The following is a 64,041-nucleotide window of genomic DNA, read 5'->3' on the forward strand; positions in this document are numbered from 1 at the left end:
CAGAGCATCATTTTGAAGGTTTGATTTGGAAGGTCCAAAGTTTCATTTGTAGAGTCCAAAGCCTTCTTTAGAGAGTCCAAAGTGTAATTTTCAAGCCTAAATTGTCTTTTTAGCTTCCAAAGCCCCCTTCTCAGGGAACAAAGCCTCCTTTTTAGGATTTAGTCTGCAAGTTGGCCAGTTCATAGCCTTCTTTTAATCCTCCAACTATTATCTTCCTCCACGTTGTAACAGTTCATTTGGATACATGTCTGGAATAAAGACAAGTGCCAGAAATATTCAAACACACAAAATATCTTTTATTACAGTGATAATAATAATAATAAACTTAGCAAAGAGAATCAAAAAACTAAAAAAGGATACAAAATATCTTATTGTGTGGCCTTAAAAACAAATACTACAAACAGCATTTAATACAGTATTAACTAGTGAAAGAGGGGGTTAAAGGGATACCAAAAAAGGGATCTTAACACAATATTATGGATAACTATTAACACAATATTGGTTAGTAAAAAGGGAAATTAGAGGGAAATATTATGAACAATTTATTTATGTAATAATATTCAATTATAAAAAGGGGAATTAAATGAACACTAAAAGGATATTAAAAAGCTTGTTCTCTCAGTTGCTTCCTATCAAAAAACTGTGCTTACCCAAACAGACAGGCCAGGGCTGTCAGGATCTGCAGCAGCTGGGCGGTGCCCGTGCTTAGTGGGCGTCCCCGTGGAGCACCACAGTCTCGGTGGTAGGATGAGTATCGCTCAACTCAGCAGTCCAGACACCCCATTTTTATCAGTTCCACATTACACTACGTAGGGCCAGTACGCAGTATAAGGTGATGCCTGAATGGCAGCCAAACACCGCCTAATCATTACCTAATGGCAACAGCCTGCGCATGCCCTACTTGTGGGGCAAGGGGCCAGCAACCCCTGCCCACATAATCTTCCTCCCATCATCATCTTTCTCACCCCTATGTATGACCTCTACCATTGTGTTTCAAGGGTAGATGTATCTATCTTGCAGTATGTAGCAAAACCAAGGAAGAACTCAGTTCTGATAATAGGGGATATCAAGCTGACTTGCTAAAAAGCACAATGGACCTCACAATTAACTTGTGCCATGAAGTTACATTGTACCATACTCTAGCTGGTTTCACATCCTAATATGATTTCTTTCTCACGGCTCTATGCTCCATTGATCATCTAATTCAAAATTACCCCCCTTACACACGTGACCCTAATAATGGACCCCAAGAGTGCTTGATACGGTCTCAGTGCAGGCTGACATGAAACCCTTCCCTAACAGCAATTTCTTTGTTCGTTACCACGGAACTCAACAGAAGGAATGGCTTCTTATCAGAGAATCATGGAATCATAAGACCGTTAAGGTTAGAAAAGTGCTCTAAGATCATGACCAACTCTTAACCCAACATCACCATGTTCACTAGCAAACCTCAAATGCCATATCTGCACTCTTTTTGAACACATCTAGGGATGGTGACTCCACCACTTCCCTGAGCAGCCTGTTCCAATGCCTGAACACCCTTTCAGTGAAGAAATTTTTCTGAATAGTCAATCTAAACCTTCCCAGATGCAACATGAGGTTGTTTTCTCTTGTCCTGTTGCTTGTTACTTGGGAGAAGAGGCTGACTGCATCTTGCTACGAGCTCCTTTCAGACAATTTTTGAGAGTTATAAGGTACCTCTGAGCCCCAAAGACTCTCTTACAGCCCAAATCCTAATGTTTAGAGCTTAAAGCTTTCCCTCTAGCCTTGAAACCTGCCTGCTTATGGACAAAGCCTCATTTCAGGGTACAAACTTCTCACTGAGGGCTCCAAGCCTCATGTTCTTCAGGTCTAAAGCCTCATTTGGAGCATCCAAAGACCCACTTCTATGATGTAAAGTCACATTTTTGGGGCCAAAAACCTCATTTGTAGGGTCCGAGCCTGTGTTTTAGTACTCATAGTCTTTTGTTAGGACAAATAGTTTTCTTTTAAGTTGCAAAACCTCTTGGTTTGAATCCAACCCCCCTTGTTCAGACACAAACACACATTTTTAAGTTCTAAGGGCTGTTCTTAATGTGCCAAGACTAATCTGAAGGGCTCAGAGAGTCATTTTGAAAGCCCCAAGTCTGATTGCAAAGTTCCAAAGCCTCATTTGTAAAATTCAAAGGTTTTTAGGCCTAAACTTTCATTTTAGCTTCCAAAACCCCCAGCAAGGGACCAAAGCCTCCACTTTAGGATTCAGTCTGCAATTTGGTGGGGTCAAAGCCTTCTTTTAATCCCCAAAGATCCATTTTTAGGGAGGCAAAGCCTTAGTTTGTTTTAATGAAGCATCCTTTGAGGCCACAAAACATAACTTCAGTGTTCAAACTCTCCTCTTCATGTCCAAAGAACCAGTTTAAAGATCCAAGTCCTCTTTTGGAGGGTCCAAAACCTCTTTTACAGCTCAAAGCTTCCACTGGAGTGCCTGAAGCCTTCTAGTCAGCACCAAAGTTTCATTTCTTGGAGTCAGAGTGAAACAAGTAGATTCACCTCCTTAGCAGGGTCCACAAGGTCAATGCTTCTTTTTGTTTTTGTCCCTAAACCTCCATTTTGGGACCCAAATCCTCATTTCTAGGCTCCCAACGTGTCTTGTATTACCTACAGATATTTTTAGGGTACATATTTTGATTTGGAGGGTCCAAATCCTCATTTTTCAGAGACAAAGCTGTCATTAAGTGTCCAAATGTACATTGAGAGGGTCCTAAGCCTCATGTTTCCTTCACAAAGGCTTAGTGTTGGCTTGCAAATCAGCTCTTTTTAGTCTACAAAACCTCATATTTAGTGTCCAAAGGATTCATTTCAGTTTGCAAATGCTCTTTCTGAGAGTCCAAAGCTGTGTTGTTTCTCTTTGGAGCCTCCTTTCACTTCCCAAACTGGCATTTTTACAATCCAGCCAGGCATTTTTAGGGTCTAAGCCACACCTTGAGTGTCCAAACCCTCATCTGGAGTATTCAAAGCAATCTTTGCTTCTAGGCTTGCTGGTTCAAGAAAATGAAGATGTTCTGAGGGCTGGAGTACCTCCTATGAAGACAGAGAGTTTTGGTTTTTCAGCCTGGAGAAGGTTGAAGGGAGATCTTCAAGAATATTCCAACCCTGAAAGGACTCCAAGAGAGCTGGAGAGGGACTTTGGACAAGGGCCTGGAGAGACAGGACAAGAGGGAGTGGTTTCACACTGACAGAAGGGAGGGTTAGATGAGATTTTGGGAAGGATTTTTTTCCTGTGAGGTGGTGAGGCCCCGGCACAGGTTTTCCAGAGAAGTTGTTGCTGCCCCATCCCTGAAAGTGTTCAAGCCCAGGTTGGACAGGGCTTGGAGCAACCTGGCCTAGTGGAAGGTGTCCCTGCCCATGGCAGGGAGGTTGATCTTTAAGGCTCCTCCGACCAAATTCCAGGATTCTGTGAAGTCTCCATTTTTGGGGACCAAACATTCACTTTTAGGTCCCATAGCTGCCTTTTTAAGGGTCCAATGACCCTCATGGCTGCTCTGCAGGGGGCACTCCTGCCAGAAGCCTGTTCCAGACTGGGCTCTCCACAGTCTCCAGTTTTCTGGTGGAACTGTTAATGGCTATCTTAGGGGAACAGTGTTGTGTTGGAGGTGGACAATGAGGAAAGCATCGCCTCTCAATAAAGAATACGCTTTGGAAGCAAATATGGACTTTTATGGATTGTTTTAGAATGTGTTTTGGGTTTAACATTGTGTTTTCTTTATTTATTGTAATAGTCCCCTCATTATTGTACCCCAGTTTTCCAGTACTTTCCCTCATCCCTCATGGTCCTAAACCCTACCTTCCTTTTGGTTTGTTTTAGCTGCAGTGCAGTCCTTTTCCCTATATGGTTTTGCCATCCCATTAATTTACATACTCCACCCTTGCTCCTCCCTAACTCCACCCTCCTTCCAGAGGGTTCGCTCTCTGCCCTATATAAGGTGGGAGCCATTTTGTGTTGGGAGTTCAATAAAACCTTTTCACCTGAACGCCAGAAGTTTGCTGTCTCATTTCATCTGAGCGAACCGTGGCGATGTTGATGGCTGGATTGTGTACTAGACATCTATTCCACAGAATCACTGGCACCTTAAGGCTGACCAGGTGGTCACTTGGAGGGTGAAATCACTGAGGTGGTCCCACCCCCTCTTCTTGAGCAAGGCCACCTGGAGGCACTTGTCCATGACTACGCCCAGAGGGCTATGGAGCATCTCTAAGGATGGAAACGTCACATGCTCCATAGATAGCACGTGCCAATGTTTCGCATCTGCACAGTACCCATTGCCCCTGTCTCCAGTCTGTTCTGGGGTGTGGGTCCAGTTGCTTTGGCAGTCCATTCTGATGCTGGCATTGGCTTGACTCATCTAGAATGGATCCAAGAATATACTCCTTGCACCTTCACAGCAATATTCACTGTTAGCAGCACTCGATACACTCCTTTCCACCCTTCTCAGAGAGGCTCTTCAGGGCAGATTTCACGGTACACACAGTCTCTAGGTTGGTATTGATGAGTGGCGATGCCCAGTGTTGTGGGTGCTGCCAGCACAATGTATCTGTGGGGAGAAGACAACACGTTCCCTAGGTATATAATGTATTTTGTTAGACTCTGATCCCCATTAATTTGGATATTACCTTTGCTTTCTTTCTGTAACCTTATATGGTCACCAGTACAGTATTTTGTATGGGCTCACCTTTTCCTTGGACATAGGTCTAATTTGTACCCTCAATAAGGGCAAAGGAATGATGCCAATTTTATGCCCCCAACAAGGCACGGACGGAGTAACTGCTCAGAGACAAAGTTTGTAGCCTTTAAGCAGGAGGTATGGCTTTATTCTCAGCACGCCAGGAAGCGGCCAGGTTGCCCTGGGAAAACTGTTTTGATCCAGCAACTTACAGCTGATCTTTTTATATAATTTTCGGCAAGTGATTGCATAATACAATATGAATATTCATGATATTGCAACATACATTTTTAATATTCATAACAGGTGGAGTTTAGGCGGAATTAGAGGTGTGGTCTTCAATTTGGGGAGAATCCAGGAGGGTCGTTCCTGTTCTTCAGCCTCAGAGGCCCCCTGCCACCCTATCATCCTCTTCATGAACTTTGTGAACTTTCCTACTTTGGCTACCTTTCTAGCGTATTTGACAGAAGTTCCTGATATCTTGGCAAGGTGTACCTATGTTTTGACTCACTTTCCTTCTCTATCAGTCCTTGTTTTCCTTCTTTATACTTAATTTAGCCTCCTAGTTCTTTCTGTTTTCCTGAGTACATATGCTTCTCTTCTCCTGTGTCACTGTGTTCTGCATATCTTAATGAATTATTGCCTCTGCTGTTTCTAAGACCAAGTTTTCTGTGCTTTTACTTAAAATCTATATTCTGAATCTAACTCTCCACTTTTTGTATTGCTATATTACATTTGCTTTCTAGGCCTTGCCTGGCTTCAGAAAGGGTTTGTGGCCATATTAAATATGATTCCTGGAAAATCCTGCTAATTTGTCTGTTTATACTGATTCATTTTTTTCTCCTTTCCTGCTCGAATGAGGTCTCTTTGGAATGTGCAAGTCCCTCTTCACCCCTATTTTAGCCAGGCTTTGCACTATTTCAGCAATGAAGTTTGAGCCTCTGTCTGATGTCATTCCTGCTGGTACTCCAAACCTCAGGATATTTTCCTTCAACAAAACCTTTACCACCTCCCTAGCTTTGTTGGTGTGACAAGGAAAAACTGGTCATCCTAAAAAATATCTACCAGTAACACTAAATAGCTATCTATACCTGCTTTGCCATGGAAGCTCTGCAAACTCTATTTGCCAGTAATCTCCTGGACAATTTCCTTTCTTAACAGTCCTGGGTGTAGACCATCTAATTTGGTGTGTATTAGTTCTTTAAATAGGTTTGGCACTTTTAACACTGTTTTCTATGATACCAGTCATGCCTACGCTCAGGAGTTAAGGCTTCAGTGTTTCTACCGCTGACTCTATTCCTCAGTGAGTTACCTTATGTTATTCCTCTGCAATTTCCCTCATAAAATGTTGAGGTATTATTAACTCTTTGCTGGGTGTATCCACCCTCCTTCAGGACTCTTTTCAGCATCTAACAATTTTGCCAATTGCTCATCCTCAGCCTGCTAATTGGTGGCCTCGTTGTCCAAATGCTTCTATTTTTTGGGTAACAGTAACAGATTGCATCCACCAGCAGCCTCCTTGGCTGCTTCATCAGCCAGGTGATTTCCTATATTCACTGGGGTCTCTGAACTGATAAGCTTCACAGTGCATTATTGCCACCTTTCGAGGTAGCTGCACCCCCACTAAATCTCTGTATTATTTGTCCATGTTTCACAGGGTATCCCTGAGAGGTTAATAACCCCCTGTCTTTCCAAATGACTCCATGGGCATGGACCTCTCCAAAAGCAAATTTTGAGTCAATCCAGTCTTATTCTGTGAGAGCTCCATCACTCTCATCAGTGACATCAGTTCTGCTTTCTGAACCAATATGTTGGGGGTTGGAGGTTTGGCTTCTATCACTTCATGATGAGTCACCACTGCACACGTTGCTTTTTGGATTCCATTTTTCACAAAGCTGATCCCTTCCACAAAGAGTTCCCAATCCATTTCTTCCAAGGGAGTGTCCTGTAGGTCATCTCAACTGGAATACACCTGTTCAATGGTCTGCAAACAATCATGGGCCAGTTCTCCTTGTGCTGGGTCAGCTGTTAAGAACACTGCTGGATTCAGAAGGTGAGTTACTTTTAACTCCACATCACCTTGTTCTAAAAATCATGGCCAGTCTTTGTGAACGAAGATTTAGGAAAGGTCTCTACCCACATTTGTTACAAGTGCGCTGGTGATACAGGGCTTTGCAAATGCGGGTAAGGCCTTTGAGCCTGCGCAATGGATTTTTTAGGTGAGACACAGTGTGCGATGAACTGAGCCTACCCTTTAATCCTAAGGTTCATCTGCTGGGGCCGAGCAGGCTTGGACAGTGGCAGCGAGTTCCTCAGGACATAGGTGTGTTTAGAGTGACCTTCTCTTAGATGGATGGCCTTACAGGGCTGAACGAGCTCCATTTTCCCAGGTTTAGAGTGGTCCTTGTCTTCTGTGTGTTCCGGGGCTCCCCTCTCATCTCCCACGATGGCACTGTCCACACAGGTGAAGCTCCCACTCTCTCACTCCTTTCTGCATGCTGGGGCCGGGTCCCAGCACCCGGGGCCGGGCCATACCGTCGCGCACGCGCCCGAAGCCGGCCAGGCCGCACAACCGCGAAGCACGTGCTCCAGGGCCGGCCCGGGCCCGCTCCGCTGTTCTAAACATACTACCTAGTATTTTAACATCCTGCTTGGTGATAACCAGTGTCCTCCTTTTTGTTCCAACACCATTGTAACCATATGGGGCACAAAAACAGTCAATTTCTGCCCCTGGGTTAATTTTCTTGCTTGCTGGATTAGTAGAACTGTTGCTACTACTGCCCTAAGGCAGGATGGCCATCCTTTGCTGACATCATCAAGGCATTTAGAAAAGTATTCAACAGGTCTCTTCCAAGATCCCAGTCATGGTGTCAACACCCCCAGTGCTAAATGGAACCTTTCACACACGAACAGTTAAAAAGATTTTTGTAAGTCCAGTAGTCCCAATGCAGGAGCAGTCATTAGAATATGTTTCAATTCCTGAAAAGTTTTCCTGCATTCATGAGTCCATATGAGGACTTTATTCTTTCCATTAGTTGTCTCATATAGAGGTTGATAATCCACAAGCGACATCACCCAACCATTCACAGAAATGGTCTCAGTTCTCTTTCAGAAAGGGGCTCAGGAGCTTGACAGAGAGCTTCTTTTCTTCATTAACCCAGACTCCTTTGTCCTTGTGAAATAGCAAATCCCAAATACAGCACTTCTTGTTCTGCAATTTGAGCCTTTTTCCTAGAAACTTTGTATCCAGATTGTCCTAAGGAATTTAACAGACTAAGGGGCAGTTCCATGCATTCACTTGGAGTTGAGAAAGCTATTAAGATGTCATCCACATCCTGCAGCAATGTTACACCCTCATGTTCTTTGTGCCATCCTTCTAAGCTGGTTACCAAAAATAATTGGGCTATTTTTGAATCCTTGCGGTAACACAGTTCACATCAATTGAGTCTTTCTTCTGGTCTTTGGACTTACTCATTCAAAAGCAAACAGCTCTTGGCTTTCACTTTCCAGTGGGATGAAAAAGAAGGCTTCCATTAAGTCCAACACTGGTCTGAATTCTTCAAGGTTGTCAATAAAGTATAAGGATTAGCTACCAACAGATGCACATCCTGGATTGGTAGCCCTAAGATCTTTTACCAACCGATTTTCGAGTGTGGTTTCTTTATGGGCAAAACCGGAGTGTTAAAATGAGACTGGCATTCCACAAGCAGTTTGTGTTCGAGAAAAGTGTCTATTAATGATTCAAGTCTCTTCAATTTCAAAGGGTGCTGTTTACACCTTACCAGTCTGACATGTGGTTTCAAATGGATCTTTACTGGTTCTACACCCCATGATCATCCTGGAATTCTGATGGCCCATATCAGCAGGGTGACTGATTGTCGACTTCCTCTGGTATTTCTGGTTCAGGTTCAGGAATCTGTAACAAAAAGTCTTGGGTCTCCAAGACCTTTTCTTCAGGAATGTGAACTTGGATTTTTCCTTTTTCAAATGTAATTTGTGCATTTAATTTACTCAATACATCTGTTCCTAGTAGTGGCATGGGACATTCAGGCATATAAAGAAATTGAAGGGCTAACATCCATTTACCAATTACGAATTTTAATGGTTGGAAGAAAGGCTCTGGCCCTTTTTCTTTTGTCCTGTGGCACCAACAACTGAGATTATTTGTTTGCTTAATTTTCCTTTACAGGTATTTAAAATAGAGTATAGCTCTGATAAGTACAAAACATTCTATTTCCTCCTTCCCCAACTTTATTGTAACCAGGTGATCTGTTGGGGAATCTTTTGAGTCCTTCCCCAGTCCCCTTCAGTCCTTACTCACATTCATCATTTCCATAGCTTCCCTTGGTATTTCACAGCTTTCCTGACTCCTGTTTCTATTCCTTGGGCACTCTTTTTTCCAGTGCCTTATTTGTTTACAAATTGAACATTGGTTCTTATCTAACCACGTTCGAGGATTTTGCCCTGGTCTTGATCCTGGTCCCCCAGTCCAATTTCCCCCTTTTCCCATTCCTTGAGTTATTGCCAATGCCAAAAATTTACCATCTTTACTTTTCCTTTTCTTCTTCCCTTTCTACTTCCTCACTATTGCTGTACACAGTCCAAGTAACTGCTAACAGTTTGCTTAGGGTTCTGGACTCTTCTTTCTCTGGTTTTTGAAATGTCCATTTAATATCAGGATTTGATTGTCCAATCAATGTATGTGCTAATTATGCGGCATCTTCCTTTGTCTTGGGGTCTAAATTAGTATATTTTTGTGCAGTTTCCGTGATTGTATTAAAAAATTCTGTTGGGTTTTCCTCTTTTCTCTGTGCAACCTGATAAGTTTTAGATCAGTTTTTAGTTTTTGGAATAGCATGTTTCATTCCAAGTAAAATCAAACACTGGTATCTGATTAACAATTCTCACTGGACTTGATTATGTGGATCCCACTTGAGATCCACAAAGGGGAAATTAACTTTTACTGACCCTTGGTGCACATCCTTAGCATGAATCCTTTCTGCTTCTTCTCTAGTTTTACCCATCACCATACTTTTTTCATCTTAAGTTATTAAAGTGTCCTGTATCACTTGCAAATCATTCCAGTCGGGATCTTGTGTCCTAATGATTGTTTCTATAACCTTAGAAACCTTTTCCAGATCCTTCCTGGAAGTCCCTGCCACTTCCTTCTGAGGTCATTAATATGACACAGAAAATGTCACTTTAACTGTTATAGGTCCCTTGGTTCCCACTGTCTGCCCCAGCAGGGCTTGGATGACCCGCATAGGCCCCCCTTGTCCACCCCGCTATGGATCTAAAACTTTCACTACCACGATCACTTTCTTCTTCTGCTGATTACACAACTGCTCCCTGCTTTTTTTCCCCTTGTGCCCCTCCTTCCCGATTCAGTTTCCTCTTACCTTAATAAATCCACATCCTCCTCTTCGCCTGTCTGTCTGTATTTAACACAATGTTTACTTATATTACAGGCAGAATAACATCTGAGTGGTTTCTTATACTCCTTTTCTAATGCTCACACCATCAGATCTTTCAGTGTATGCATAAATTCTTTCTGCAAATCAGGATTGTTCCATAAATAAAAAAAAAATAAATATTTGGCACTTCATTCCACTTTCCTTCCCGTCTGCAAAACAGCATCAGTTGCAAAATGCTATTATAATTTACAGTCCCATTAAGAGGCCACTTTTCCCAATCATCAAGCTTATACATTGTCCGCCAATGATTACAATATTCAACAAATTGTTTTCACATCAAGGGGTTACCCCCAAGCCTTTTCCAGCTCCTTAGGCCACAAGTCAGAGGAAGCTTTTCAGAATTTCTTCTCCTAAGAATTGTGAAGATTGCCCCACTCCCACATTTAACACCTTAAAATATTTTAAAACCTTTTAAAACCTGCTCCCAAAACTGAAATTGCACTCCGGGGCATCCCATAGTAGCACACAACCTTACCCAAGCCATCAACCAGTTACATAAATCTCTCAGCCTCACACTGTGTCCTTTCTATCAGTATGACTTACGTGCAGGTAGAATACTATAAAACAAAATACCTTAAGAAATGTCATATTCTTCTTCCAAGAAAGGAAGGTGCTGTGTACTCCTCAGACTAGGGAATCAGATGATCTCCCTGAATATATTTTGTTCTGGGCTGGACTGCCAACTGGTCCACCAAGTTGCAGATGCTTAGTCCCATCTGAAGTGCCAAAAACCAGGAAATAAACTCTCTAACCAGTTTGTTAGGTTAGAAGCTGACATTACTTTATTGCAGTTCTGAATGTATGGGGGATCTCTCCACCCAAGGTGTGCACTCAGCAGTCTAACAAACCAGGTTATGTTCATGAAACTAATACATATTCATTACATACTCATTACATTTCTGTAATACATACCTTTATGCTAAATACTTCCATGGATTTATTTGGATATAAGTAGGTGTCCTAGTTAGAACAGCTGGGACCGATTCATCACTGGATGGCTGTAGCCCAAAACTGTGTATTCTATAGCCCTCCACGCCATTTCCCAGAAACTGTTGTCAGTAGAGGCCTGCAAGTTGGCCCCCCCCCCCCATGCTCCTGTCCTCATGCCCTTTTGTGGAATTCCCTGACTGAGCACCCTCACACCCTTTTATGGAATTCCCCACTCTGAGGGAAGGACTGAACGTCCTTTTATGGAATTCCTCTCTCTGAGGGAGGGACTGAACTTTCCTGCCTGAGCTGGAGAATATATAAACCTGGAGTTTCAGAACCTTATGACCTCTCGTGGGATCCAGAGGAGGACTGCAGCTCACCGCTCTCAGCCAGACTGCAGCTCACCGCTCTCAGCCAGACTGAGACCACCACCCTCAACTGAACTGCAATCACCACTTTGGTTGGACTGCAGCAGCTCTCCCACCAGCAGGTTTTTCCCCTCTCCCTTTGCTTTGGACTCGGGGGGGGCCCAGGGAGCACCGTTTTGTTTGTGCCCTGGTGTGCTGGGTTGTACATTTGGGCTTTGTGGGTTAGGGCCGGTTGCTTGTCCGTGTGGTTGTACTTATTGTATTATTTTATTAAATTGTTATTCTGATTTGTAATCTCTCTTTTGAGTTGGGTTGGTTTCCCCTGCTGGTTAACTTTTAAATCAGCACATTTTTGGCGCCCAACGTGGGGCAGAGAGAGAGAGAGAGAGAGAGAGAAGTCAGAATCACAATTTCATTTTAAGCATTTGTCTATTTGGATATAGAAACTCCCTGATCACCATGTTGTTTGATGCATTCACGTGGATGTTGTATCTGAGCATGTTCATATTTCCACAGATGGGGAACTATTTGCCTGTTTTGATGCTCTCTTTAAAACCAGGGAGAGGGATCCAAATTGCTTTATTAGTATACTGTATTTATGTCATCATAACATCAGAAGCAATGAGTTTCATTGTAAATGTGTATTCAGTCCTGTTTGCATGTCCTGGTTTGGGTTGCTACCTCTGGGGTCTCATTAAAAATCGCACCCAGCCCTTTGGGGAAACAGGGGGGAATGGTTGTTTCCAACCTCTCACCTCCTTCGTCCCCTTCAGACCTGCTACAACAGTTTTTGAAAATATTGAGTTTCCTTTTGATGTTAAGGATAGCATAACGTTATTGTTAGTGTTGCTTTGTCTTCTCTGTACTGTCTACACCATGTTTAGGGTCAGAACAGGGCCTTCTAGGGAAGTTGTTGGGACGCCTGCCCTGGGAGTGGATAATGCTGAGTGGCACGGGAAGTGGGAGGACATCGGCCAGTATTTGGAGAAGTTTTCTCCTCCAATGATCTGGAAATTCACCCCTGAACAACTGCAGGATCCTGTTAGCATGATAATACTGGTGAAGGGAAAATGCTCTGGCAGTTCCAGAGATGGCCAGCTCACAGCAACCTGCTGGGCCCTGGTCACTGACTACCGGACACTACTTGGCATGGTACAGCACTGTCAGGGGGAGGAGAGAAGGAGCAAATCCACAGGCACCACGTCCACCCAAACCACAGCTGAGTCAGAGGGAGAAAGAAATGAATCAACCGGCACCGTGTCCACACAAACCATCGAGGAGCCAGAAGAACAACCGAAACCAATAGCAGTCACCCGTGTCCAGAAAAGGAAATCAAAGACTAAATCAGTCCGTATTCAGCAAATGATGACGAAGAGGCAGGACCTTCACATCCATCGGAGGAGACAGAGCCAGAAATAATCACTCGGTCCCTATCCCTGGGTGAACTACGTGAGCTCCAGAGAGAGTTCACACGACAGGCGAATGAGTCCATTCTGACCTGGCTGCTCCGAATCTGGGATGCCGCAGTTAACGATACAATTCTAGACGGGAGTGAAGCCAGACAACTAGGATCCCTGTCTTGAGATGTAGTCATTGATCAGGGGATTGGAAGGAGGCAGGAAACTCTCAGCCTCTGGCGGCGACTGTTGTCCAGTGTGAGGGAGCGATACTTTTGTAAGGAGGACCTCCACGTACAGCAAGGACAGTGGAACATGATGGAACAAGGTATCCAATGCTTAAGAGAATTAGCTGTACTGGAGATAATCTTTTCAGAGGATGAAAGATTCCCTAAAAGTCCAGATGGCGTACAGTGCACATCCCAGATGTGGTTAAAGTTTGCATGACTCGGGCCAGAAATGTATTCCCACTACTTAGCAACGTTGCAATGGAGGGAGGGAGAGGACAAGGTGGGTGCGTTGGTTAGTAAACTCAGGATTTATGAAGACACTGTCACCGCCCCATTACGAGCCCACGTCTCATCTGTGGAAACCAAACTGGCTGAACATGTCCGAAGCCTGGAAGAGAAGATTGAAGAGGGACACCAGAAGCTAAGAGAAGAAATTAAGGAAGGGATCTTCCATATTGTGCCAGGACAAACAAGAGTCTCTGCTATTAGGAGCCAGCGTCCCCCAGCTAAGGAGAGAGGGCACACTCCACGTGGCAATCTATGGTTTTACCTCTGTGAGCACGGAGAAGATATGAGGAAGTGGGATGGGAAACCCACCTCTTCCTTAGCAGCCCGGGTACGTGAACTGAAAAGAGGGACAAGTGCCACAAGGAACTCTTCAAGGGTAAACGCTGCTCCCGTCTCTCGTGGGCAAGACTCCAGACAGTACAGGAATGATGATACGTCTGATCCTCTTGAAGGGACCTCCAGGTCATACTCACAAGAAGAGCACAATGAGTACCATGACCAGGACTAGGGGTGCCCTGCCTCTAGCCAGGTAGAGGAGAGGGACAATCAAGTCTATTGGACAGTGTGGATTTGGTGACCTGGCACATCAGAGCCACAAAGATATAAGGCCTTAGTGGACACCGGCGTACAATGTACTTTAATGCCATCAAGATACGTAGGGGCAGAATCCATCTCCATTTCTGGGGTAACAGGGGGATCCCAACAGCTGACTGTACTGGAAGCTGAAGTGAGCCTGACTGGGAAGGAATGGCACAGACACCCCATCGTGATTGGTCCAGAGGCCCCGTGCATCCTTGGTATAGATTACCTGAGGAGTGGGTATTTCAAAGACCCAAAAGGACTTCGTTGGGCTTTTGGCATAGCTACTGTGGAGACAGAGGAAATTAGACAGTTGAACACCTTGCCTGGTCTCTCAGAGGACCCCTCTGCTGTGGGACTGCTGAAGGTTGAAGAACAATTGGTACCAATAGCCACAGCAACAGTGCACCGTCGGCAATACCGCACCGACTGAGACTCTGTGATTCCTATACATAAGATGATCCATGACCTGGAGACCCAGGGGGTGGTCAGCAAGACTCGCTCACCCTTTAATAGTCCTATATGGCCAGTGCATAAGTCCAGCGGAGAGTGGATTACCGTGGACTCAATGAAGTCACACCACCCCTGAGTGCTGCTGTGCCGGACATGCTGGAGCTCCAGTACGAGTTGGAGTCCAAGGCAGCCAAGTGGTATGTCACCACTGACATTGCCAATGCCTTTTCTCCATTCCTTTGGCAGCAGAGTGCAGGCCACAATTTGCTTTCACTTGGAGAGGTGTGCAGTACACCTGGAACCGACTGCCTCAGGGGTGGAAACACAGTCCCAGCATTTGCCATGGACTGATCCAGACTGCACTGGAAAAGGGCGAGGCTCCAGAACATCTACAGTGCATTGATGACATCATTGTTTGGGGGAACACAGGGGGGGAAGTCTTCGAGAAAGGAGAGAAGATAATCCAGGTTCTCTTAAGAGCTGGTTTTGCCATTAAACGGAGTAAGGTCAAGGGACCTGCTCAGGAAATTCAGTTCCTAGGAGTGAAGTGGCAAGATGGACGCCACCTAATTCCAATGGAGGTGATTAACAAAATAGCAGCCATGTCCCCACCAACCAGCAAGAAGGAAACACAGGCTTTCCTAGGTGCTGTGGGCTTTTGGAGGATGCATATCCCTGAGTACAGTCAGATTGTAAGCCCTCTCTACCTTGTGACACAGAAGAAAAATGATTTCCAGTGGGGCCCTGAACAACAACAAGCCTTTGAACAAATTAAACAGGAGATTGCCCATGCGGTAGCCCTTGGGCCAGTAAGGACAGGACAGGACGTGAAGAACATGCTCTACACTGCAGCCGGGAAGAATGGTCCTTCCTGGAGCCTCTGGCAGAAGGTGCCTGGGGAGACCCGAGGACGACCGCTAGGATTCTGGAGTCGGGGATACAAAGGATCTGAAGCCAGCTATACACCAACTGAGAAAGAGATCCTGGCTGCTTATGAAGGAGTTCGAGCTGCCTCAGAAGTGATCGGCACCGAAGCGCAGCTCCTCCTGGCACCCCGACTACCAGTGCTGGGCTGGATGTTCAAGGCAAGAGTTCCTTCTACACATCACACCACCGATGCCACATGGAGTAAGTGGATCGCTCTGATCACACAGCGAACCCGGATAGGGAATCCTAATCGCCCTGGGATTCTGGAAATTATCACCAATTGGCCCAAAGGTGAGAGTTTCGGACTATCCTCTGAAGAAGAAGAGGAGCAGGTGACACGGGTTGAGGAGGCCCCACCATATGACAAGCTACCAGCAGATGAAAGGCGATATGCGCTCTTCACGGATGGCTCCTGTCGCATTGTAGGGACAAACCGAAAATTGAAGGCAGCCGTATGGAGTCCCACACGGTGAGTTGCAGAAGCGACCGAAGGACAAGGCGGGTCAAGTCAGTTTGCAGAGCTTAAAGCCGTTCAGTTGACTTTGGATATAGCTGAACGAGAGAAGTGGCCAAGACTCTATCTCTACACTGACTCATGTATGGTGGCCAATGCTCTGTGGGGATGGTTGGAGCGATGGAAAAAGGCCAACTGGCAGCGCCAAGGGAAACCCATCTGGGCAGCAGAGACGTGGCAGGACATCGCTGGCCGGGTAGAGAAGCTGAGTGTGAAAGTCAGTCACGTAGATGCTCATGTACGCAAGAAACGGGCTAATGAGGAGCATCGTAACAATGAGCAGGCGGACCGAGCTGCCAGGGTTAAAGTCTCTCAGGTAGATCTGGATTGGCAGCACAAAGGAGAATTATTTCTGTCTCGATGGGCCCATGACGCCTCTGGTCACCAGGGGAGAGATGCAACATACAGATGGGCTCGTGACCGAGGGGTGGACTTAACCAAGGACATTGTCTCACAGGTCATCCATGACTGTGAGACATGTGCTACCATCAAGCAGGCCAAGTGGGTGAAGCCTCTATGGTATGGTGGACGGTGGTCGAAGTACAGGTATGGGAAGCCTGGTAAGTTGACTACATCACGCTCCCCAAAACCCGCCAAGGCAAGTGCTGCGTACTGACCATGGTAGAAGGAAGTACTGGATGGTTGGAGACATACCCCGTGCCTCGTGCCACTGCCCGGAACACCATCCTGGGCCTTGAAAAACAAGTCCTGTGGCGACACGGTACCCCGGAGAGAATTGAGCCTGATAATGGGACCCATTTCAAGAATGGTCTCGTAGACACCCGGGCCAAAGAGCACGGCATTGAGTGGGTGTATCATATCCCCTACCATGCACCAGCGGCTGGAAAAGTTGAGCGGTGCAACGGACTGCTGAAAACCACCCTGAAGGCACTGTGTAGGGAGACTCTCAAACACTGGGAGCTGCATTTAGCAAAGGCCACCTGGTTGGTCAACACCCGAGGCTCCATCAATCAAGCTGGCCCTGCCCAATCAGAACCTTTGCATACTGTAGATGGAGATAAAGTCCCCGTGGTGCATATGAGAGGAATGTTAGGGAAGACAGTTTGGATTAGTCCCACCTCAAGCAAAGGCAAACCCATCTGAGGGATTGTTTTTGCTCAAGGACCTGGTTTCACCTGGTGGGTAATGCAAAAAGATGGGGAGACACGTTGTGTACCACAAGGGGACCTAATTTTGAGTGAGAATGGTCTGTAATGTTTCATTGTGTATATATATATATATATATAAGTGTATATAGTTTTAAGGAGACATAGTTTTTAAGGGGATTAATTTGGGCATGACATGGATGGCATACAATAAGGGGTGGATAATGTCCTAGTTAGAACAGTTGGGACCGATTCATCACTGGATGGCTGTAGCCCAAAACTGTGTATTCTATAGCCCTCCATACCATTTCCCAGAAACTGTTGTCAGTAGAGGCCTGCAAGGTGCCCCCCCCCCTCCATGTTCCTGTCCTCATGCCCTTTTGTGGAATTCCCTGACTGAGCACCCTCACACCCTTTTATGGAATTCCCCACTCTGAGGAAAGGACTGAACGTCCTTTTATGGAATTCCCCTCTCTGAGGGAGGGACTGAACTTTCCTGCCTGAGCTGGAGAATATATAAACCTGGAGTTTCAGAACCTTATGACCTCTCGTGGGATCCAGAGGAGGACTGCAGCTCACCGCTCTCAGCCAGACTGCAGCTCACCGCTCTCAGCCAGACTGAGACCACCACCCTCAACTGAACTGCAATCACCACTTTGGTCGGACTGCAGTAGCTCTCCCACCAGCAGGTTTTTCCCCTCTCCCTTTGCTTTGGACTCGGGGGGGGGCCAGGGAGCACCGTTTTGTTTGTGCCCTGGTGTGCTGGGTTGTACATTTGGGCTTTGTGGGTTAGGGCCGGTTGCTTGTCCGTGTGGTTGTACTTATTGTATTATTTTATTAAATTGTTATTCTGATTTGTAATCTCTCTTTTGAGTTGGGTTGGTTTCCCCTGCTGGTTAACTTTTAAACCAGCACAGTAGGGGTCTTCTGAGGGTCTCTGGTGGTCATTTGGAGAACATCTCAATGCTGAACTGCAGGAGGTCTCTGTAAGCCCAGGTCTCTTGGGATGACAGCAAGACCCCCTGGTGTAAGCACCACTCATCATGGTTTGGTGTCATCTGCCAACTTGCTGAGAGGTCCTTCTGCCCCAGTCTGACCTCAGTGCCCGGCAAGGTTATGAAGCAGGTCATCTTGAGTGTGATCACACGGCACACACAGGACAACCAAGCAAATAGGTTCAGTCAGCATGGGTTTAAGAAAGGCAGGTCCTGCCTGACCAACCTGATCTCCTTTTATGACCAGGTGACCTCCACTTAGCAGAGGAGGGAAAGGCTGTGGATGTGTCTACCTGGACTTCAGCAAAACCTCTGATGCTGTCTCCCATGGCACACTCCTGGAAAAGTTGTAGCCCACGGCTTGGACAGGTGCACTTTCTGCTGGGTTAAGAACTGGCTGATGGTCAGGCCCAGAGAGTGGTGGGGAATGCTGCTGCATACAGTGGGCGGCCGGTCACTAGTGGTGTCCCCAGGGATCAGTGTTGGGCCCAGTCCTGTTTAATATCTTTACTGATGATCTGAATGAGGGCATCAGGTGTATCCTCAGTAAGTTCACAGATGACACCAAGCTGGCTGGGACTGTTGATCTGCTGAAGGGCAGGAAGGGTCTGTAGAGAGATCTGGACAGGCTGGATAGATGGGTCAAGGTCAACAGCATGAGGTTCAAGGCCAAGTGCTGGGTCCTGCCCTTGGGTCACAACAACCCCATGCAGTGCTACAGATTGGGGAAAGAGTGGCTGGAAAGTGGCCCAGCAGAAAAGGCCTGGGGTGCTGGTTTGACAGCGGCTGAACATGAGCCCAGGTGTGCCCAGGTGGGCACCTTGCTTGTACCAGCAATGGTGTGGCCAGGCGGACCAGGGGAGTGATTGTCCCCCTATGCTGGGCATCGGTGAGGCACCTCAAGTGCTATGTCCCTGTGTCCAGTTCTGGGTCCCTAACTGCAAGAAGGACATAGAAGTTCTGGAGCATGTCTAAAGAAGAGAATGGAGCTGGGGAAGGGTCTAGAAGGTAAGTCCTACGAGGAGTGTCTGATGGAGCTGGGGTTGTTTAGCCTGGAGAAGAGGAGGCTTAGGGGTGACCTTATCACTCCCTACAACTACCTGAAAGGACACTGTAGCCTGGTGAGGATTTGCCTCTTCTCCCAGGTAACAAGTGACAGGAAGAGAGGACATAGTCTCAAGCTGTGCCAGGGGAGATTTAGGTTGGACATAAGGAGGAATTTCTTCACATAAAGGGTAATTAAGCAATGGAATGAACTGCCCAGGAAGGTGGTGGAGTCACTGCCCCTGCAGGTGTTTAAGAAAAGACAGAAGCTTTAGGCATGAAAAAAAGTTAGCAGGTGAAATGCTACAAATGACCCTGTGAACTCTGCAAAGTAAACTGGTGCTGAGAAATGAAACTTTGGTACTTGACGAGAGGACGTTGGGCACTCCAGTGGAAGCTTTGAGCTGTAAAAGAGGGTTTTGGACCCTCTGAAAGGGGCTTTGGGTCTTCAAGCTGGGTCTGTGGGCCCCAAAAATGGGTCTTTGGAAATGAAAATGAGGGCCTGAACCTTGAAGTTAGGTTTTGTGCCCTCAAAGAATGCTTCCTTGCCCCAAACTAAGGCTTTGCCCCCTAAAAAGGGATCTTTGGGGACTTAAAAGCCTGGAAGAAGCTGGAAGGAGTGGAAATGAAACCTCTAGCACTCCGAGTGTGCCAGCCGAAGCTGTGACCAGGCTCACTTACAGCCCTCAGCAGCCTTTGACTCATCTGGCTGCTGCAGCTCCTGAAAGAAGCAGGAGCTTTGCTGGCTGATGAACAGCCTTTCACCAGCAGTGCCTGGGGAGGTCCAGTGACTTCCAGCTGCAAGAGGTGCCTGGATTGTGACAGCCATGGGGTTCTGTGGCCTCAAAGGGACATGTGCCCATGTGGCCTCATGTCACAAATGTGCAGAGATGCAGCATCAGTCCAGTGATTGTGACCTCACCTGCCCAATGCTTATTATCCTGAGGAGTGGGCCAGTAAAAGCTAGTTGGGCTGAGTTGGCCTTCGGGACATCTCAGCTCCGTCAACTGATGCTTGTATGCCTGCCTTTTTCCAAGCATTTTTCATCGTTGGCAGCAGCTACAAGCCTCACCAAAACGCTTTTGACAGCTCAAGGTGCTTTATGGGTCACGTTTGGGGTTTCTAAATAATTTTATTGAGCTACAATCATTTCCTTTCCCTTCAGGTGATTGGATTGGTGCTGATCTGATATTTCTGAAGGAGGTTTTTCTGGAACTCCATCATCCAAAACTTTCCTCTCTATTCTTGAGAGGGGTGATGGGGAACAATTCTTCTGAGTCTTGACCTGAAAATTCAAGGTTCCAGAGGGAAAGGAAGGTAGCCTGAGGCCCAGAAATCAAAGTGGGTTTGTTGGACTGTTGGCAGAGCGCACAGAGAAACCGACTGTTTTCCAAAACTGTTTCCCTACCAGTAGATGTCAACAGGCTGTTAGGCTTCGCCCAATGTTTCTGGCTTGGCAATTAGAGCTGTTGTCCTCTGTGCTCCTGTAGAGAACTCAATATTTGAATACGCTTTTGAGCAACAATATTATCTCATCTCTTTTCAAATGTCATTTCCTCGCAGTCATTGCCAAGGGAATGGCTCTGCCACAAAGGATCCTCTTTCCCCCAGAGAAGATATGCATGGACTGGCACCAAAGACAGAGGCCTGGAGCGGGACTCCTCAACCTGGGCAATACTTGCTACATTAATGTCATCCTGCAGTGCCTGACATACACACCCCCTCTGGCCAACTACCTGCTCTCGCATGAGCACAGCCAGTCATGTGAGTACTTTCAGGAATATCTTCTTGCAAATATCTTGGGCAAATCCCAAGGATTGCCAGAACCTGGAATCAGATTTAGGAGAACAGCAGAGAACTTTAGGAGAACTTTGTCAGCCCCAAGAAGCTGCTTGTCCTATCAACTTGCGTTCATCCTCAGAAAAACACCTCTTTCTAGCCCTGGGTCTCTATCCCTGCAAGTTAAACCCCCTTGACTTATTGTACAGAAAACTCTGCTGAAGCATTAAATCCCTCTGAAGCACTAAAATGTCCTGAGCTTGTCGGGACTTTGGCAGCTTGGGAGTAGAGAAGTGGATACTGTTCTTAGAACTTCAAGATCTCCAGTAGGTTTCCCATCATTGGGGATGTTTTCCTAACCTGAGAAGCTTCCCTCCCTCTCTCCCTCCCTCCATCTTTCCCCCTCTCTTTACCTCTTCAGGTCAACAGCAAGGCTTCTGCATGATGTGCGTCATGGAAGTGCACATTAGGAAGGTCCTGCATTCCTCAGCCAGTGCCATCCTGCCTGGGGCTGTCCTCAGGGACCTCAAATGTAAGTTGTTTCAGGTGCTTCAACAGGTTTTCTTCTTTTTGTTCCCTTTAGGGGAGAGCTACTAACTTCTTCTTTCTTAGTCATAGGAGAAGAATTTGAGTATGGCAGGCAGGAAAACGCCTACGAGTTCTTACGCTGTGCTCTCAATGCCATGCAGAGAGCTTGTCTGAGTGGTAGCAGCGAGTAAGCACAAGCAAATTACTTTTTCAATGTTCCCGAACCCGTTGGACTCCTTGATGTGCTCCAATCAAGGAAAACTGATGTCCAGGTCCTTCAACTTAGACTCTTGGAGGAGGTAACTCTCTTCCTTGCCATTTATTTTTATTTCCAGCTCGGACATCTCTTCACAAGAAACTACCATCGTCCATCAAATATTTGGGGGTTTTATGAGATCCAGAGGTATGTTTATGCAACTATTCCTTTCACATTGTCTGTGCCCTTCTGTCTCCCTGTGACAAATAGCTGGTCCTGGGATTGGCACAGTAGGTAACCTAAGCATACACTGGCACAGTCAACTAACCCAGCATTTTGATTTTCTTTCCAGTCACATGCTTGAGCTGCCAAGCAGTTACTGATTCCTACAAGGCCTTCCTGGATGTCTCTTTGGATATCAGAGTAAGAGGGTTCACAATTGTGCTTCAAGGTGTCCCAAGGGCCCCTGTAGCTTTCCAGAATCAAAGCATTTGTCTTAAAAACCTACACTGCAAGCACAAGGGAGCTTGGTGGTGAGTGGGAAGGGGAATGCATGTGTTCCTGCAGAAGCCATGACACTGGTGTCCCCATGGTGCTGGCTTTAGGCTGGACAAGCAGCATTATCCCCTCTGCACCCTTGACATACTCTCCTCCTCCTTCCTTTTGCCCTCTCTCAACACCCTTCTGGCTCCCAGGCTGATGGGGTTGGATTGTTCTCCCTACCGATGCCCCTGCATGACATCAGTAGCTGAACTGAGTGGTGGCACAGACAGGGAGCTCTTGATGGCTCTGGGAGTCCCTGGAACATGAGGGAAATATTCAGCGTCACATCCTCTTTCTTTGCCTCCTTCCAGACAATGCCTGCAGGTTAATGGGTATCCTCAGAGTCAGCTGTCTGGGTCTTCTTGTCAGCTCCTGGGAAGTGTTTGGGTGAGAGCATTTCCCAAAGCTCAGCGGCTCCTTTCTAACTCTTCCAGGCAGCCTCGTCCCTCACCACAGTTCTGGAGGACTGTGTGACACCCAAGGAGCTGGATCTGAAAGAATGCTTCAAATGTAGCAAGTAAGATGATTCCTAACGACATAATAACACCAGATCCTGCATGAGGGGAGGCTGAATGTCATCGAACAGAAGTCATCTTCTCATGGAGGTTTAATGCACAACAGTGAGACACAGCTTTTTTAATGTGGCTCAGAATAGCCTTAAAATAGCATAAGGATGAGGGAGACAGGAAAGGTTGTCTGGTCTTCTTGGGGGAAGATCAGGTGCATTTCAGCACTCGGCTCTGTGCTTGGTTTCAAGGTGTAAGAAGAAGGTTGCTGCCTCCAAGAGGGTCACAATCCATGAAGCACCCAGAGTCCTCACATTATGTCTGGAAAGGGCTGACCAATGGACTGGCAAGAAGATCAGCAAGGTGTGTACACAGCTGGAGTCCAACTTTCTCTTCCTGGAGCAGAAGATTCCCCAAAGCAGTACACTCTGTCACAAGCTGCTCTTGTTGAGTTTTTTGTGTTCCCTTCTGGGGAGAGGAGAATTCCTGTGGGAAGACCAACCTGGACTCTGCTCTGCCAGAGATGTTTTGGCTGAGAACAGTTTCCTGTCACCTAAATCATTACATATTGAAGGCTATTTCGTGTGGTAACTCAGGATCATTTCTGAGTCCTCTTGGTCTCTCTGTAGTTTGTGGACTATCCTGAGTACTTGGATCTTCGGCCATACATGTCTGACACAGCTGGAGAACCCCTCCTCTGCTCCTTATATGCCATTGTGGTGCACAGTGGTGACACCTGTCTTGAAGGACACTTTTTCTGCTACACAAAGGTAAAGACATTCCTCGTGACAAGGAGAAATTTGTGCTGGGGAAGACAAACTTTCCAAGCAGTGTTACTGGCAGCCAGGGTTTTGGGGGAGAAGGTCTCCTTTGAGACTGGATTGGATTTGTTTTGGTGTACTCTTGGTTCTGCAGTTTTCTGCCTGTGGTGTTGTGGAAAAACCCTGGAGTTCCTCTCCAGATGTATGCCTTTCTTTGCAGGCCAGCAATGGACTGTGGTACAAGATGGACGATGAGTCTGTGGATAGTTGTGACACCCACACAGTTCTGGGGCAGCAAGCATATTTGCTGTTCTACGCCAGGTAATAACCAGTGTCACACGTGTTCAGAATATGTTTCCTTTTCTCGGCTTTGCTGTTTATCTTCTCATCCTCCCGGGTGCTTCTGTAATAGGAGAGAACTTCTCCTTGCATTCTTCAGTCCTGTGAATTTTGAACTATCCCACACCAGTCCTTCTCTTCCCTTGCTTCACCTTCAGGCTTTAGGGTGCTGCCCTGTGTATTCTGCCACTTGTCTGCTCTCTGAAGTTGGTTCATGTAGAGAAGAACACTTAAAGGGGGCCTCTAGGAAAGATGAGTAGAGACTCTTTATCAAGGAGACTAGTAATGGGATGAGGGGTAATGATTTTAAAGCAAAGAGGGAAGATTTAGATTACATATTAGGAAGAAATTTTTCCCTGGGAGGGTGATGAGGGTCTGGCACAGGTTGCCCAGAGAAGCTGTGGCTACCCCATTCCTGGAAGTGTTCAAGGCCAGGTTGGACAGAGCTTGGAGCAACCTGGTCTAGTGGAAGGTATTCTTGCCCATGGCAGTGGAAGGTGCCCTTGCCCATGTTGGAGCTAGTTGATCTTTAATGTTTCTTCCAACCAAATTCTAGGATTCTAGGATTCTGGGAATTGGAGGCCATAGCGGGTATAAAGACAAGGAGTTGCTCTGACAGGGGTAGACCTGGTGGGAAGACCCCAGTTAAATTCCCATTGGTGACCTTGGTGAATTCTTCCCTCTGTTGCTCTAAGAAAATAACTAAATCCCAGAGGAGTCTACAAGGAATGCCCTAAACAGAGATCACTCTTTTTTCCTCCAGGTGTTCCAACTTGAAAATGGGAGAAATGGCGGCTTCCTCACCAGCACCATCATATGTCCATTCCATCCTCAGTCAGACGGGGGGGCAGCAGTGAGCAGGCAGGTTCTGCAGGACCACAAGCTCTGCCTGGTAGGATTAAGGTGACACACAGTGTCAGGAACAGCGCCAGGGAGAGGGCCCGGAGCAGATCCCCACAGTGGGGCAATGATCTCTGCAGCTGCTTCATGAACAGCACTGACTACGACAACTCAACGGGGAGGAGGAGGAAGAGAACTAGTTCTTTAGGCTGTAACCATGCTCCCAGGGATAACACAGCTCCAGGGCTCTCCAACTGGATCTGCCAGCGGACACCTGCACTCAGTGCTGCTTGGGTGCAAACCCTGCCAATACGGAGATCCTCATGGCGGGGCTATGATATCTGGAGCCAGGTTGTGGAGATCACAAACTCTCATCAGTCAGTGAGGAGGTTTGAGCATCGCAGAGATGCACATCAGTCAAACACAGTATGATGAGGCCAGACTGTCAGCCTGGATTAGGGAGCAGCACAGCATCTGAAATGAACAAAACTAACACTCGACTGGAATGAACAGGCAGAAAAGCCAAAGCCAGAATTAAACCCCCTTATTGGCCTGTGGAGGACCAGGCCTAAGCATGTTTTGTCTCAAACATTCTGTTACAACAGGAAAGGTAACTGGAGAAGAGGGTCCTGCAGAGCAGGGGCAGCATGTTCTGAGCCAACTTCCTGCTCCACCTTGAGACTTGTGCTGCCCCATCCCCAGCTAACCTGCAGGAGGAGGGCCAGAAGGGCTGGCTGTGCATGTGGAAAAAAACAGCACAAAAAATCTAGTTTACATAGGAGGCTGCACCAGGTTAACTAGGAAAGGAAGTGGATTGAGCTCCCCTGGTTCTCTTTTTCCTCTCTTTCTCTTTTGCTTTCTTTGTCTCGCAACCTCAGCTCCAGACCCACGCGGCAGGACCAATGTGGGATCTACGGACTGCTGATATTCTTTGTTCTCTCCCTTTTCTATCTTTATTTCTCTCCTCTCTTGCTTTGCCTGGGCAAAGCACGGCTATGATATTCTAGCCTGTACTCCATATTGAAGTTTGTTTTGGGAGTGCGGAGTTTGTGGAAGCATGTTGTGGCTTGTGAGCCACCACCTTTGAGGAGCTTCTTGTGGGAGCTGAGAACTTACTGAAGTGTACTGTACCAAATCTAAGGGCTTGTTTGACCCCACTCTTGTAGAAGTGTATTGCAATAATTTAAGAGCTTGTTAGCCAACACCTTTTTAATCTAAATATTGGGCTGGTTCCTGGAGTTATGGTGGCTGTACAGTAAAACATAAAGAGTTCCCTGGCATGTAGCCCAGTGTCTTTGTTCAGCCTGACAAGAATTCACAACGAACATCATGCCTCTGACCACATAGGTTATGACATGGTCTTGCATGAATAATCCTTCTTTTTAGGTTTTGGGGCAATTGGTGGAAATACCCACTGTGGGATGTTGTGCATGATGGGATTTTGAAAGCTGTGTGCTTGCATGTGCCCATTTGGTAATCTCTTATTTTTAAAGATGGAGTTCAAGTCACTCAAAGGAACATGGGTTGGATGAGTCAACAGGGACTGAAGAGGGCTGGATGGTTGGACCCCAAGGGTTCTGCTCAGCAGCACCAAGCCTAGTCTGGAGCCAGGAAAAAGCAGTGTGTCCCAGGGGTCAGGAACTGATCCTATTTAATGTCTTTCTTAACTAATGGTCTGGATGCTGGGACAGAGACAACACTCAGCAAATTGGCAGATGACACCAAAGCGGGAGCAGTACTTAGGCCACGGGTCTTGTGCTGCCACAGCGGAGATAAGGCAGATTGTCAACCTGGACCATAAAAAGGAGACTTTCAAGGCTAGAAGCAAGGCTTAGGGCTCTAATGACAATGCTTTGGTCCCTAAAAGAGGGCTTTGGACTATCCAGATGGGGGTCTGGACACTCAACGTGTGGCTTGGACCGTAAAATGACCGTATGGGCCCTAAAAGTGCTGCTTTGGAGCTGGTTGTATCTGACATGGCTGATTTTGTACAAGTCTTAATTGTCAGCGGTAACATTGTTTGTGGATGTCCCTACACATTTTCTGGTTAAGGGCTGTGGGAAAATGACTGGGAGTAAAAACATAATGGTACAGAAATTATAGGGGAAAATACATTGCTACTCCCTGGATGGAATGCAGCCAGCATACCCGACCTCCCACACACAATACAGTCTAAGGGGGACTAAATGAAGGGTGGAGTTGAGTGGAGATCTGTGGAAACCTTTGCAGGGGAGGGAACTTGGTGGTACTTTATAGCTGATCAGCTGCACAGCCACTGAAAACCAAGGGAGATAAAGGAAGATGTCCTGCTGTTGAATCAGCAACTGTGGCAAAATCCCTCTCCTTGGACTGATGGGTGTCCCTATTTCAAGGTTATCTCAGGTACTGCACTGAGATACCTGTCCCCAAGGTACAACCACCCTTCACTGAGTAACACGCATGACTAAAATCACTCAAGTTCCACCTAAGTGTAAAAAACCAGCATAAAAGTGCGTTGAAAATGGGGAGAATTTAGCAAAAACTCATTTGTAACTTCTGGGATCAGTCAACGGGCTGAACCTGTCTCTCCCCCCAGAGGGGCCCGTTCGGTAAAGGAACCACACTCTGTGCGCACTGAATGATTTTCTCTAGTCAGTTTTGTCAGGGATTAGAGGTTGTCTGTATATTGCTTTGAATACATTTTTGCAGTCAGACAGTAAGTATCACCAGCAATCCTAGAACCTTAACCTGTCACAATTTTATTAATAAAGAGTGTTATTCCATGAATTGTTGGTGTGAGTCTTTCAAGGGTTTTGACAAACATTAAGGGTTTGGGAATATCTTCCCTTTCCATGTGACAAGGGCCAGTCTCTACTTTGTGCTGCAAGACACAAAGTCTCTACTTTGTGCTGCAAGACCCTCCTGTCCAGTATGCCCCAGTTTACAGTGTAACCGGTTGCCCAATCAATACTAATGTTGAGGATCTTCTGACTGATCAATTTTTATCTTAATTTTTGTCATCTGATCCACCTTCTTGCTCCAATAAGTCTGTAAGACTTGATCATTGCCATGAGTTTTGACCCATCCTATGTGGATTGGTTGGGACTGAGCATGTAACAGTAACCACTTCCAATCTTCCTTCTGCCAAACCTCCTTTCCATTTACTCGTCAAACTAATGCTTCCCATTGACACAATCACTGTGTGGCACCAGCCCAGATCGTGTAAGAATCAACATATATTGTCTTTGTTTTCTCTTTTAGTGCCAGCAATTCAGCTTTTAACTCTCCCACCTGTGCACTTCCCATTCCTTCTTCTACTACTTCCATTCCTGTCTGAATGGTAAGAGCACCTGCTCTGTACTTCCATTTACCATCTCTGTGTTTGGCTGAGGCATCAGTAAAACACATCTTTAACTTCAGAGTCTGATGTAAATGGGGAGCATCAAGTACAGGAGTAGGTTTACATGGTTGTTTCAAAGTCAGCATATCTGGGGTCTCAGCTACCTGCAATTCGGTAGGTTCTCCCAGCCCTTCAGTCATATCCATCCAATCCACGACTCCTGAGACATATGCACACTATCTGTGTACTGTTGGCTTTTGTGCAATCCCGTCTGGTGGAGCACTGCCCTTCTTAACACTGGCTAACAGGTTAAATGGGCCTTGGATTTGCACAGATTGGTACTGTTGAATTTTTTCTACTTCTTTAATTGTTTGGGTCAGAGATAATAATACCTTTTCCCAGTCCATGTATCTTTTTTCAGTATCTTTTAATGCTGTGGAACTGAACCCTAATGGTCATTTGGGTCCATGAGGGCCTTCCTGGAACATATTACAGTAAGTCTCAAGTTCAGCAAAACCCCATTCAACTATTATAGGATCACTGGGGTAAACTGGTCCAAGTGATTGATATATTTTTAACTCTTCTATTAGCATGTGCAAAGCCTGCTCATGACTATCAAGCCATTCCCAGGTCTTTTTTTCCTCATAATGCATACAACAGTTTTGCTATTAAAGAAAATCCAGGAACAGACAGGAGAATTGCATGGGGAGTGTGCCCTAAATACCTCTGTGCTCTAAATCCCTAATTACTTCATTTATCCTTTCTCTGGCTGCAGGGGAAATGGGGAGCTTTGATATTAGTCACAATGGAAATGGGTAAGACTGGAGCAATTTTTAATGCAGTAATTTTCATATTCTTTCCAGAAAATTTACTGTTTGGAGTTTTTGCAAGCCTGAATGACCAAATATTGTCATTGAACAATTGACAAACTTTTCCTTTAAAGATATTGTATCCTAAAATATTTTCTTAATGTCCTGCAATTGCAAAGGTACATGAAGTCATTCTTTTTCCCTAGGTAACCATAAACAGACAGGAGGATTGGGGACTTTTAATAATGCCACTTCTAATCTTTCTTCCAAGGCCTCTGCCTTTCCCTCGAACTCTTTAAATTGTGGTTCTAATAAATCATTCTATACCTGAAAACTGAGCTTTAGAAATGAAAAGGAGGGTTTGAACCCTGAAGTTAGGTTTTGTGCCCTCAAAGGATGCTTCATTACCACAAATAAGGGCTTTGCCCCTAAAAAGGGGTTTTGAGAGGCTTAAAATAAGATTTGAGCCCACCAAATTTCAGGATGAATCCTAAAGAGAAGGCTTTGGTCCCTGACAGGGGTGTTTTGGAAGCCCTGGACCAAACCTGTGCAGCTTGAGTGTGTCCTGGACTGCAGGGTTTCAGGGTGTCCTGCCCCTGACCCACAGGCTCCAGAGCTTCCTCTGTTGGGTTCTGAACTCCCTCTTCACAGTGCAGTAGAATAACTCCTCCATTTTTGTGTGTCCAGTCAAAAAAGCCTCCAAAACATCATTTTTTTGTCCCCCAGGTGTTGGCCTTTTAAAATTTTTCCAACATGACAATGGATTTTAAACCTTGTTATTCAGCTTTTTGATCACTAACCACCCCCTTTTCCAGACTTTTACCACCAGACCAAAGATTTGTGCCTCATTTGGTATCATTTGGACCAAATCCAAGATGAAACTGGTGCTGAAGCACAGGAGTCACCCTGACCTGGACCTGGCCTGGGCTGTGCTGCTTCACTCAGAAATTTAGGGTGGAGCTTTGAACCTCTCACTGGTGACCCAGGCCAGAGCAGTGTTGTGAGATCTTGCCCCAAAATATGGCTCAGGGCCATGGTTTTGCCCCGTCATAGCAAAATAAGTATAGGGAAATATTTGGTGGAACCATTCTTCCTTGGCCGTGCTCCTTCTCTCCCCTGGGGCTGCTATACCCCAGCCCTCTGTGCTCCAAATCCTTAAGAGGCCTCTGGCCTCTCTAAGTGTTTCACTTAGGTCCTTTTGGGTGCCTCCATGCCCCTTTGGGGTATTCCTAATTTCCCTTTGGATGTCCCCCAGGCCTCTCAGGGTGCTCCCCCAGGCTCCTCCATGACCATTTGGGTACAGCACCCCTCCACCTCCCTCCATGCCTCTCTAGCTCCCTCTCTGAGCCCCCCAGTCCCACTGGGTGTCCTATGGGACTCCCTGGAGTCTCTCCCTCTTTCGGCCTCCCTCATCCGTAACACCCCTGGAATCCCCCCCTGCTCCTCCCCGCCCCCGTCCCAGAGGTGTTCTGGGCCCCTTAAGGGCCCCCAGCCAGCACTGGCTCTGTGCCCAGAGCCTCTAACAGGCATCTCCAGCTGCTCTGCCATGGAGGAGACGTGAGTGCGCCGGAGCCCCCGAGGTTCCCCCGCTGCTGGCACCCCCTGAACCTACTGTTCCCTCCAGGGTGCCCTCAGTGGAAGCCTACGAGGCGGCCATGGTGCTGAGCGGGGTAGGAGATGCGCTGGGGTACCGGGGGGGCCGCTGGGAGTACTGCACCTCAGGCCCCCAGATCCACGCTGAGCTGGCTGAGCTGGGAGGGCTAGCGGCCATCACCCTCGAGCCCCCCGAGTGGCCTGTCAGCGATGACACCGTCCTGCACCTCGCCACCGCCGAAGGCCTGGCCACAGGTGGGGGGGGGCTCCATGGCACCCCACAGATACAGATCCCTGGGATTGGGGTCCCCATTGTACCCCAGGCTAGCAGCGGAGTGTTCTGGGTGAGAGGGATGTCCTCACTATATCCCCCAGAGGGTGGGACTTATCTTTTGGTTGGGTTGTATATAGCCTTGGGTTGTATAGTGAGGCCGGGGGGGGAACCCCATTTTAGCCCTGAGCTGTATGGGGCAGAAGTCCCCCATTGTATCTATGACCTAAACTGGAGGGTTGCTGGGAGGGGCTTTTGGAGGGACTCTGCCCAGCCCTGGAGGGGGCTCGGGGGCATTCTAATTCCACTTTCCCCCCTCTCCTCCCCTTTTAGAGTTTAGCCGGTGAGGCTTGTGGGGGTGGGGGTGTCCTCATTTACTCGGGGAGAGTGGCAGGTGGGGAGTGTGTGTCTGTCTGTGTCTCTGTGTTTTTCACCATTTATGTGCCCTTCCATATTGGGGGCTAGAGGGGGGAACATTTTCCCCTCCCACTTTAGAGACCTGGCAGGGTACCCCTTTCCCACCCAAATTGGAATGCTCAGGGGGATTCCCCATTTCTCCATGAAACTTGTTCTGCTTCCCCTCCACTTTTGGGGGGGTCTGTGAGTGGTGTCTCCTTTTCCCTCCACTTTTGGTAGTCTATGAAGGGTGTTCTCCTCCCCCCTCCAGTTTTGGGGTGTCTGTGGGGCAATGTGCCCTTTCCCCACATATTTTGGGCGGGGTGCAGTGGGGGGTCTTCCTCTTCCCTTTCAGTTTTGGTGGGTGCATGGGGCCTCTTCCTCCCCTCCCTGCCAGCCTGGGTAACCCAGGGAGGCCCTCATGCTCCCCCCCCCAGGCCTGGAGGGGGAACCCCTCCTGCAGGAGCTGGCTCGCCGCTACGTGGCTGCCATGGGAGACATGGAGGGACGCAAGCCTGGACCCACCAGCATCCTGGGTGAGTGAGGCCCAAGGATCCGGGGAGAGGCAGGGGGGCTTAGGGGGCCTCACGCCCCCATGCTCCCCCAGGCACCTCACAGCTGCGGCCTGGGGAGCCCGAGGGCTATCGCATCCCCTTCAACCCCCGTGGCACCGGCTGTGGGGCCGCCATGCGCAGCCTGGCCATCGGCCTCAGGTGGGGATAGAGAAATGGGGGGACAGGTGGGGATGGGGGACAGAGGTATCAGAACTGGGGAGATGGGGACAGGGTATGTGGGGGTGTCAAACAGGGATGTGGGAGTGTCAAAATGGTTGGAATGGGGACATGGGGGTGTCAGGACTGGAAGGACGTGGGGGAACAGGGACACGGGGAATGGGGGTGAGGGACTGTCAGAGCTGGGGGAGTGGAGACATGAGGATGTTGGGGCTGGGAAAATGGGTGTGTCAGAGCTGGAGGGAAAGGGACATGAGGGGATGGGGGTGGGGTAACAGGGACATGGGGATGTCAGAGGGAGAAGAACGGGGATATAGAGAGGGGTGGGGCTGGAGAGGACAAGGTCTGGGATTTGGGGACATGGTGGTGCTGGAGCTGGGAGGTCGGGGACAGAGAACACAGGGACAGCAATAGGGAGAATGGGCACAGCAGAGACAAGGACTGTGGGGACAAGGGTGGTGGGATGGGGACGGGAACAAGGCTGGGGATACAGGACTGGGGCGGTGGGGACTTGTCTGATGCCAGTACAGGTATCCACATGCCTGGGAGCTGCCGACACTGATCCGGGTGAGCATCGAGAGTGGGCGCATGACCCACCACCACCCCACTGGTGCGTGCCAGCCTGAGGGAGGCAGGGCAGGAGGGGACACAGGAACCCCCCTGAAGCCCCTGTCCCCGCAGGGTACCTCGGGGCACTGGCAGTGGCCCTCTTTGGGGCACTGGGGGCTCGGGGAGAGCCCCCAGAGCGCTGGGGGGCTGAGCTGCTGCGGGTCCTGCCCCTGGCATGGGACTACGTGGAGGGCACCGGTGTGGCTGTGGAGGACAACGCTGCTGCCTGGCCCTTCTTTGGGGAGGCCTGGCACCGGTGAGGGGTCACTGGGAAGGCCTTGGGGAGGCATTGGGAGCACAAGGTTGGACTGGGAAGGATACTGGGAGGGGCTCAGGGGGCCATTGGTGTCACTGGTGTCCACTAGGCTCTGTCCCAGTCCTGGTAGCGCATCGCACTGGGGTTACTGCTGATCCTGATGTCCAGTCTGTCCACAGGGCTGGCACTGCCCACCCTGTTCCTGCTGCACCTGTGTCCCGTCAGTGATGCCATCCTCAGGGACACTGACCCGTGTGTCCCTCGGGTTCCTAGGGTTATGGGTTTTCCTGGTGTTACTGGTGTGCCCACTGTGTCCAGTGCCACAGTGCCCCCCAGGTGTACCAATTGTCCCCAGTGTCCTCACAGGTTCCTAGGGCCACAGGGGCTGCTGGAGAGCCATCGCCCGGTGACCCCCAGTGTCACTGGTTACCCCCTTGTCTGGTGACATCAATGTCCCCACTGACACTAGTGTCCCTGATGACTCCCCATGTCTTCAGTGTCATCCCTGCTGCCACCAACATCCCCAGTGACCTCAGTGTTCCCATGTCCCTGCAGGTACCTGGACTCCCGTGGGCTTCTGGAGGGTTGTGGCCCAGCCCAGGTGCCATCCCTCCCGTCCCCAGCCGAGCGGGACACAGTGTACCTAGGCTGGGCGCTGGAGGGGTGGGCAGGGCGCAGTGGCCATGATGCACCCATGGTGGCCCTAGAAGCCCTGCTGGCAGCTGGTGGATGCTGGGAAGACCTGTGTGGCAGGGCAGTGTTGCATGGTGGGGACAATGATTCAACGGGGACCATCGCTGCTGGGTGTTGGGGGCTGCAAGGGGGACTGACATCCGTCCCCTCGGGGCTACACTGCCGCCTTGAGCACCGTGAGCGGCTGCGCAATGCTGCCCACCAACTCCATGTGCTGGCCTGGGGGAGACAATGAGCCCACCCTATGTCCCTGGTATCACCTGCTGTTCCCCTCCAAAGAAAGCCCTGGTGGGTCACCAGGGCACAGCAAAGACTATCATGGGGTCTTAGCTTGGGAGGGTCTCTGGGGGTCAGCAGGCCTGGGAAGGCCCCTAGGAGAGTCCTGGGTGAAGCAGGGCCCTTCAGGGGGTGCTGGGGTCTCAGGAAAGCCCCAGGGAAACCACAATAGCTGTGTCCAGGTGGCCTTTTACCCCTCCCCAGTTTGGGACCCCAGAACTTTCCCAAGGAGCCTCAGTTACCCCTACAGTAAAAAGCATGTCCTCCCAAGTCACTCTGGGTCTGGGTGTGTGCCTGGCGTCTCTTGTCCTGCCTCTGCCAGTGTTGAGACCATACCTCGGTGGGACCCTCTGCAGCCAAACCTGCTCCAGGCTGAGCAGCTCCTGCAGCCCCTCCAAGAGGCTCCCGGCCATGGGGCATCGCCAAGGCCTGTTCCTGGGCTGGCTTACCAACAATCTGTTCTGTACTGATAGCCCAGGGCTTGGACCCAGTGTTCAAAGGGTGGGCTCACCAGTACTGACTGAGTGGAGAGGAAGGAGCACACAACCCTGCTGCCACCTGCCTCCAAGTGCCACCCAGGATAGTGATGCATTATCCTTTGCATCCTGCTGCTCATGGTCACCTTAGTGGGCCCCAGGGTCTTAAACTTCAAAGCAAAAAGGATGAGCCCCCAGGGGGATGGTCCCCCAGGGTTAATAACCCGGAGGGGGCCGGGCCTGAGATGTGATGGGCCAACAGGGTAAAGCACCTCTGGTGGGCCCAGGGTTAATCATCCCAAGGGTGACGGGATCAAGGACTAATGGACCCAAAGAGTAAAAAACAACCAGGGTGGTTGGCCCCCCCTCAAAGGTGATGGCCTCCAGGATTAATCCCCCCCAAATGGGATAGTCCCCAGGGTTAACCACCCTGAGGGCGACGGGTTTGTGCTAAGAACAGGGCTGATAACACAGGAATGCTTTAGTCAAAAACCCCTCATTCTTAGGGTTGGAACATGAATCTCAGTGACAAAAAACCCCCAAACAACACCCCCCCTCCAGAAAAAAACAACAAACCAAACAAATAAAAAACCCAGGAAAAAAAATTGAGATCCCGAACTACAACTGCAAGGTCCAAAGGATTATTTTTCTGATTCAACTCCAAGTTTTTCAAGTACAAAGCCTGATTTATATAATGCAATCCTCCAAAGTAAGGAAAACAGCATCACTTTTAAATCCCTAAAGACTACACTTGGGAGACCAAATAGTTTAAGACACAAACTCACATTTTCATGCTACAAAACTACATTTAGACGTCACAAGGTTTATGCTTTTAAAGTTCAAAGACTCATTTAGAGGGTCCAGAGCATCATTTTGAAGGCCCCAAGTTTGATCTGGGAGGTTCAAAACCTCATTTGTAGAGTCCAAAGGCTCATTTTTGGCCCCAAACCAATTGGATATGTTCCAAATGCTCCCTCTCAGAGGGAGAGAATTCAGTCTGCAATTTGGCTGGCTCAAAGCTGCCTTTTAAGGCTCCCCAGACCCATTTCCTCGTGCACTTACACTAAAGTAGGTCCTGAGCTACTCTGGTGAGGGTGAGAGTGCTCATCTTTCCTTCTCTGTAATTGTGCAGGTGTCCCCTGTGTCACACCGGGAAGCGGGTCAGGCCCAACAGTCCAGCTGCTGGTGGCTATGCTTTGAAAACTTTTTGGGCAAGTTGATGCATTCCTACCTTCCAGCTGGGACATTTGAGATAGGGAGCAGCAGGTTTTAAGGGCTGCAGTTGGCTGGCTCCATCCAACAAAAGCTCCTCCTGCATGCATCCTCATCTGCCCAGAGAAGTGGGGAGTCCCCATGGCCCTGGAGCAGGGCCTGCAGTTCCTCTTGCCTTCCTCAGAAAGCAGGAAACCACCCCAAAAGGCCGCACTGAGGGCCAAACAGGGCTTGTGCAAGGGTGGTGGCACCTCTAGTATGTGGTGCTGTACTACGGGATGATTCCAGTTGCTGGAGACCCCTGGATGTCCTCAAACTACTTCTGCCCTGACTCCAGCATGGCTTTTTCAGTGGGGGAAGAGGAAGGAGAGAACTTGGCATCTCCTCTCCCAGGGCTAATGTTGCCACCAAGGGTCCCCAGAGTGCCATCACAAGTGCTCATAAATGCCACAGTGTCACCGAGTGCATGGACAGACCTACAGAGTCCTGCCTGAGAAGGGCTGCTGGGATTCCCAAAGGCAGTTTGAGGGTGTGCTGTGCTTCCCTCCCCCATTTCTTCTGGGGGCCAATCCCCTGGAATGTTCGGGGGGGGATCTGAAGTCTTGGGGCTGCCCCTTCCAACCATTTCAGGGGGATATTTTGCAATTTGGGGGAATACTCCCAAATACTGGGGTGCCTGGCGCCTCCCGAGGCCTCCCTGCCATGCCCCCAGTCCGGTTAATAAAAACTGGCTCGAGATTCAGCTGCTCCCTAACTTGTCTCGCCCACTTCCACCGTCACCGGACGTGTCGTCCCCCCATACCTAACCCAGTCCTTCCGGCCCAGACCCATGCCCCACCCCCCCTTCCGTATCCCCCGTTCCGCGCTCCCGGAGGGCGGGAATAGAGTGGAATCGGCGACGACCAGTGGGAGGGGGCGGGGCCAGGCCGTGATCGATGGGAGGGGGCGGGGCCTGCCCAGCGCTACGGTCGAAGGGCTCCACACGCAGGCGTCGCTCCTCCTCTTCTCGAGACTGACAGCCGTAGTAACCAAAGGCGCCGTGGAGGCGGGAGGCGGGCTCCGCCTGACAGCCAATGGCAGCGAGAGGCCGGCGGGCAGCCCAGCGGCAGTGAGGTGACAGGCGGCGCGAGCAGCCAATGGCGCGGCGGAGGGGGGTGGGGCTGCGGCCGACGCGCGGCGGATCGCGGTGAGCGCTGAGCCGGCGAGCCGTGGTTCCGCAGGTCGTTCCCGGGGCCCGGACTCTCCTGCGGTCCCAGCACCAATCCTGGCGGGGCTGCTCCCGCTATCTGCCGCCTGAGCATACGCCCGGGCCACCCCCCGCCCCGCTGCGCCCAGAACTGACCACCAGTTCCCCTTCCTCGGTACAGGCCCCCGAAGCCCTGGCTTCCCCCTGCTTCCCAGGCAGCAGCCCCATACCCTGGGCTCTCCCCGTATCCCTCTGTACTCTCTCCAGCGCGTCAAACTGCCTTCCACGCCCCCCCCCCCCCCCCCCGGCAGAGCCCTAATCTCCAAATGCCCTGAGGTTCTCCCTGGTCACCTTCCTTGATGCTGTGGCCTCGCCGCTGCCTTCCCCTGTCTGTGCCCCCGCCATCAGTTCCACTCCCGCTCCCTCCCTGAAGCCACCACCCCAGAATCCACCCCAACTCACCTGCCCCAAGCCCTCCAACCTGGGTCCCCTTTCCCGAGGGTGCCCTCCCCGTCTTCTAGGGGTGCCCCCCCTACTCCTGGGGTGCCCCTGTCTCCCCAGGGTGCCTTCTCCCCACAGACCCCCCCCGCGCCATGGCGGAGCCGCGGTACCTGCAGGCCGACTGTACTTTTCGGCCCGGGACACACACGGTGCGGGTGACTCTGGCTCGCACTGCGCTGCAGGTGGAGGTGGAGGCTCACGGCACCGCCGACCTGTGGAGGGGCGAGTTCGATGCCGCTTGTGAGTGCCGGGGGGGGAGCTGGGGGAGGACCGAGGGAACTCCCCACGACTGCCACTCACTGAAGTACCCCCCTCCTCGCAGTCATCGAGGACCTGACCCGCAAAACGGGGAATTTCAAGCAGTTTGGCATTTTCTGCAGCATGCTGGAGTCAGCACTGATGCAGGTGTGGCTGCGCCGCTCCCCTACATGGCATTTTGGGGGCAGATGTGGGGTGTGTGTCCCACTGAGCCTCCCCCACTTTTCAAACCCCCTGCAGAGCAGCGAGTCCGTCAGCCTGGAGCTCCTCACCTACGCCGACCTGGAGACCCTGCGTAGCCGGAAAGTGGGGGCAATCACCCGGCCTCCCCCTTCCTCCTCTTCCCCCCTCAGCACCAAGCGCTACCTTATCCTCGTCTATTCTGTGGAGTTTGATAGGTGACAGGGAAGACTGGGCAGGGGTCACGGAGGAGTGACACCAGACTCACCCCCTCCATGTGCTCTTCCCCAGGATCCACTACCCGCTGCCGCTGCCTTACGTCGGGCGGCCGGACCTTGCCACACTGGTGCAGGAGTTGCGGGAGGAGCTGGCACGGCTCCGGGCCCGACGCCTGGAGGAGATCCAGCACCTGCGGGACGCGTGAGTGGGGCCTGCAGCGCTCAGAAGGGTTTGGGGGGGTTCAAGGTGAGGAAGGAGCCCCCAGACCACACCCTGCCATCCCCCTCAGGCTGCGACGGGCACTGGAGGAGAAGCGGGTGGCAGAGGCCCGGCATCAGCGTGAGCACCGTCAGCTGGCTGCCCAGGTGGGCTGGGAGGGGATGGGGGGGGCCTGCAGTTTGGGGACTGCTGGCAGTGGGAAGGGGGGCTGCCGGATGCACAGTGAACTTTTTTCCCCCACCTTGCAGCTGGCCGAGGCAAAGGCATCAGAGCAGAGGCTGCAACTGCGGGTGAAGAGCCTGACAGCCGAACTGGCCTCCTGCAGGAGGGGGTGAGGTTGGGGTGGGCTGTACAGGGGGACCCTCATGACCATGGGATGTCCCCCCCCTCATGGCACTGGTCCTCTTGGCAGCCGCCGGACATCTGCCAGCACAGCCCCCTGCCCCCAGGAGCGACGCTCGGCATCCCTGGAGAGCCACAGGAGCAGCCGGGGCCGCCCCTCTCTGCGATCCCCATCACCTGCAGGTGTGGGTCGCTTGGGGGGACACACATGGGGTGGAGACAGGACATGGCTCACCTGCTCCTCATCCTGACTCTCTCCTTCTCACTCCTTCACCAGGCTCCCACCTCCCACGCTTCGACCCCACTGCCTTCGTCAGGGCCCGACAGCGACGGCAGAAGGAGGCTGAGCTCAGAAAGTAAGCGGTGACAGTGAACTTGTCACCATCCCGCTGTCCCATTCCTCCCCAGCACTTGGGGGATCCCCTGCTCCCACTCACCATCTCCCTTGGGTGCAGCCAGCGGCACAGGGCAGCTTTTGGCAGCTCCAGTCCGGTGAGGAGCCATGGGCGCAGCTCGTCGGGTGAGTGGGGAGCATGAAGAGGGCCAAGGGGCACCCACTGGGTGCTGGAGCTCCTTCCTCAGCTTCCTCCTTTACACCCATTTCTCCCTGCAGCCACAAGCTTCCAGAGCTGGTGCTCGGCAGTGAGCTCTGGCAGCAAAGGCAGTGAGTGCCCCAAGGCCATGCCCCGCAGGTAACGCTGGTGTGGGGCAGGATGCTTGGGCATCCTTCCTGGCACCTCTTAAATCCTCCTGTTTTGGGCAGGGACAGGAGGGTGACCCATACCCAGAGACCCCTGAGCACCTCGTCCTGCAATGGCCCCTGTGTGGTGAGTGGCAGCCCCTTTGGGGTCCCCCCACCCATTTGGGGCCCCCCCATCTACATGCTAAAGTGGGGTGAGCACAAGGAGTGGGGGGACACACACCAGTGACCGCCAGTCTCTCCCACAGGCACCTCGCCTGGCTGCCTGTCACAAGGTGCCCATACGCAGTGCTGCTGGCAAGCGCCCTGGTAAAGGTGAGGCCCCATCCAAGTCCCTGGATATTCAGGGTGCCCCCCAACCTAATTCAGGTCTTCGTTAACCCATTTTCCCTGCACTGACCTCCCCAGAGAACCACTCTGAGGAGCCCTCGGCTGAGCTGGCTGAGATTGATGCCCGGCTGTGGGCGCTGCAAGAGTACATGGACAGCCTGGACACCTGCATGTGACTCCCCCCCAGGGACTCCCAGCCCCTCTGGGAACCCTCCCCCCTCCTTGTGTCAGGGGGTGACGGTGGTGTGGGGCGAGTGTTCTCCCAAATAAACCCTTGTCTAGCCCTAGGGCATGTTCTTCTTGGGGTAGGGTGGGGCTTCTGTCCCCCCTCTTGCGGTCCTCTTGTCCTCACTCACTGTCCCCTCAATATCCGCTGCTGGGGACATGGCAGGAAGGACGCAATATGTGTGTCGGGGGGGTGGGCACCAGGACGTTACCAGAGGGTGATAGGGGACATGGGGGGATACATGCCCCAGGTCACTAATCCTGTCCTCTGGGCTGTCAGTGAACTCAAAACGCCACTGCAATATGATAGCAGGACCCATGTTGCCCTACCCTGCCCCTGCACCTGGTCCCCTGTGTGTCCCTGTCCCCCCTCCTGTAACGCTACTGTCCCCATGGCACTGGCCGAGCTCCCCATTGTGGCTCTGACACCACCATGGCTTTATTCAGTTCTGTGTCACACAAAACGGTGCAGTCAGCAGTGACTGGAGCCAGCGTGAGGCTGCAGTTCAGGAATGGTGGCAGCTGGCCAGGGGGTTAGCAGTGATCATGTCACCAGAGTGTAGAGGTTCTGGGGTGGCAGGGTGGTGGTCTCTGTGCCAAAGCCATTGTTTGGTGTCACTGTGACCACACTGGGGATGCCACCGTGGTGAGGAGATCTTCAAAGTCAGTATGAGGTGCTGCAGCCACGACTCGATGCCACCACAACCACACATTCGTCAGGACACTGCAGTGATGATGCTGACGGGCATGAGCCAACCACGGCAGATGAGGCACTGGTGATGCCATGAGGACAGGAGTGGTGCCGGCAACTGCTCGTGGATGTCTGGCAGGCGTTGTTGCTGCCGCGGGTGACAGCCACAGTGGGGGATGGTGAACGTGGTGCCTCGTCCCAGTCAGAGCTGCACGCGGATGTCGGGCAGGAGGCGACAGGCCGTGACGATGTCGATGGTGTCGGCCACAGCGCGCAGGTCGCGGCGGGCCAGGCGCAGGCAGTGAGCGGCGGCGGCGGCGGTCACCTGCGCCCGGCCTAGGGCCCCCTCCAGCCCCCCCCAGGCTCCGGGCGGCGCTGCCGTAGCTCTGCCGCAGGGCGCTGCCCACCGCCCCCTGCAGCCGCCCCGTCCCCTCCCGCAGCCGCTGCTGCAGCAGCGAGGGGCTCCCCCGGCCGCCCCCCCAAACCGTCGCCGGCTCCTCCGCCAGCACTGGGGATGTCTTCGGTCTATGCTCCTTCTCCTCCTCCTCCTCCTCCTCTTCGGTCTCGGAGGCTTCGCCCGGCACCTTCAGCCCGGCCCCGGGGGCTCCCCCCGCCGCCCCTACCAACAGCTCCTGCTCCGAGTCGCTCTCGGAGGCTTCGCCCGGCACCACCGTGAGGGGGCGGGGGGCGGCCATGGCCTGAGGGGCACGGGGGGGGGATCAGGGGGACATCACCGAAGGGGGGGGGCGCTCCGGCCTTGGCCTGTGGAGTCCCTCCCCCACTCCTCCCCGCGTGCTCAGACCCCTGTAGACTCCCACGGTCCACTTAGTGATCCTAAATCTCCACATCCAGGACACCTCCCCCCACAGTCCTCCCCCTCCAATCCCACGGGAATCTCCCACCTCCTGCCCGCGAACGCCGCAGGTCACATGATGGGAGGACCACGTGGCCTTCGCATCACGTGTGCCGCGCGGCGGTAACCCGGAAGTGCCTTCATTCGGCATGGCGGGCCAGGTTCTGCCGGCGGACGGCGCATGCGCCAAGCCGCCATTAAACAAGGGAGGCACTGTAGCGCTGGCAGGCTCCGGGTGTCCTGACCCTGCTCTGCGGAAATGGTGAGCGCGGACAAGAGGCTTATTGGAAGACCCGCGGGAGCTCCCCGTCTGGGGACAGCCGCCCTGCCTCGCGGCCACAACCGAGAGCAGGAGCTGGGCTGGCACCGGGACAGCAGCCGGATCCAGAGCCCTCCGCAGGCCACAGGGCCCCTCCGGTCGGGACCCGCCTCTCACGCCCGCCCGCCCGCCACCAGTAGCGCCGCGTACGTTCGCGGCCATTGGCAGCCCGGCGGTGGCGGGGCGGGCCGAGAGCGCCGATTGGCCGCGCCGGGCGGGGCCAGGCCCCTCCTACCTGGCTTGTCCGCGCCCTTCGGCCCTGTTCCGCTCGCGGCCGTGGCCCCGCGGGCTTCTACTTTGGGTCCCGCGCATCCCGCTCGCCTTTTTTGGGAGGGTCCCTGTGCAACGGGATCCCCTGGGGAGGGCTGAGGCTGAGGAAGCTGAGGAACGGTGCCCCTCCCCGCCGGGAGTGCCTCTCTCACCCCTCTCCATGCGCGGTCTGAGCGGGGGAGGCTGTGTATCGGGGTGCCGACCCCACCCTGCGCCTGCCGGGGTAGGGATGGAGCCCAGGGATGGGGCTGGGAGTACTGGTGTGGGGATGGCGGGATGGGGAGAGGCCGCCGATGGGGCTGAGGTAGGGTCCGGTACCCCGGCACCGCCCCCCCTGTCCAGAGGACAGCTGTGGGAGATGAAGAGCACCTTTGGCAGCTGTAGGTGCTGGGAAGGGGCTACGGGGGCTACAGGGGGTCGAACAGGGCTGGGAACGGGCAGTGAGAGCCAGCAGCTGCCGAGGGTCGAGATGGTCTCCAGGCAGCTGCAGAGGAGTGGCAGGCTGGAGAGCAGCTCTAGGAAAGGGTATGGGGACTGCCGCGGCCTGTAGGGGCTGGGGGACAGGGTTGTGGTGGCTATAGGGGCACAGAGGCTGCAGTGATCTATGGGACAAAGGCTTTCCGGGGAGGGATGGGTGTAGAGGCCCCTCATATCTATAAGGCACAGGTGTGGCCATTCCTAAGGAAGCCACCCTTTTCACTTCCATTAACTCTGAAACCTACGGATGGCCTGGCCACAAGGTGGTGACTGGGAGAAGGGAAGGGGATGCTCCCAGGGGAGGCCAGCTCTGGGGGAGTTGGGGACCCTGCAAATTTATATGGGACTAACGGTGGGGCTGTAGAGGGTGAGGGGTGCTGTATAGGCATAAGGGACCAGGATAGTCATCTGGGGTGTGGGGGCAGCAATGACCTCTGTGTTTGGTGTGTCCCCTGGGACCACCATGTCCTCCCCATCCCTATCCCCATCTGGACCATCAACTTCCTGGGCTGAGTGGGGAGACAATGGTGGTAGTCTAGGGCCACCTACAGCCCCTACCTGCCCCACCCCACAGCACCTCCCCAGCAACCATTACCCCAAAGCTAGCTGAGAGCTGTGAGGGAGGGCAAAGGTTTGGGAGGACAGGGAGTGGGCAGGTGCAGGAGAGCATGGGGGAATTCCCCCAGACTGGGCAATGTGGGGGTTCTGGTGGTGTCTCCAAGTCCAGTGGATGTTTTGGTGTTGCCCCCAACCCATGGACTGTGGGGGCACAAGGGGTACTCAGGCCCCAGCTTTGGGTGCTCTGACCCCTGAAACTGGGTGCTCATCCCCCTCTGTGGCAGGTGCAACCACATTCCCAGGGGCATCTCCCACTGACCCCTCAGTCCCTGCTGTCCCTGCAGAGACAGCAGAGAGCAGGTGTAGGAGTTCCTACCCCTCACAGGTTTGAGGCCCTCAAGTTGCGCAGTGGTGTCGTCCTTACCTACATCACCTTCTGCAGCCCCATGGGGACCCCCAGCCTCACCCTGGGGTGCTTCCCATAGATGGAGCCCTCTGGGGTGTTTAGGGTTGCCCCCTACTCAAGCACAGGGGCAACAGCGCCAGACTGTGGCATTTGAAGCCTGGCAGAATGTTGCAGTGGCAGCTCACGTGACTGATGCTCATCCGCGGTTTTTGCAGGTCCAGAATCTCATGGGGTTGTGGAAAGAACAGAGGTCAGGAAATCACACAGGTGGTGCTGTGAGATCCAATGTTTTGTAGGTGATAAGTGGCTCAGAGGGAAGCGGAGCATCTACTCTGCATGCTTGTTGCATCCCTGAGCTGGAGCAAGACATTCCCAGCAACTGCCAAGGTGTGGCAAGGAAGTGTCCTAGCCTTGCCATCCAGAGCTGCAGGTAGGAATCCTGTGGAATGGGAGTGCATTTACCTTGTGTCAGAAAGTACTTTAGAGCTCAGTCTGCACCACCCTGTCTGCAGGGTCATGATTTCTGTGCCTATGACATAATAGGGATGAATCAGATGGATTCACAGTCACCATCAAAAACAGGGAGAGTAGGGAAGATAAAAATCTTAAAGTGTTTTGAGCAGTGAAATCTCTAAAGCAACATCAGAGACCTTCTGACTGATATCAGTACTTGCTATTTTTCTTAAATGTCTCCAGCAGCAAGAGTTACAAATGGTGGCTTGTTCTGAAAACTGAACTTACTTTTCAGAAGATTTTTCAGGGAGGGTATGCTGAGACCAGCAGGTGCTTTTTTGCAGCATGAGACCATCTGTGAAGGTAAACAGTCTGCCTCTTGCCATCCTTCAATAAACCATATGGTGGTTAAAAAACCAGACTAGCACTGACTTCCAAGCTCATGTACTGCAGATAAGCCTCACATATTTGCTCATGTATTTGCTACAGTGTAAAACTGGATTAAACAGTCCCTCGGTGTAGTGTTGAAAACACAAGGTGACATATGTCCAGTCTGGAGCACAGTAGGAAGACTGTCTTCTGGTCTTCTAGCAAAGATAGAAGAGGTTTTAAAAGGCATGGAAGAGAAAGGAAGAGAAGGCTAAGGTGATCTTTTTTACATAGAATTTGGGAGTGAGGGGAAAAATAAAGGGAGAGGCACCAAACACTGAAATCCTTGAAGGAATGGAAACTTGGTTATAGTGTGAAACAACATTCTACTGCCAATTACAGGTTTTCCATAGGCACTTGTAAGTTATGAGGGAGACCAGAATTTGAAAGCCATGAAACATTTTTAAAGTTTCCCACTGATGATAGCAGATCAAAAATATAATCTGACTGGCCATGGTAAGTTGTGCACAGTGAGAACTGATCTCTTTCCTTAAATCCATAAGAGGGAGTCTGTGAGCAAAAAATCCTTCAGCAGCACTATAAGACAAGAGATCTTATAGGTGGCCAGAGTGTGTACAGGGAACCACTACACTGTCTGAGCCAGTTCCTGGACAAGGATGCTGTCTGCTCTCATCAGTGTAAAAAAACATTCTCTTGCTCTAGTGTGCAGACTGTCTGTAAGCAAGGCAGAAGAATGAAGTCTGAAGTGCAATGACTATTTTCAAGGAGCATGTAAGATAACTGATACTCAATTGTTATAAATGGGATAACTTGGATAATTTGGAGGTGCAGAGTCTTGGTAGGGCACTCACTAATCATATCAGTAACACTTTATCAGGTTGGGATTGCCTGGTAACCAGATTGGAACCACATAATTTGCATATGGATGTTGCCAAACTGGGACCAATGGACAAAAAGTAATTCCGAGTGGATTGTTTCTTTGGAAGGAGTTTGAGAAAAAAAAGGGCAACAAAATGTCTACAAAAAGCTATTCGGAAGTAGAAAAAAATCAGTGAATGAAATCGGGTACAAAGAAGATATGAGATCTTCCAACAGTAGAAGTGCAGATACCTATGGATTGTGATGAAGCTGACAGCAGATTGAAGCCCACCAGGAAGCTGGAGGGAAACCTGTTGGTCAACCCAGTAGAATCTCCCTCTGGAGAATAGAGGACTCGTTGACTGTGTGCTTGTATGTCTCTATTAGTGAGATGAATACCAAGTTTCCTTGTAGCTTTTGGTCAAAATGCTTATCTTTTGGAGTATATAGGAGGAACCATGCCTACATACTGTGGCACACCACTGCTCTACGTGTGTGAGAAGAGAACATCAAATAAGTAATTGCATGGACTGAGGAGTGTTTTTTACCTTGAGGAGGCAGCTTGTTTGACTTGAACTAGATGTTCTTCTGTTGATACTGTATTTCTGATTTTAAAGTGTCTGGCTCTTGCATTGTGATTACAGTACTTTTCAAAGAGCAAGTTTTTAATAAAAAATTTTTAATATTAAATTTTTGCGTTGAGAATGGAAATTATGTTCTTGCTGCTCCCAGGACCAAACATGGTGCTGACTGCTTTTTCAAGCAAGAATTTCTATGGTTTTCAGTGCTTGAAAATATTCATGGTAGTATTATATGATGGGCTAATCCTGCAAGTCAACAACAGGTCTCTGAGGTGAGCATCATTCAAAAATGGTTGACATAGGTATAAACACAGGAATTCTAACAAATCCCAAAAGTATCTTTAGGTAGAAGCTGTCTTGTCAGTATGCTCAGTGATCTCAGAGCTATCAAAAGAAAATACAAAGAGAATCAATAAGAATGTAAGAATAATGATAAAAGGGCTGAGGGGGGAAAAAAAAGGTAAAATTCACCAGCAGTGTCATTGGGCTGAGACAAATGGAAAATACAGGACTCACTACAGCCTACATGTTCCCTTGTCCAGAGCATAAGAACCACAGAATTAAAACACTTTGCCTGGCTATTGCTAGTGTTAAAAATGTCTCTGACTTTCACTGTTAGAGACATATACCCTCTCAAAGTGTATGAAAATCCATATGTCCTCTACTCAAAGAAAGAAATTGTAGATGTTGGACTGGTTAAACCTTGCTGTGGACAAGAGTATGCCCATGTTTAGGGAGTTCACAACCCCTGACGATAACTGTAAAGATGGAATCATCTTTCTGGAACAGACACAGATTTGAAATCTTGGGTTTTTATTCCTGGGTGAATGCTAAGCCTAATCATTGCTTTCTCTATAATGAGTTAAACTCTCCTCCAAAAAAATAACAAAATCACAAACAAAACATCAAAGAATATCCACCAAATGCTTTGTCAAGCACTTCTGAACAATGTGGAATGTCAGTAATGTTTGTAAGTGCATGCTGATGCTCTCAGGCAGCGACCTGGGTTGAGCACTTCAGGGAAACAAGCTCTAGGTCTTCAAATTTGGACACTGTTCAGCCCTGGCATCATCTGGGACAGTTCCTGGAGCTCAGGATATAGAGACTTTCAGAATCAGATGAGGGAGAGAGAAAGCCTCACTTTTGTTCAAGTTTCCTTGTAGGTAACTTACCCTTTAAATGGGAACTGCCCTCTAGAATAGTTTTCAGTTGTTCCTGTTCCTCTGGTGTTCCCAAGAGTACTCTGAAGGTGGCAGTGTGTAATACATTTCTCGAACTTCACCAGACTGAGATTTCTGTGCTTGGGAAGATTTGTGTGGTTTGGTTATTGCAGTCACTGTGTGTCTGTGTATTTCCAGATGACTTTGGCAGTTTTCCTTTAAAATTGTTCATTTTTATTAATAGACATGTTTGCATTGTATGTTTGCAATCTTACATATTGTGTGCTGTCAAGTTCTTTCCATTGACCTTATCCTAGTCTTGCTCCTGCATTACTTCTACCATTGTCCGGGTTCATTTGGAAGCAAATTACTTGGAACTCATAGAAATATCTTTAGTGTGTGCTTTTTTTTTTTTTATGTTTAACTTTCCCAGAAATAAATATTTCCAGAACCCTGAATGAATTAAACAAACAACACATCATGTTCCATTAAAGGAACAAACTAGCTCAGTTGTTGATAGGGAACTGCACATTTGTTTATTAAAAGCTGATGCTTTAAAAGTAAGAGAAGATAGCTGGGACTTTAAGAATGATGGAAAATCCAATTTCCTCTCTGTTGCTGCAGGTGGCTTGGCACAACTTCTCAGCTCATTTGACTTAATGTTTTTACATTTTCCTGTAGAAACTGATGTACATTACAGGACACCGTGACCATTTTGTATTGGAAAACAGGTATTTATTCATGTCTGTCATTCATGATGGAGTTGTTTGAGAAAGAAACGCATGCAATGTTTCAAGCATTGGCACACTATACAATTCTGTGGTTTGGAAATCTTAAACCTTAAATCATGAGTTCTTTGGCAGGCAACATCAGCTTTCACAGACAAGAATACACATCTTGCTTCCTGAAATCATTAGCTTCTAGAGCAAGTTAGGTTTACAAACTATGTCTAAAAGTCCCCTTCTACACCCCCTTAAATAACCTTCTACCCATTCCTACTCATCAAAAACTACCACTGTCCTGGTACCTGCAGACCTAACCACAAAGTCTTTGGTCTTTGTTAGAATCATTTATAGGATTGCATTCTCTCACTGGAGATCAAAATTGGAGTTTAGATGGCCAGGTACACGGCACAAACAGAAGTGTGAATCTGGTTGTCAGAACTGCAGTTTTAATACAATTTTTTGAAAAAACAAAACAGGGATGATTTATGGTTAAAGCCGCCTTCTCCCTAGATCCTCAAAGGTCAACCCATAACTGTGATTGTCAGGTTAACAATCACAGCTACTCTACCCTTCTGTAACCTTCCCTGGAGTACTGTATCCAGGTCTGAGATCCTCAGCACAAGAAGGATGTGGCCCTGTTGAAGGAGTCCAGAGGAGGCCACAAAGTTGTTCTGAGGACTGGAACACCTCTGCTCTGAAGACAGGCTGAGAGAGCTGGGGTGTTCAGCCTGGAGAAGAGAGGGCTCTGGAGAGACCACATTGCAGCCTTCCAGTACGTGAAGGGGGCTTATAAAAAAGAGGGAAAACAACTTTTCACATGTGCAGATAATGATAGGACAAGGGGGTTCAGTTTTAAACTAAAAGAGGAGAGATTTGATTAGGTGTTAGGAGCAAGTTCTTTACTCAGGTTGCCCCTGAGAGGTTGTGGCTGCCCCATCCCTAGAAGTGTTCAAGGCTTGGAGTCTTGAACGTGTATGGGGCTTGGATGGGATTTGGAGCAACCTGGTCTAGTGGAAGGTGTCCTTGCCCATGGCAGGGGAGTGGAACGAGAAGCGCTTTAAGTTCCCTTCCAATCCAAACCATTCTGTATTCTATGAACCATTCTGTATGTCTCTCTGCAGGAAATGCAAGAGTTAGATCACCTACCTAAAGTTGATATGGTCCTGAAACTGCTGGGAAAGAGGCAGATCTGTCTAGCAGATACCAAGAGTGGAAAGCAGCCTGTAGCCCCTGACAGCACAGGATGCCAGTCTCATCTGCTTTCCAGCATTCATCTGCCTGCAGCAGCTCTGTATGATGCACTGACTCCGAAGTCAGCTTGCTCCAGAGACCTTTTCCTGACACATTCATAAATCATTCATATTGCTGAACTATGGTTATTGCAAGGGACAACTTCTTTATGGTACCTTTTCCTTGGTTTTGAAGACCTATTGTTATGGAGTTTACACAAATGTTTTGATGTCTAAAGTTAATTGAAGGCAAATCACAAGAAATTAAAACATTATTATGAACAATGAAAAGCAAGGCAGAAGGAGAGGTTGTTCTTTGTCCAGTTGAATTGATACTGTAAGAAGAGTTTTAATATGACTGCCCAAACTGTTGGGCTAGATAGGTCAGGCATGTGGATCACACTGTGGATGCTATATTTACTCTGGCAGTGCCTCTGTCACGGGGCTGTATATAGCCATTCTCATTCAGGGCTAGCAGCCTCAACAAATCAATGCTCTATGAAATTGCTAAAGGATCTTAATTAAACCTGTAACACAAAGATTTACAAAAATACAGTAGAATGCTTTATCTGTATCTGGAGTCTTCATAGCCATAGTAAGTGATTATATTTTCTGTATCTTTTAGAATAGCAAAGACATCTATTGTGAGTTTTATCTGAAATTTGGATTAAAAGCTTTTTCTCTGTTTTCTAATAATTGCAATATAATTAAAAGTTTGTAATTAAAAGTTCAATGTTATATTTTAGCCTATGTTTTGCCTTAAAGCCTAATAGAATGTACATATATGTACATATATACATAGATATATATCTACATTCTATTATGGTTTTACCAACATATAGTAATTTTGAATAAGAGGAATCCAGATTTGCCTAGACCATACAAAGATGAGAAAAACAGAAAAAGAAACAATATTACCCTGTCTATACTGCTTCAAGCCTTTGGTTTTCTGATCACTGGAATTTCTATATATGAAGACATTGGGGGTTTAGATAAGAATATTTGAAAAATAATGAATATGTAATATGATTACTGTACTCTCATATGGTCTTTTGTTTCCCACAGAGATGGGTATTCTTGCTGTACTTGCTCTACCATTGCTTCTCTTAGGGATCAGTGGAATTTTTTATATTTACCAGTCAGTCAGGTGGCTATTGTCCAAGTCAGCGGTGCAAAACAAGGTGGTGGTGATTACGGATGCCATTTCTGGACTAGGCAAGGGTGAGTTGTCTCATTTCTTCTCAGAGAACAGAAATAGCCAGAGAACCACCCTGGGTGATAAAACGTGCATACATTACCTTGTATATGGATACCTTCTCCTTGACTGGATGAAGGAGAAATTAGGAAATATATTTATGAAAAAATACTATGATTTTTAAATTTATATTTTTAGGCTCAGCCACAGGAACTGTTGATAAACTTCTAGGAACTGCAGAGCTTTGTATTTATTTAATTCAATAGGACAAGAGGTTTTATAAGCACACTGAGTGCTATTTTTAGCATGTTGCTGCTATGGGATCTTATTACATAGGTTGTCACAACAAGGTAGTTGCAAATCATATAAACAGGCGTCATCTTACTTTTCGCATATTTCTTTCCAACCCTTAAAGATTTCAACATTTCTTGCTCCCTGTAAACGACAGTGCTCACCCCTCTGTCGCTGTTTGTATCTCTGCCCCCCTCTATCACCCATGTTACTACTCTTCCATTGACATCGTCCAGTACTTCCAACTGGGCAGCCTAGTTATGTGTAATGGTGAATTCAGAGGACAGAAGGAAAGGGAATGAGATAGTTTTTTCTATTTAAATGGCTCATTGCCTGGGTGACCTGAAGATAAGGTCTGGCAAGACCTTGGAGTCCCTTCCAGTGCCTAATGGGACTCCAAGAGACCTGGAGAAAGACTTTGGACAAGGGCCTGGAGTGACAGGACAAGGGGAAATGGCTTTCCACTGACAGAGGGCAGGATTAGATAGGATATTGGGAAGAAATTCCTCCCTGTGAGGGTGGTGAGGCCTTGGCGCATGTTGCCCAGAGAAGCTGTGGCTTACCCCCTCACTGGAAGTGCCAAGGCCAGGTTGGATGGGGCTTGGAGCAACCTGGTTTAGTGGAAGGTGTCCCTGCCCATTAAGATCCTTTCCAACCCATATGGGTCTATGATATACTTATTGACTCCTATTTCCTGCCTACATGGTGCTGTTGATTAAAGGTACTGAGTCATATGTTGCTTATGTAGAGGGGCAGTAGGTTCAAGTGCCTGATAAGGCAAACATAGCTCGAGGCTATATTTTGGTGTTTTTAATGAAGACTTGCTGTCTGTTAAAACCTCTGCACTCCCAAAGAGAGAACAGATGGGGAAAAGGAATGCTCCTGCAGAATTAATCCTTAGCAGAACAGAGCAGAGATCTGCAACAGAGGCTTTTAGGACAAGGTATGAAATAATTCTGGCCTCCTCATCCCACCCAGTCATTCCCTTTACCTGACACATTTCAGGTTCAGTTGAAGATAATATTACTGTGCATTTTCTCAGGTTGGTTATTGTCGTGGTTTAGAAATGGTATTCCCCAACTTGGTGTTCACTGAAACACCACGCACTGTTCACTGACTCCCCCCATCCCCCCGTGGTGGGATGGAGAGGAGAATTAGAGACACAAAAGGCAGAGATTGTGGGTTGAAATAAGAACAATTTACTGGAAACAGCAATGAGATAAGAAAATGAACATCAACAATACCAATGACAGAGGGTACAAGGTAGGCAAATGATTCACACCAATCACTCACTGTGTGGAACCGACGCCACCTGACTGCTCACCCAGCAAACCAGAAAAATGCGACTACCCTGTGCAGGGCTGGAGTGGGATTGAACAACCCTGGGGTCCTACCGTACATCTCCTGGCTGCTGCAAAAGTTACCCCCACCCTGACTAGAACCAGGACATTTATATTTCAATATTTTTGTTGGAGAGGCATGATTCAGAGAACTCCTGCTGAGATTGGGTGTGTTGTAGAATTATAGGGTGTCTGGGTTTCTAGATAAAAATCTCCCTTGGAGCAGAAATATCACCAGTGCTGGGTCTGTTTGGGTGTGGCTTCAAGTCAAATCTTGGAACCCTCCAAGAATAAAGAACATTTATTGAACATTTCTTCAGCTGTCTTGCTCCAGCACTGCATGATCCTTGGTGACAGTTTTCCTAACTTCAGTTTCCATATTAACCTTCCTTCCTCTTTTTTCTTTTTTCTTTTTTTTTTTTTTTAATTTTTTTCCTTTTTTCTTCTTTTTTTTCCTTTTTCTTTTTTTTCCCCTGTGACTAGCTGTTGCCTGTCTCTTGAGGCTGGAAAAGCAACTGTTTGTGTGTGTGGTGCCCCCACCCTCCTTTTCATAGAGATGAAAAAGGAGGTAACTCACAGCACTTTTATTTTATTATCCCAAATATATCTACAACCAGTATCCCATAGGGTGACATCAAGAAGTTATTTGCAGGCTTGAACGAATAATGCAAAATTTACTGTGCACTCCACTCATACATATGTGATGGTCATTTGTCCAGGGCTTTCAAATACTGGCTGTGTGGCCAGTAGCTCTGTATGTGAGCTCTTAAGAAACAACCAAATTATTTTTCCTACATACCAGAATTTCTGGACTAAAGACAGCATTCAGCGAAGTTAAAAAAGAAAACTATGATGATTGAAGATGTTTTCAATGGTTTATGGTTATTATTGAAACTTAGTTCCTGTTTCTTCTGAGTGCTATAACTCAGAAAAGTCCAGGAAGCTTCTAGAGGAGGACATCATTGGTTTCCCTTTTTCACCTTTATTGCTGTTGACACAGTACTCTTTTTTGCATTTTCTTCCATAAGATCAACCCAACTGCTCTTTACAGGGAAAATAATGGTATGGTTGTACTGGCAAATAATCTTTTGGGCTTTAAATAAAAATTTTTTCTCCACTAGAAAAGAAAAAAAATGAAAGACATTCATAAAATTACTGTTGTAAATAATGAAAAAGATTGCTTAAATAAAAGCCTCCAGCTGCACAGGTTTGCAAAAATACAAGATTGATCCATATTTAGTCTAACATGAGCATTTAAGAAATCTTAAATTGGTAGATGAACATAACTAGATTTCCTGTGGAAATTGAAATATGAAGAAAATGCTTCTTGGAGGACAGCAAACCATAGCACTGGGGTTCTTCTATTGTCAACAAAGACCATAAGAGCTGAGACAAAACAAATAGGCTGAAAGGCATTGTAAGACCATATTCATTTTCTTCCAATGCTGACTACGTAACTTGCATATAGATTTCATTTAGAAACCAAACATGAGAGCTCCAAGGCTGAGAACTTTTTGGAAGACTTAATCAGGAAAAATAACTCTTGATTTTCAATCATAAAAGTACATATAATCCATTATCAGCTAACTCTCTGGCTGCATGCAAAGCAGACCTCTGGTTTGGGGCGCCTTGGACGCATCATCAGTTGTATCCTCAGGCCTATCTGCAGGACATTATCTATTCTGAGAAATAAAAGGCAGGCAAATATGTACTTTTCCTGGTGAGGAGGACAGCCTTGATGGGTTCCTGGACTGTTTCAGTGCAGCTGTATCACTGTAGCAGCCTACAACTGCTAGAGGGATACAACTAACAGTGAATTCCATAAAGATTCCCATGAGGTATCTGTACTCCATATTCTTAAATGCCTGTCTTTGGTCAAACTGAGAGGATAATGAGGAATATATTCTCCCTCAACATGACCTAGAGAAGAAAATAGACCAGACAGAAGTTGTCAAGGTGGTCCAGCCTTGTATTTTATAATTTGGCTTGAATTGGTCACACACACCCACGAAGACCTGCACTAATGAGTTGGCTGCAGTCTTGTGCTGAGAGGGGATGATGGATAACACTGACTGCCAGTTCCTTCTGCTATGTGAGTCCCCACTTTCAGAAGAGCACAGTCGTAGTTCACTTGTATGAAAAAGGGAGAAGAATCTTCCCCAGAGACCTAGCTTAAATTGGGGTAAATCCCCAGCTCAGAATGAAGAAAATGCCATGCCAGCCCAGCATTCCCAGAAACTTTCCTGTTCTCTTCTCAGGAAGGCTGTGGGGAATGTAGCTGAACAAGCTGATCCCTGATGGCTCTGCTGATTACTGGGAAGGTTTAGTACTCAGGAGATAAAGCTCTTGGGGTAGGTTACATCTGGAGGAAAGAGTCTGTAGGAGAAAGGGCTCTCTCATGGGTGCCCCACCTGTGCACCAGTGAGGGGCAGTGAGTTTATCTATATTGCTATTTATCAAAGTTGTAGATGAGTTCCGTGTTGCCAAGAGTTTCATGAGGGTAACACAGAGCTAGTGTTACTGTTTACTGAGGTTTGTTGGTTTCTTTATAGTGCATCAGACATGAGGGTTTGCAAAAGATGCAGTTTGTATTGTAACGACCTTGGGTGTTTATTTTTGTATGCAGTTTTATTTGTAGGAAAAGTGTCTGTGAAATATATTCAGAAAAATTTTTCTAACTCAAACCCATTATTCATTAACTGATATATTGTTCTTTTCTCAATTACTTTGTTATTAAATCCCATTACTAAACAGTGCCGTTGTGCTATATCATTATTTGTGCATAATAACATTACATTAAATTAGGATTTATTACTCACTATTAAATTTCAATGCTTTTTTTTTAATACATATATATTCTCTCAAAATTAATTAATTTTAAAGCATGGATTCAATGTCATTAGCAAAAATGGCATCCCGTTTCAAGCAAAATAAGCAAAATCAAATTGTCATTATTGTAATTATTTCTTTTAAATGTATTTCTCTCCTAGAATGTTCTCGTGTGTTTCACACAGGAGGAGCAAGGCTTGTGTTGTGTGGCAGGACATGGGAAAAGTTAGAAGCCTTGTATGATGCCTTAATTAGTGTGACAGACCCCAGTATGGTATGTATTCATAGCCTGAGGTAAACACCTTGTTCAGGTATACAATGTGCTTTTAGACCCAGTAAAACAAGGTACAAGAAACATGATTCACTGTTAATGGTGACTTTGGTTTGCCAGGTAATACACCAAACAGAGTCCAGGAAAAATAACTCTCTGTCAGAGAGAGAGAGAAAGAAACACCTCTGAAGATGTTCAGACCACAATGTCAAAATCCTGCTCTCTTGAGCTAATCCAAGGCAGTTCCTGTAAATCATCTGAGTGCACCTGCATTCTGAATAAGCCACCCAGCTAGAAATCTTCAGCAGAGAAATTAGCCTGATAATTTGAGTGAAAGGGATCCAAATGCTTCATTTGTACAGGAAGTGTCATGCATTTTTCCTGTAATTAGTGTACTCAAGGACTGGGAGATGGGTCTAAAGATCAAAATAATTTTTAGTTTCTCCACCTCTTTGGAACAAATCCCAGCTAGAACACTTTCCAGGGATGGGACAGCCACAGCTTCTCTGGGCAACCTGCGCCAGGGCCTCGCCACCCTCACAGGGAGGAATTTCTTCCTAGTATCCCACCTAATCCTGCCCCCTGTGAGTGGAAAACCATTTCCCCTTGTCCTGTCACTCCAGGCCCTTGTCCAAAGTCCCTCTCCAGATCTCTCTTGGAGCTCCATTAGGCACTGAAAGCGGCTTGAAGGGCTACCCAGAGCTTTCTCCAGGCTGAACAGTGCCAGCTCTCGTTGCTGAACTACCTTCTTCCTAGAGTAGGTTAAAAAAAAACCCTGAAAGTTTATGTGAGAATAATAAAAACACTTTATTCAAATGTCAAGATAAATTAATTTACAAGACAAGTAAACAGAAATAATTTTTTTAGATAACAATTATCATTGCTATGAGTCTTTTCTTTATTAGACATATGCGCCAAAGCTCATACTTCTGGATATCTCAGACATAAACTGCATACGAGATGTAGCTAAGGAAATCCTGAATTGCTATGGCTGTGTGGATATACTAATCAACAATGCAAGTATGAAGGTGAAAGGAGCAGTGCAGAGCATTTCATTGGAACTTGATAAAAAGATAATGGATGCCAACTATTTTGGACCTATAACATTAACCAAAGGTAGTTGTGAGATCTACAATTCAACCATCACTCCTTTTCACTAAATACATTAAACTCTTTTACTTATGTGGTTCTTTCTCGCATTTCTGTTTTTGCAGCCATTCTTCCCAACATGATCTCAAGAAGAACTGGCCAAATTGTTCTAATTAATAGCATTCAAGGGAAAATAGGAATACCATTTCGTGCAGCCTGTAAGTTATACATAGCAAAACCATTCTAATGCATAGGTTGTGAGTAGTCCATGACACTGATAATAGGTTATTAAAAGTGCACCCTAATTCAGTAGACTATTAATACAGTATTTGGCTGAAATTTTTTCAAAGGAGTGGAACTCAGCAAGAAATAGTTAAAATAGTACCTTTGAAGGTGCTGCCTAAGGTACTTGAGGATAAGAGGATATCAAATGTGACAGCAATTTTTTAATATATATAATATATGTGTAAAAATATATATTGTATAGATAGAATATATATCTACATCTATACTTGGGCATATTGGTAGAAGCCATAATGAAGTATAGTGTGTAAATATAAAAGATGGGTAGATAAAAACTTCTACTTTGCAAAGGAAACCTCATACCTCTAATGGATTTATGTGTGGGACTTTAAAAGGAGATGTAGTAATTGTATTCTGCTTGACTTTCTAGAAATTTTTCAAGAACGTCTTTCATCCAAAGCTCTAAGGAAACTAGGCTGTCCTGAATTATGATGAAAGGTCTTTGCATGACTGAAATACAAAGTTAGTGGACAGAAAATATAGGATAGATATAAAAAGGCATTTTAAACTTGGGATGGATGTAAATAGAAATTCTTAGCTTGACAGGAGGTCAGAGCGAACAATGGACTCTGAATTAAAAGGTCTGCAAGACCTCAGGATTGTGATGTTTGGTTCCATGGAAGCAAATTACAGTGACAGAAACTGTAAGGAAAGCAGTAGAGAAAATAAAATAAAACCTATCTTTATGTCTTTGTACATTTATGCATAAATCTATGCAATGCCCACATCTTGAACATGTGTACAATTTTGGTGTCCCATTCTAAAGAAGTATAAGGACTACCAAAAAGGCTCAAAAAAGAAACAATGCATTGATGTGACATCTGGAATGGTTTCCATCTAGGATATAGATAATTGTGTCAAGATACACTCTTTGTGTATAAAACCATGAGAAGCAGAAGAACCAACAGAGAGATGCCCCTACTAATATTTATGTGGCATGAAATGAAGCTGCCAGAAGAAAGAATGTCAAGATAAATGAATGGAGAAACATCTCTCCATTCCCAGACCCCCTGTGCCATTGTTTAGATTATATTACGCACAGGTTGATTTTCACTGTAAACTGAGTCAAATAAAAGTCAAAGCTCTGCTGCACTGAACACACAGTTCCATTTTTTGGTCAAGGTTCACATATTATCATCTTGCTTTGATACCATCCTCAATAAAAAGACACTAAAAGCAGATTAAAAAAGTCTTGACATTCAGTTACTTTCACATTAATGTTAAAAGTAGCTCGGATTGCTGCTGCAGGGCAAAGTCCCAATTAGTGTACAAAACATTAGTACTCCTGCATTCCAGCAATGCACATGTATTTCACTGCATTTTAGGGATGTTACAAACTGCAGAAACAGAGGGTGTGGGGACTCATCTCAGGGACAACTCCATCCACCAAAGACATTTTTGAACTGTAGAGATAATAGAAGTGTTATTCTCTAACCTAGGTCATTCCCAAACCCAGGACTGTTTCCAATTGGGAAATGCTTTTTGACATGTCCAGGAGACTGCCTCCATACCTCATGCACAGTTGTCCTATAAAAATAGTTTCTTATTGCTTGTTTTGAATATGTCATATTATAATTTCACTGGGTGAAATAATTCACTGTTCTTTTGCCTTTTGGTTAATTATTCCATGCTCATTTTCCCAAACATTGGTGCCTTATGGAGCACTATCATACATCTACATCCATGCAATCATATCTCTAAACATGCATATGTGGGCTTTTTTCTTTTAGATGCTGCCTCCAAGCATGCTGCTGTAGGTTTTTTTGATTGTCTTAGAGCTGAAATGGAAGAATTTGATATTTCTGTCAGCACTGTGAATCCAACTTTCATCTGTTCGTACCATCGCCAACCAACACCTGGCAACTGGGAGGCATCTATTTGGAAATGTAAGTTTTGATGGATGAAGATGGGGCCTATGTAGCAGGATGGAAGCTTTTTCAGGGTGAAGATAGGAGCATAGGAAAAATAATGGAAATGGCAGAAAGGATGAGTGGTATGGATAGCAAAAGAAAAGAGATATTGGAGAGGTAAGATGAGCCTGGTGAAAAGAGAAGGAACATGGAAAGAGACAGCATTATGTGAGAAAATAAATACACCAGGGCATCAAGAATAGAGAGGGAGGAGAGCATGAAAGGTCCAAAGGTTCCAGTGCACTCAGGTTGTTCCTTCTCTTAGGGACTGTAAAGATTTTACCTCAAAGTTGTAAAAAAATCTTAGGGACATACTGAGAAAGAGAATAGAATGGATAAGGGCTTAGAAGTATGTAGGAATTTAACTGATTTGACTGATGCACTAGTTGTGTATCTTCACCACCATTCCCTCAGAGTGTATCTGTTTGTTTGTCTGCCTGTCTGTAGCTCTCACTCCTCTCTGATTTACAGTCTTTTTCAGGAAGGTGGCATATGGTGTACACCCAGTGGAGGTAGCAGAGGAAGTCTTGCGCACAGTGAGCAGGAAGAAGCGGGAGGTGCTTATGGCCAACCCTATCCCCAGAGCAGCAGTTTACATTCGAACCTTCTTCCCTGAGCTATTTTTTGCCATTGTTGCCTCAGGTATTAGGGAAAAGCTAAAGACAGAGGAGGAAAATTGATTTTGTTCAGTTTTTTTCTCTGGTTTTGACTTGAAAAAAAAGTTTTTGTTTCAAATGTCAATGATTTCTGCTGCTTGCCGTGGATAGAATAAAGCTACTACCACTGACACACATTCATCCATGGAACTTCTACTCTTCTGGATTTAGGGAATATGAGATGTCATTTTTTACATTAGAACAGTATGGGGAAAGCCCTACTAGGGACTCTGTCACTGTATAATACAGTGATTCCCGATATAAATCAAAATTTGGGGACCTGCAGTAACTCACCAGAATAGTCTGCTAGTGCTAGAACTGATGGAACTTACAGGAAAAAAGAGATGGGGAAGCAGGGATATGTGGGAGAGAGAGGAGTAAAAACCAATGGAAAACAGAGTTAGAGCCTGGCTCAGAGTGTTCCTCAGACATGCTTTTTGGAAGTTCTAACAGGATATGCAAATGGCAAACCCAATAAGGGCTTATCTAGTTCAATATCTGATCCACAACAGGATCCTGGAGTACGTGCTTAAAAAATAGAGCAGTCTTCCAGGTTCTGGCATTCTGCTTCACAGTTTGAAACAGACTCTGTCTCTGCATTTTTTTAAAAACTATCATTTTTTCACACAAACCTTTCAAATCCTTATTTCCCTGAGGAAATATATAAAAAAAGACTGCCTTACGTTTACTTTAAAGCTGATGTCAGGTAATATTCTCCTACTTCTTTTAGCGTGAGAGACACAAAATAATCGTATTCAAATCATTCAAGCCCAATCATTCATGCCCGTCATACATTCCATGCAGTTGCCTGTTTTCCAAATTGGAGAACCCTGTAAACTATTCACTCACTCTTTGCGAGAAGTCCAGATTATTCTTGTTTATAATTTTTGGCTTACTGCTTGTTTTTTGTTTTTGTTTTTGTTTTTTTTAAGATGGGTAGCCCACAGCTGCATGCAGCATTCAAAATAGATAAACAATTTGGATTCACAGACAAGCATACAGATGCTTCCTGGGTTTTTCACTTCTTTTCTTCTTTTGCATGTCTTATGCAAATACCTTCTTTTGAGACATTTTTCTGACTTTTTTGACTGCTCCTGATCATTGAGTTTCCTTGTCCACTCTGCCATATATCATAATTAATCATCATGACCATAAACACGGTCATTGTTCATGTCAATTGTCTAAATTCCATATATTCCAAAAATTCTCTCACTCCTAGTCATTCTATGCTCCTCTCCCCATCACATTTTCCCAGTTCATGCTGAGGCCTTGCTCTGCCTTTTTATCTCATCCTGGGGGCTGAACCAGAATATAAATAAAGCTAATGAAAGGATGTCCTGATCTTCAGTTTTACATCTAAGGGCTTAAATTCTGTTTCCCAAACCCTCCCCCACCCTTTCTTGTGCCATCAGTACTCAAAGAGGTCATGACCACTTGCATTTTGTCCTGTCAAAATGCCTTGTTTGAAGAATACCTACAAAGGAAATACCTGCTCTGGAGGTATGGAACCAAACTGCTCTTGCTGCTACAAGTCCCATTGCTCATGTAACTTTCAACAGCAGATCACTTATATACCTCATTCATCAACAGAGTCTCCAAACATGAACGGAATTCTGAGGGCAAGGAAATATATGACTATCATCTTGCAGGGACATTAACTTTTTTGCTGTATCTGTAATTCAATTACTCAGACTTCAAGAAACCTGACTCAGGGAGGTAGTTGACCACAGGGGAGAAGAAGACAGTTCCTGCAGTACCTGTTGGAGCTCCATCTATTTTCTGTTGTAGCACTGGGGTTTTATTATTGTGTGAGTGACTATACCTTAACTGGGAAGTCAAACAATGACTTTGTTCAAAATTTTCTAGCTCCTCACCAGAACTCTACTCCTTCAAACAAATGGGCATTTACTGTGGTCTCAGTTTTACTTGTGTCTGTACCTCAGAAAAAGCCAAGCCCTTCATAATTCCACAAAACTCAAATGTAGAATAACTGGGTAATTTAATCAGAAAAGGATCAGGAATCGTAGGACATCACTGCTAAATATGAATCAACATTTTTTGTGGCTACCCCATCCCTGGAAGGCCAGGTTGGGGTGTCCCTGGCCATGTCAGGGATTGGAACAAGATGGTCCCTTCCAACCCTAACAATTCTCTGATTTCCTTGATTTCTATTATTTTATTGCTTTGTTGTAAAAACAAGTGGATTACATGTTAAAATGAACTGAATAATCCTTCTGCTCCATTTTGCATGTTCTAGATATCAGCAGAAATTTTTCATGCAACTTCATTTCCAAAATGTGAACTGTTCAAGGAGCCACAGTAAATAGCAATGAGAGTGACAAAGGTAAAATAACACCTGTGACCCATCAAAAAATTTTTAAAGAACAGATGTGTTTTAATCTAGAAAGCAGAAGAAAGATATATCTTAATGGTTTTCAAATTCCTAAAACATACTGCCAAGAAGATAGAATTAAACATTTTGTTCGAGTAGGACAATGTGCTAAAATTACTGCAAAGGAGATTTACAGGGACAGAATTTTCTGCTAAGAATAGTTAAGCACAAAGGATAAATTGCCAAAGAAATTTTCAAATGCCTGTCTTTGCAAGCTTTAAAGAAGAGATTAATGAAACATCTGTAAAAAACCAATGTAGCTTTAGTTTATCCTGCCTAGAGGAAAAGAAGGATTAGATGACCTTTTAAACAGGTCACACATTTCTCTTATTTGATGGTTTTTTCTCATCTTGAGAACAATGTTTCTCCACTGGTATTTCAGAAGCAGTATTTTTTTTTTCCTCTGGGGAAATAAATTATTTAATTCGAAGTTTTCTATTTCATTTGTCTGTCTCTGTTTAGCTGTCACATCTGTGGATATCTGTTGTATATAAAAATATTATGATAACAAATAGAAATATTATAAGTTCAGTAAGAGGTGTTTTCTGTGAGCCTCACTCAACTGTATTTAATCTATGTAGATTCTGTAATAATACTAACTTTTATAAATGAGGACAGCACTAGGCCTGCGGATTTAGTTGTAGGTCATAGGAGAAAGATAATCAGCTACAGCTCCTTTAATTAATTTTTTAAGCTCACATGCCCAAAGGGCACATAATGTTCTTTCAATGTGACCTGCAGTTGCACTATTTTAAGTTTATGGGGTTTTGTGCTGAAATCAGCTGTTACTTTTATTGTTCAAAAAAATTGACATTGTTAGGCATTTCTAGACACAAGGACCCTTGAGGTAATGAAGAATTTAAAAGTGAGGAGATTCTTGTTTAATTTTAGACATCTGTCCTAGATATAGCCCACTCAAGGCTGACCTCCCAGACCCCCTTCTTAAGTGGTGGAAAGAAAGAGGTGTCTATAGTCTGATTTATCTCACTTGCAGCTCAGGATAATAGGAATTGCACCCCTGAAGTGCCAGTACAAGTGTAGATCTATGTATCTCTGCCACAGGTATCTGAAGTTTACTGAGATGCCACATTCATCAAGATTGATTGGGTCTAAAGAATTGGAATGAAAGTGCCTCAGTTTTTAATCTGCCTTCAAATAATGTGGTTCCAGGACTTACTGGGAGTCAAAAGTTTACATAAAGGCCAGAATACAAAACCCTGGGTTACAAATAGGGATAAGAAATCTTGCATTTCATCAGGTGAATTTGTTTACCAGACATCCAGCAGAAGACATATATCTTCTTGAATGGTTAGTATGTGAGAAGAACAAACAGTTTGAGATTTAAGAATTGATCTTGATGGGGTCCTATTGGACAATTATTTAAAAGCCCTTGTTCACACAGAGCACTTTATAAGAGCGCAACCCACTGTAAGAAAAATCCTGAGGAAACAACATATGGCAGAGACTGACCATCTGTGTTAGTAAACTGCAGGCTAAGAAAAAAATGAGGCACCTACTTAAATTAGATCTAAAGGACTTGTGGGCACTAAATGAGCATGTTCCTGGATGAGGTGGAAATTCCTCAGTGACACCCAGAAACAACATGAGATGGGTAAAAATCTGTTGTAAAAAGAGACATTACAGGTGCAAAAAACATAAAGTCAGATGGAATCAGGAATTCCTATATCAGTGAAGATGTCAAAAACATCTCTACCGCAAAAAAATATGTGAAACTAGGAGAAGGAATTAAGGTCTTGTGTTCTGGTCAAGGGATTGAGACTGCTTCTACCAGAGTGAATACCAACCGCTCTGGCAACTGATAGAGAGGAATGGAAGGTTCAGAACAGTTTCAGAACACTGTAATGAGTAAAGACAGACTTTTCTAAAGATGAAAAGGGAAATATTATTGCTGTCTGCAGCTGCCTAGTGGGTTGGTATAGAGAAGATGGAACCAGATAATTCTCAAATGTGCACAGTAGAAATAAAAAAGGTAATGGACACAAATTGGAGGACATGGCATTCTGATTTGATGTTAGGTATGCTTTTTCTACAGTTGCAGCAGCGAAGCACTGCAACAGGTTGCCAGCAAGGTCAGGAGATCTCATTTCCTCAATATATTCAAAATTCAACTGCTTAAGTCTCTGAACAACACTACTGGCCTGGCTTTAAGAGGGAAGGTTGGACCAGACACAAACCTCATGACCTCATGACAGACTTCTCACAATGAATTTACAATTTAAATTATTCTTTAACTATTTGTGACTCTATAGATATAGGTGAGTCTTGTAGTTGGTCTCCAGCCAAAATAGTTTTGATATTCTCTCAGACAGAGAGTGTAATTCTGTCAGTTTTCCCACTGGATGGGAAAACTTGGATGAACACCAGATGCTGAAACCACTGCAAATAATGAAACTGCAGTCAAGTTAGGCAGAAATCATAAAGTCAACAAACACTCATGAAAGTTATGAGGAGATGACTTTGGGTATAAATACTTGACTGACATCCTTTCATGAGTGTCACAAAGCTGCAGGATACAGTCTACCCCAGCTCCTATTCACGTTTGATTGGTTGGTTGGTTGTTCTTAAAGTTGTTATGACCCACCTCATGAGGTGGGGTAACTGAGGTTCTTGCTAATAGATGCCTTGGGGTGGATTAGGGTGAAACGACACTGAATGACCACTGTATAAATATATATATATATATATATATATATATATATATATATATGGCAGGTATATTTTGAAACAATTTAGTTGCAATGGAAAGGAGTTATGTAGCCATTTTGGTTATCATCTGTAGAAATACAGCAATATAAAGTATAAAAATATCACGTAAGAAAATATAAGAGAAAGAAAGGATAAAATTAGATAGTAGAGAGGGAAGATATCACCACCTGTGGACAAATTTCGATGCCTGTTGGTAAAGGTGATGGTCACAGTCTTGATCCATTGGGGCTGGGGGCCCATGAACCCAAAATTTCAGTGGGTTAATACAGGTTTAGGTTCAGGTGAGAATGGCCAGGTACCTCCCCTGGCGGGAGTTTTACGCTGTCTGATATAACACTGTGCGTGCATGCAGTCCTCTGGTGGAAGGCCTCAGAAATGAGTCTGGGGGTGCCTTGAGGGTCCTTGATGGTTTATGGCCCCTTCTAAGACATGACAGCTGCCTCTCACACACTGTAGTTGAGGCAGTTATTCCCCATCAGAAAGGATGAAAACCCTCAGGCCTACATGTGAATGTCCCGATACATCCTTCTGGGGAGAGTTTTATACCTGAGCTTTATTGGAAGGCATGATAAAAAGCATTATCCCACCTCACAGAATCTGCCTTCTTACTGGCCTTTTCCCTTATCTGGCTCAAAACCCATCTTGTTGCTAAACCAAGGTTGGTTTGCCATGGTCATCCTCTTGCAGTGGGTGCACATCCCCTCTGCACCCAGGCTGTTCTTATGCAGATTGGAGGTTTTGCCACTGCATACCCCAAAAAATCTCCTCCT

At 47.3% G+C, this 64,041-nt stretch overlaps 5 protein-coding genes across 10 annotated transcripts; 4 read left to right on the forward strand and 1 right to left on the reverse strand.

Annotated features, from left to right (window-relative positions):
- Positions 1-19,946: 19,946 nt before the first annotated feature.
- Positions 19,947-25,172, forward strand: LOC113959404 (ubiquitin carboxyl-terminal hydrolase 42-like). Its single transcript, XM_027668422.1, has 11 exons — positions 19,947-20,100; positions 20,569-20,769; positions 21,206-21,316; positions 21,397-21,499; positions 21,648-21,715; positions 21,861-21,931; positions 22,486-22,568; positions 22,809-22,920; positions 23,187-23,327; positions 23,539-23,639; positions 24,421-25,172. The coding sequence occupies exons 1-11, from the start codon at positions 20,016-20,018 to the stop codon at positions 24,512-24,514; spliced, it is 1,170 nt and encodes a 389-aa protein (XP_027524223.1). The 5' UTR covers positions 19,947-20,015; the 3' UTR covers positions 24,515-25,172.
- Positions 25,173-30,059: 4,887 nt separating this feature from the next.
- Positions 30,060-33,729, forward strand: LOC113959405 (protein ADP-ribosylarginine hydrolase-like). Of its 2 annotated transcripts, none has more exons than XM_027668424.1 (7): positions 30,060-30,182; positions 30,250-30,473; positions 31,323-31,421; positions 31,493-31,598; positions 32,147-32,226; positions 32,319-32,481; positions 33,037-33,729. In XM_027668424.1, the coding sequence occupies exons 1-7, from the start codon at positions 30,172-30,174 to the stop codon at positions 33,407-33,409; spliced, it is 1,056 nt and encodes a 351-aa protein (XP_027524225.1). In that variant the 5' UTR covers positions 30,060-30,171; the 3' UTR covers positions 33,410-33,729. The 2 variants fall into 2 exon arrangements, with proteins under 2 accessions (XP_027524225.1, XP_027524224.1); XM_027668423.1 differs by having other exon boundaries at positions 30,061-30,182; positions 32,298-32,481.
- Positions 33,730-36,146: 2,417 nt separating this feature from the next.
- Positions 36,147-39,658, forward strand: CCDC61 (coiled-coil domain containing 61). Of its 4 annotated transcripts, XM_027668420.1 has the most exons (15): positions 36,147-36,251; positions 36,359-36,502; positions 36,906-37,065; positions 37,148-37,230; positions 37,324-37,481; positions 37,555-37,683; positions 37,772-37,847; positions 37,950-38,032; positions 38,114-38,226; positions 38,321-38,399; positions 38,499-38,563; positions 38,657-38,735; positions 38,807-38,870; positions 38,992-39,058; positions 39,152-39,655. In XM_027668420.1, the coding sequence occupies exons 3-15, from the start codon at positions 36,918-36,920 to the stop codon at positions 39,247-39,249; spliced, it is 1,242 nt and encodes a 413-aa protein (XP_027524221.1). In that variant the 5' UTR covers positions 36,147-36,251; positions 36,359-36,502; positions 36,906-36,917; the 3' UTR covers positions 39,250-39,655. The 4 variants fall into 4 exon arrangements, with proteins under 4 accessions (XP_027524221.1, XP_027524218.1, XP_027524219.1 ...); XM_027668417.1 differs by lacking the exon at positions 36,147-36,251 and having other exon boundaries at positions 36,265-36,499; positions 36,904-37,065; XM_027668418.1 differs by lacking the exons at positions 36,147-36,251; positions 36,359-36,502 and adding an exon at positions 36,342-36,358 and having other exon boundaries at positions 36,904-37,065.
- A 425-nt stretch (positions 39,659-40,083) lies between these two features.
- Positions 40,084-41,254, reverse strand: BLOC1S3 (biogenesis of lysosomal organelles complex 1 subunit 3). The gene is given in 3 exon segments (XM_027668427.1): positions 40,084-40,347; positions 40,349-40,687; positions 40,892-41,254. Coding segments are annotated over 3 exon segments (597 nt in total). The 5' UTR covers positions 40,994-41,254; the 3' UTR covers positions 40,084-40,191.
- A 190-nt stretch (positions 41,255-41,444) lies between these two features.
- On the forward strand, positions 41,445-60,410 carry DHRS7C (dehydrogenase/reductase 7C). 2 transcript variants are annotated; one of them, XM_027668426.1, is made up of 9 exons: positions 41,445-41,654; positions 43,088-43,302; positions 46,996-47,045; positions 49,334-49,489; positions 54,085-54,197; positions 55,100-55,310; positions 55,409-55,501; positions 57,317-57,472; positions 57,968-60,410. In XM_027668426.1, the coding sequence occupies exons 4-9, from the start codon at positions 49,336-49,338 to the stop codon at positions 58,174-58,176; spliced, it is 936 nt and encodes a 311-aa protein (XP_027524227.1). In that variant the 5' UTR covers positions 41,445-41,654; positions 43,088-43,302; positions 46,996-47,045; positions 49,334-49,335; the 3' UTR covers positions 58,177-60,410. The 2 variants fall into 2 exon arrangements, with proteins under 2 accessions (XP_027524227.1, XP_027524226.1); XM_027668425.1 differs by lacking the exons at positions 41,445-41,654; positions 43,088-43,302; positions 46,996-47,045 and adding an exon at positions 48,648-48,863.
- The last annotated feature ends 3,631 nt before the right edge of the window (positions 60,411-64,041 follow it).

This window comes from Corapipo altera, unplaced genomic scaffold (assembly GCF_003945725.1).
Source record: "Corapipo altera isolate COAL_440 unplaced genomic scaffold, ASM394572v1 109, whole genome shotgun sequence".
Classification (NCBI taxonomy): domain Eukaryota; kingdom Metazoa; phylum Chordata; class Aves; order Passeriformes; family Pipridae; genus Corapipo; species Corapipo altera.

What these genes read in the sequence shown, in the direction of transcription:
- LOC113959404 (XM_027668422.1), top strand. Translation starts at nt 20,016, where the DNA reads ATGCTTGTATGCCTGCCTTTTTCCAAGCATTTTTCATCGTTGGCAGCA. An exon ending in AACGCTTTTGACAGCTCAAG is followed by an intron (nt 20,101 to 20,568) that starts GTGCTTTATGGG and finishes ATTTCCTCGCAG; the next exon opens with TCATTGCCAAGGGAATGGCT. An exon ending in ATGTCTCTTTGGATATCAGA is followed by an intron (nt 21,932 to 22,485) that starts GTAAGAGGGTTC and finishes TAACTCTTCCAG; the next exon opens with GCAGCCTCGTCCCTCACCAC.
- LOC113959405 (XM_027668423.1), top strand. An exon ending in CGCCGAAGGCCTGGCCACAG is followed by an intron (nt 30,474 to 31,322) that starts GTGGGGGGGGGC and finishes TCCCCCCCCCAG; the next exon opens with GCCTGGAGGGGGAACCCCTC. An exon ending in TTTGGGGAGGCCTGGCACCG is followed by an intron (nt 32,482 to 33,036) that starts GTGAGGGGTCAC and finishes ATGTCCCTGCAG; the next exon opens with GTACCTGGACTCCCGTGGGC.
- DHRS7C (XM_027668426.1), top strand. Translation starts at nt 49,336, where the DNA reads ATGGGTATTCTTGCTGTACTTGCTCTACCATTGCTTCTCTTAGGGATC. An exon ending in CATTTCTGGACTAGGCAAGG is followed by an intron (nt 49,490 to 54,084) that starts GTGAGTTGTCTC and finishes TTTCTCTCCTAG; the next exon opens with AATGTTCTCGTGTGTTTCAC. An exon ending in ACCTATAACATTAACCAAAG is followed by an intron (nt 55,311 to 55,408) that starts GTAGTTGTGAGA and finishes CTGTTTTTGCAG; the next exon opens with CCATTCTTCCCAACATGATC.
- CCDC61 (XM_027668420.1), top strand. Translation starts at nt 36,918, where the DNA reads ATGGCGGAGCCGCGGTACCTGCAGGCCGACTGTACTTTTCGGCCCGGG. An exon ending in GCGATCCCCATCACCTGCAG is followed by an intron (nt 38,227 to 38,320) that starts GTGTGGGTCGCT and finishes CTCCTTCACCAG; the next exon opens with GCTCCCACCTCCCACGCTTC. An exon ending in TGGCAAGCGCCCTGGTAAAG is followed by an intron (nt 39,059 to 39,151) that starts GTGAGGCCCCAT and finishes TGACCTCCCCAG; the next exon opens with AGAACCACTCTGAGGAGCCC.